Source organism: Magnolia sinica, chromosome 1 (assembly GCF_029962835.1).
Source record: "Magnolia sinica isolate HGM2019 chromosome 1, MsV1, whole genome shotgun sequence".
Lineage (NCBI taxonomy): Eukaryota > Viridiplantae > Streptophyta > Magnoliopsida > Magnoliales > Magnoliaceae > Magnolia > Magnolia sinica.
In genome coordinates this window covers 15,576,944-15,631,867 of record NC_080573.1, presented here as the reverse complement: position 1 = coordinate 15,631,867, position 54,924 = coordinate 15,576,944, and the positions used below count along the sequence as shown (strand labels likewise).

At 39.8% G+C, this 54,924-nt stretch overlaps 1 protein-coding gene and 1 pseudogene across 1 annotated transcript; one reads left to right on the top strand and one right to left on the bottom strand.

Moving 5' to 3' along the window:
- Nucleotides 1–230: 230 nt before the first annotated feature.
- On the bottom strand, nt 231–25,419 carry LOC131240903 (peptidyl-prolyl cis-trans isomerase CYP37, chloroplastic). Its single transcript, XM_058239435.1, has 12 exons — nt 25,194–25,419; nt 21,177–21,416; nt 20,978–21,067; nt 20,328–20,423; nt 11,432–11,539; nt 10,394–10,443; nt 3,646–3,748; nt 2,673–2,726; nt 2,219–2,374; nt 1,990–2,112; nt 1,090–1,139; nt 231–653 (listed from the first exon to the last, which is right to left on the bottom strand). The coding sequence occupies exons 1-12, from the start codon at nt 25,338–25,340 to the stop codon at nt 542–544; spliced, it is 1,329 nt and encodes a 442-aa protein (XP_058095418.1). The 5' UTR covers nt 25,341–25,419; the 3' UTR covers nt 231–541.
- Nucleotides 25,420–42,027: 16,608 nt separating this feature from the next.
- LOC131244229 (trafficking protein particle complex II-specific subunit 130 homolog) overlaps nt 42,028–54,924 on the top strand; it is a 23,301-nt pseudogene continuing 10,404 nt past the window's right edge.

Genomic DNA, 54,924 nt, shown 5'->3' with positions numbered 1-54,924 from the left:
CATACCCCCACCTAAAAGTTGACTTTTTTTAAGTAAAATCAGAATTCTTGAGGACTTCTGCGGTAAAGCCCCAATTAGCTATTGGTTTTAGTTTCTTGATGAATGTGCAAATTTAAGAAGCCCAAGAAAAGCTGATTGCTTGAAATTCCAATGCATTGTAAGATGCATCAGCAAGAAATCTCCCAGGAACTTCCCCACTACTCTTTCAGTTGCATTTCTTTGATGAGATCTATGATGGATGGTGTTTTAGATAATAACATCACTTTACAAAAAGGTTCCATACCCCCACCTAATGCTTTCCATAAGCACAACAGAATTAGGAGGAAGCTTTCCCGCACTCAGGCAACAATTCCAAGCATCTCTCCTGTCATTTTAGTTCTAAGAGTCTGTGTTTTACCATTACAACAGAAAATGGGGGGAAAAACTCAAAAGAAAACAAAAATTGACAGCATGAACTGTGCCAAGAAATCAGATCAGTACCTTACCAAAAGCAACAAATCTGAAAGAATGAATGAAAGATTGTGATCGATGAGATAGAAGGTCACTTCTCATCTGGTAATATAAGGCGATCTTGTCCTTGCACTAGCTTTGCGGATCGGATGAAATCTCCTGTTTTGATCTGTGGAAGTATTTCTCTTCCGACGGTTGTATATCTGCATATTGAAACAGTTTCGGTAAGAATGACAACATATAGGCAAGATAGATGTTTCAACCATTTACACTAATGCAATAAATTATGAATGGAAGAAGAATTGCTAATTTTGCACAGTTTTGCACAGAAGTTCTCCATTGGGATACATGGCGGACATTTACATGATCCGGACCACTCATCTGGAGAGATTTAGACGATCCCAAGACCAATTTGAGGAAAGAACTGACCCTACCCATTTTTGGGCCCTGATCCAATCAGGCAGTCGGGATCTCCTGATCCGTTTATTTTTGGGCCATGGACCATATATCGTGCGGGTCTAATACATGTCCCCAGAGGGGAGTCGTGCAGATATTAATGCAGAAACCCGTATGCAATTAGCATTTCTACAAAACTAGTGAACAAAGGTACAGTTTTGCCTTGAAAGTTTGAAATCGTACCCAAAAACAGAAAATTGGCCTTCATCAAAAGACAATCCTCCTAGACCCGCCTGTAGAAAGAAAGATTTAGCAAGTAACTAGCATGGAATTTGTGAAATGCATTGTTGAATAATTCATGTGAATAATAGTGCAGTTTCGCAAGTTCATCAGAGAAGATATTCATCAATTTCATCATGATATGTGAATTAAACTGATGAATCTGACTTTAACTTGTCATGCACACTTCTTGTCAAACTCTAATGTTTCTATTTCAAATGACATACCTAAAATTGGTGTTATGTGGTTTAGAGATGCTCCAGAACAATGTAAATAAGGCAAAGCAGCACTCTTGCAAGCAAGCATTCACCATCCCCAAAATGGACTCTTGGACTTAAATGAGTTAAAAAAAGAAATCTCAACATCTTGGAGGAATCTATAGTTGTGAGTTAAAAAAAGAAATCTCAACATCTTGGAGGAATCTATAGTTGTGAGTTAAAAAAACAAATCTCAACATCTTGGAGGAATCTATAGTTGCACGAAGCGGCAAGCCGGCTACAAATTCGGGTGCAGGTGTGGTTATGGGGAAGAGTTTGTTTCAAAATGTTAAGTATAAAGGGCTAGGAAGAACATTCAAAGAGGGAGCGCCACCTAATTAGAAGGATCCTGCAAGACTGCATGAATGCTTGACTGAGATGTTGGCATGAAGAAACCCATAACAAGAGACGGAATAGCTTCCATTATCAAGAAGGAGACTACAAAGTACAAACACACATATACAGCTTCTTCTTCTTTCTTTTCTTTTTTTCTTTTTTATTTTTAATTCGAGAGAAAAGTATGCCTATAAGAGATCAGGAGAAATTCCATGAGAAAGGTTGTAACATCAAATATTTGGAAGATATGATAGGGTAGCATGTTACTTACACTTCTCTTGTCGTAGAGATAAAAGAAAAATTGGCAAGGTGACGAATACTCCTCAGAGACTTCACTATGTGCCATAGCAACAGCACCATAAACAGATAATGGAAGCACTGGCAACTCCCCGTCCTTCCATATGAAAAGGGGGGAAAAGAAGAAGCAAACTTAAGAGTATTACATGATTGAGAAACCAGTCAGTAATGTTAATGAGAACAGAAATCCATGATGAACTAACCTGCACATTTAGTGTTGTCCTGTACAATGGCTCAAATTGTCCAGCCGGCATTATTTCTAGAGGGACACTAAAACCATTGTTTTGAGGTCCACTTTCTGAAAGAATGGCTTGGTTGACACAGTTCAGTTTCATCCCATCATATGCCCCATCAATCACCTGAAACAATCATTCCACTTTAGATCCTTTTAAAATCATGTTAAAAGATTTCTTTGATTTTTGGAATCAACTCTCAGACGAGTTGATGTAAATTTTGGTGAACTTTCTGAGTCAATCAATGAAGTTTTTGAAGACAAGATTTGCTCGTGTAAAAACCATAAAAATAAGTAAATAGTTTTATCAAATGATGGAATTTCTCATGATGACAATTGAGAACAAAACAATATGTGATATCTGTATTTCATCTAAAGAGAAAATATGAAATTTACAAGAGCCAGGTGAGGTTCAGCTACCTTACCAATTTAGCAAAGTTCCCTGCAGTCAATGGCGCTGAATATCCATCAATAACAACCTGAAGATGTGGTTTACAGGTTACTGATCAATAAAACATCATATGTAAGAAAAGGTCACTCAACATTCATTCAAAATACCTTTGTGACCGAGGACTGAAAACATTTCCCTGTTTCTTTTCTTTTCTTTTTTTCTTTTTCTATCTTTGGTTAATGGTAAAAACTTAGAAAAATTAAAGGGACAGGAGAAATGCCAATGGAGAGCTGAAGAGTTCCTAAAGTAAGTGACTCTCTTGTCCCTCCAAGGACTGAGAAATTAGAAGGACAAAGTCTCCCCCCACTTTCAACCATACCAAAATAATGCTTATGAATTGTGCTTTAATAAACACTGGGGGGTATGGCGTGTGCAACACATGGGGAGAGGAAGGGAGAGAGACCAGGGAGATTTAGAAGAGGAAGGGTGCGGCTGGGTACAGGCTAGAGAGAGAGAGAGAGAGAGAGAGAGACTTCAAAATGCCTCACTGATCTCACTATTCCCGTGTTTTGGACTACTTGAGACGAGACTTCAATATGCCTCCATCTTGGCTTCACAACCTGAGCTGCCGCAACTGATCGACTGAATGGATTTCACAGAGACATCATGGTGGGGCCCCATGCCATGTAGTTTTATTTTGCACTGGATTCTTAAGGAGTTGCATCCAACGGGCTCCATGCAAGTAGAGAGGAGATAGAAAGGTGTGGGTACTCTCATGAAATGATGGAAATGGGGAAAATATCCCCAACTGGAGGACCAGACATATAGAATACCTTTTTGTTTTAAATTTTCTAGGTGACTAATTGTGGGGGTAAAATTGTCCAATGATTACTCGCGTTATATATAGTAGAGATTAAGCTCCCACATCATCTATTGTAGAAAAGGCACTGAAGTTTAAAAGATATATTGCTAATATTCTTTCTTGTACAATGTGAAGTTCAACACACCTGAATGGTGGCAAGTTTTCTTGGTTCACCCCCAGCTGATGCAGAAAATGTTGAACCATCTCCTTTCTCGATGGTGAGTTCAACAGTTCCTCTCCCAGTAAGCCTACAATCACATAGAAGTGTAATGGTTCCAATAAAGTTCAAAAACAACATGCAGAAGTTTCAAGGAGTTCCATGTACATAAGGCATTGACTGTTAATTTTATTTTCCAGACTATTTTCAAGAACCTCCAAACAAGCTCCAAAAATACTGTCCCATAAAAGATGGATATCATAAGAACAAGTTGCCATCATCAACATCATAAGAATAAGTTACCATCATCAACAAAGGTACAATAACCTGTGGTGGAACGACGATCATTAGACAACCTAGCCCAATCAGTATCATAACAGGTGCGCACAATAAGATGGCCATGATCAGAGAACAGAACTCCCTTGCCAGGAGACGAGTTTAAGTAATGTAGAATGCAAGAACTTGCTTCAAAATGCTGGCTGCAAGTAGTTTGTACAAACTGACTCACAAGACTAACTACGCAAGCAATATTTGGTCTAGTCATGGAGAGATAAATCATCTTACCTACCAGGCATCGATATCTTCCTAAATCCATAAGAAAAGAAGACTCCTTAGACCGTATACTTGGAATTGGAAAGCCCAAGAGGTATAATTTTTACCAGTAAATCGAACCAAAAATACCTAAGACTTCTCCATTTCTATGATTGGCAGCCAAAATTGGATCAGATTTGTGAACGAAGTATAGAAAACAAACAGGTCAGCTGATCCTATCTACGGTTACCGACTGCACAGGGAAGTCCCAGTAGATGATCGGACGATGGATTAGACCCAATAACCAGCAAGAGGACCTTGATGCTATGTGGATTAGATGAAACGTGACGTGGAAAACTGGGAAACCATAACTGTGATTAGAAATCTTACCTCTGATGAGAAGAAAATGCTAAAATCTTCTGAATGTTCTGAATATTCTGGTTGTCATGAACTAAGAGTAATTCTAGCATTGCTTGGAAGATCGCAAACTCGTTCTGTATGAACTGAGAGAAGATGCTAAAACTTTCTTGTATTGCAGCAAACAAAAAATTGATGGGAATGATGAGACAAGGAAGTCTACAAATTGAAGACGAGAAGTTTCCAATCGCAAATAAAATCGCACGAACTTTAAAGAGAGCATCGTGGCTCTGATATGATGATGATACATGACATGAAATTCAAGTATGATATGCAAGATTTCAAGCTTTAGATCACACTAATTCAGAAACAGTTATACAAAATTCCACATCCCACACAAAAGTTCAAGCACTCAATCAAGGAGAATCTTATGCGGATCCAGGCCTACACATGCTAGGGCCGGATCAATCAAAATTATAGACCAAACAATAATCAAAGGAGGGTAAATTCATCCACACATGCACAGAAATAATTCCCCAATCCAAGGGATTCACAGATTTCAATTCAGGGAACCCTAAGGTTGAAGAAATGATATAAAATTGGAGATTTGAATAATTTAGGGTTAGGGTTAAGGATTTGGGTGAAAGAGGAGTGAAAGAGATGAGAGAGACGAACCAGAGAAGCACCACATGCGTGGATAACAGCGATGACCCAGACGCACGTGCGTGTGATCCCGCCCGCGGGTGTGTGGGGCCCACGAACCCAAAATCCCCCTCCTTGGGGCTGGTCGGCCAGGGATGGGCTACAAAACCCCTAAATTTCAGCCCGATCCGATGCACTATCTATGCGTGGTGCTTCGCCGAAGTTTCAGCCTCCCTGCAGGGCCAGATTCCAAAAATCTGTTGTAGAGAGAAAAGCGACTACAATAGAGAGTGGATTTGAAGCGTAGATGATTGTAGGAAGAGGTGAAAATGGAAGGTAGGAGATGAGACGATTTAGGATAGGTGTGGCTTCGCACCATGGTAGTCAGCCCTTCAAGAAATGGAGGGTTTTACACCCAATTGAATTTCCACAACTCAGAAATTTAGAGGAACAGAAAAAAACGCAGAAATTTTATTAATTTTCAATGGAAAAAAAAACCTACAAGGGGTTGCCTATTTATAAGAAAAACCTATACCTTAAAAGCCACACCATGTGCGCATACTATTACTTAAAGACGAAGTAATAAAAAATAACAAATAATCAATGCAATCTAAACCGTTTATGATGTTCCTAATAACGGTAATAAGCAAAACTCAAAGTCCTAGGTCATCTAAGGTAGTGGGCTACGATCATGAGATCCAATGATGGAATCCACATGATGATCGGGTCCACTACAAGGAACCAAAACACAATCCTTTAACTAGGAGGCCCTCCATGGATGTCATCATCGATCCATATCGAAGGTGGGGCCCTCCTCCTTGCGTACGTGCATAAGGGGGGCGTGCGTGTACGCGAGATGTCCCCATCAACTCTCCCCAGCTACGAAGATTTCGTCACTGGCAAAATAAAACTCCCAAACCGCTCTAAGATGTCGGGATCAAGTCTCTGAAGCTCCTCCTCAATGAGCCACGTACTGTCTGAAACTGGGCGTGACTTCCACTTGACTAGGAACTTTTGAAATCCGTTGTCTAATGTCGATATTATCTGATGATCCAGAAAATCCTCTATCTCCTCTCTGGGTGTGGAAATGGTAGGTATACGAGGTAGAGGCTGGGAAGATGGGTCAGGAGGGGGCCATGGATCAAGGGAAAGGTCTGGGGAACTAGGATGGTTAGGTGACAAGCTAGACAATGTATCAGTGGTCGCCTGAAATGCAACTACATCCTCCACATTGAATGTGGAACTAATTCCCATGGAAGGTGAAAGATCTACCACATACGCATTGAAACCGTTTCGTTTTATAATTTTGAATGGTCCAGCACTACGCGTGTGTAATTTACGAACGACTCCCTGAAGGTACCGCTCTGGCCTGATGCGGACCATCACAGAGTCCCCTACATTGAATTCTTTGAATTGTTTATGTTGATCAGCAGAAATTTTGTAATGTTCATTACTAGTATTGATTTTTCGTCTGATTTCTTGATGTAATGAATGAATGTGATGTGCAAAGGACTCTGCAGACTCTAATAGCCTATGATACAGGGACATAGGGACAAGATTAATATGCTTCCTAGGTTTCTAACCAGTAACGACTTCAAAAGGACTTAAACTTGTGGATTTATTGACAAAACTATTAAATGCAAACTCGACAATAGGTAGTGCAGTGTCCCACGTCCTGGTGTGCTCCCTCACTAAACACCTGAGTAAATTTTCCAGACTCCTATTGACCACCTCAGACAGGTTTGGTAGAGTCGCCCCAAGGACTAAATCAATAGCATGTTGTATATCTCCCATAGGAGGAAGCTCATCCGGTAGATCATCAGGAAAGACATCACGAAACTCATCCACTACCAGAATGGCCTCAGTGGGTAACTCTGCACTAGCTTCTGGTGCACTTTCCCTAGCCACAAGGGCGAACACCATCGAGTCCGACTCAGTCTCTCGCTCAAAGTCTTTGGTATTTAGAATATGGAGAGGCTTAGACTTGGACTTCGATTCCTCAACCAATCTCAAGTGATAAGAGAAAGGGAGGTATTTTTCTTTAAGAATTTCTTTCATTTCTCCCCAATGGACTATTGGGTGTTCCCTCAACCTTTATTATTTTTCGCTCCACAGTAGCCCAAACCTCTTTGCTTGGCCCACAAGCTTCATCTTGGCAAATCAGACTTGACGAGCATCCGACATGTCGTACTACTCAAAATAGTGGTCCATATCCGCCAACCAATCCAGAAAAGCTTTAGGGAGCAAGTGGCCATTAAACGTAAGGGCCTCTACTCTAACTCCCTTGAAGAGTTATGCATCTGGGTCATAATGATTATGATGCCCCTCGCGGGGTGCGTGCCCATATCTGTTTCTTTGGCCACCCCTATTCCCTTGTCTATCCTCATGACCACCTGCCTGAGATTGGGCATCTTCCCCAATGGCGGGGTTTGGCCAGGCAGAGGTCTCTAGTTGGGTAACTCGCACATTAAGTTGATCCCAGCGTTGGTCAATACGTTGTTCCAAGCACCTACCTTATGACTCAAATTGTCGGGTTATGTTGTCCATTGACTCTTGTAATTGCTCCATGTTTAGTGCAGGGTGCAACCCAAAACCGCGACCAGTACGTGTGGGCATACAACTACCACTCAACTAAAAGGTCCTCTAATGCAACTATATGCGTTTAAATGGGACTAAATGCTCCTATAGGACTCTATATGAGGGAAACTATGCAACGCTCCTAAAATTCCAGCAACATAACCGTCCAAACAGTTTGTTAACAGAAAATTCAGCAATGAAAATTAGAGAATTTCTAACAATAGAAAATTCAGCAATTTATGTTGTGAATGATGGGTCCTAAACAGCCCTATATGATGAAATTTAGTGCAAAATAAACGCGAGTAGACTAAACCCTAAACATGCAATCCAATCCCCTATGAAAAACCTAAGCTCTGATACCAAATTTGATGCAGGATATGAAATTCAAGTATGATGTGTAAGATTTCAGGCTTTAAATCACACTAATTCAGAAACAGTTACACAAAATTCCACATCCCACACAAAAGTTCAAGCACTCAATCAAGGGGAATCTTATGCGAATCCAGGCCTACGCATGCTAGGGCCGGATCAATCAAAATTATAGACCAAATAATAATCAGAGGGTAAATTCATCCACACATGCACAGAAATAATTCCCCAATCCAAGGGATTCACAAATTTCAATTCGAGGAACCCTAAAGTTGAAGAAAGTGCATAAAATTGAGGATTTGAATAACTTAGGGTTAGGGTAGATTTGGGTGAAAGGGGAGTAAAAGAGAGGAGAGAGACAAACTAGAGAAGTACCATACACGTGGACAACAACTATGGCCCAGACGCACGTGCTTGTGATCTCGCCCGCACGTGTGTGGGGCCCACGAACCCAAAATCCCCTCCTTAGGGCTGGTCGGCTAGGGGTGTGCTAAAAAATTCCGAATTTCAGCCCGATCCGGTGCACGGTTTGTGTGTGGTGCTTCGCCGAAGTTTCAGCCCCCCTGCAGCGCTAGATTCTGAAAATCTGTTGTAAAGAGAAAAACGGCTGCAATAGAGGGTGGATTTGAAGCGTAGATGACTGTAGGAAGAAGTGAATATGGAAGGTAGGAGATGGAGCGATTTGGGATAGGTGTGGCTTTGCACCACGGTAGTCAACCCTTCGAGGAAGGGAGGGTTTCACAACCAATTGAATTTTCATAACTCAGAAATTTAGAGAAGCAGAAAAAAAACGCAGAAATTTTATTAATCTTTAATGAAAAAAAAACCTACAAGGGGTTACTTATTTATAAGAAAAACCTATACCCCAAAAGCTGCGCCATGTGCGCATACTATTACTTAAAGACGAAGTAATAAAAAATAACAACTAATCAATGCAATCTAAACCGTTCATGGTGTTCCTAATAATGGTAATAAGCAAAACTCAAAGTCCTAGGTCACTTAGGGTAGTAGGCCACGATCATGAAATCCAATGATGGAATCCACATGATGATCAGGTCCACCCCAAAGAACCAAAACACAGTCCCCTAACTAGAAAGCCCTCCATGGATGTCATCATCAATCCAGATCGAAGGTGGGGCCCTCCTCCTTGCATACGTGCTTAAAGGGGGCGTGCGTGTGCACGAGATGTCCCCATCACATGATATTTCTACAAGAATCCGAAATGTTGAGATCTTGAAATCAAGTTTTGATTCAATTCAGGGTGGTCCTCATTGTGAGATTCCATCCTCTTAAATAGATTACAGGATGCTATACAAGGTATATGTTGACCCGTAATTTTGGGTGATTACAATCCATGATTTAAGGGATAATGAAGAAGAATAATTCTATTCCTAAAATAGACAACCTAAGTATAGTACATGATTGAATGGGATAATGAAGGAGAATAATCCCATTCCTACAATAGACAGCCTAAGTATAGACTGTATAGTACATGATTGAATGGGATCCACGTTTTGAGAGTGTGGTCCCTTGATCGACAAAATCAACCTGCCATAACATTCTATAATGGAAGTAGCTCGGATGTTACTATCAAACTTATTAGAAGAGTAAATGTTTAAACATAATAAATTCTTCCAAGTTCCTTGTATCAATGAAATGATGCAAGATCCTTAGTCTTAATGATTAAATTAAGAATTTTGCATTTAGATCTCACCATTAATTTTGACAAAGAACTTCCTGCTATGTTTTCCACCATGTATCTCCTTCAGCATTTTTTTCCAGATTTCTCCACCATAAGCACAAGTTATATTCAGTGAAAACCATTTGGAGGAAAAGGTTTGACAAATGCCAATTGGAAACCTTGTTCGCTCACAAAATCATCTTGACGTTCTTTTTTCAAAAGACCTGCTTGCTGATGTATACTCCAGAATACCCCCTTTTCACAATGATAGGCCATAGCATAGAGAAACAAAATAGCAACGAAGGGAAGCCAGGTACACCAGAATGACATGATGGGGAGAAGGATATTAAGGCTAACTAATGAAATATGTAAGGCAGCTTAGAGTTAATGAACAGAATCCCTTTGAAATGAACCATGTCATCATACGGGTTGCATCTTGAGGGAATTGCACTCTGCCTACCCGTTTTCTTTCTTTACCTTTGTTGTTTTCTGGCGTTATAGAATCAACATCTAATATGGCACCAAGAATTAAATTATGAATGGAACATTTGTTCACAACCCAATGAGGAGAAGCCATACCTTGGGTACTTCAAGTATTGCTCGGGCAAAAAAAATGACAACCCTGGAGCCTGTTTGAGCGTGGTATTATTAAGCGTTCAAGACATTCCAAAAGTTACATCTTATTAGAAATTAACAAGCTAAACCAGCTAAGTGAACGCAAATTATAGTAAACTGTTGATGACAGTAAATGAAAATCTGTCACTTTCAAATAATATATCATACTTATCAGTGAAAAGATAAAGCAATTAATTTACACATCAGAAGCGAAAACATCATCTTTTTTTAATGGGCTAGAGATGAGTGCACAGTGACTATTAGCTTATATATCTGACGATAACCATATGAAATTTCAAATATTAGGAATTTCAGAAAAATGTGATCATTGTGTACCAATCAAACTGATGTGGATAGCCATAAGATCAGCCATGCTTTGTGGGACAGAATGTTGGGCAGTTAAGGAATAACATGTTCATAGGATGTGTAGCTGAAATGAGGATGTTGAGATGGATGAGTGGCAAGATGAGGAAAGATGGAAATAGAGAAGTGAATGCATTAGAGGGAACTTAGGAGTGGCACCAATATGTAACAAGATGAGGCAAAGTAGACTTGGATGGTTTGGTCATGTACAATGAAGACCAAGAATTGCGCTGGTTAGAACTGAGTTGGTGCAAGTAGAAGGCTCTAAAAGGGCAAGGGAAGGCCCAAAAGGACATGGGTGGAGGTGACTTGATGGCCTATGGCCTAACTGAAGTTATGGCTCTTGATTGAGTAGAATGGTGGAATAAGATTGACGTAGCCAACCCCGATCAGTTGCGACAAGACTTGGATAATGATGAGGAATTTCACAGAAACATTATAACTTCTTTTTTTTTCTTTTTTTCTTTTTTTCTTTTTTTTTTTGTTTTGAATTGTAACTTCAGTTAGGATGTATGAATCTTTTACAAAATACATATTATCAGTTTTTGCTGTGTCCATATTATGATGTCTCCATCACAGTACATAAATCCAGTAGCATTGCAAATAATGGAAATTAAATTCTTGGATAATGTTAGTTACCTGTAACAACTCTATTTCTGCAACGGTGTCCAGTGAAGATGCAAGGCTCACAGATACCTTATCTGGGTCCTGCTCCTTTATATATTGAATGAGGGACTGCAATCTTCCCTGTGATACCAAAAGGAACTATAACTTTCCCCATATAGATTTGAAAGACCATGAAAGGAAGAAAATAAAGGAAAACAAAGCATATTTGTAATTGAATATTATATAAGAAATATACGTAATTATGTATTATATAAGTAGTCCCATACTAGGAATTTAGAAAATGGTGCAAAATGTGAGAAACCGGAGAAAGCCAATGTTTTCTCCAAGGTGATGTTTCATATCAGACAATGTAAACAACTGCAAGGTGCCATTTGGTAAACTGAAAATAAGGTCCGAAAATTAATTTAAGTGTTGAAAACTTAAGTGCTGAATTTTAGTACTGTTTTCTGAAAAATGATAAGTGATAGCTGAAAATAAGCAATTCCCCCCCCCCCCAAAAAAAAAAAAGTTTGGTAAACACAAACTACAAATGTCTGAAAATTGACAATTTGCCATATCTGCCCATATTGTCTCTATTTCTATCTTTTGTAGAGTATGAGATGAAACCTGTTGTTGTCATGCTACTAAATTTGGCGTACCTATGCTGATCTAATAAAACTTTAATACTTTCCTCTTGCACATTCCAACAAGAGAATGTTACTCAATTTATAAGTTTTATACCTTACTATTTTAGGAAGTTCAATGGTGAATTGTGGTAAGGAGAGATTAAAGGTCAAGTAGACACATGTGCGAGATTTGCATCAGATTTATCATGAATGGCTCAGATATCTAGTAGGTGTGCCATGCCAATCAAGACTGCCCAGATATTGGGCTTGAATAAGGGCTGATTGTGATAGGTCATCCTTTGATCTCGCCATGCAACAATCCCAGATGTTCACGGCCTACATCTCCTTGATTGGACTACCATCTGATTATTTTGAACTGTCAAATGTGTTCAGTGTGTATTCATTAGCCTAGAGAACAATTTTCAGCCTAATTTGATCTGAATTGAATCAGATCTATCGAAAACAAGATCGAATGGCCACGATCTCATCTGGTCTCATCTGGCCGGATCTGGTCAAGTATGTTCTAATCCGACCAGACCATCTCGAAGAACACATCAAGAAACCCACCTAGACCAAATTTTGTCCAAATCCAATCAACGAATGGGGAGATATGGTCCATTGAAGGAACATGCCATCTTGAAGATCCATTTTTGTCACGATCCACGACCTGATCTAGATTAGCGATCCCCTGATTTCATAGAGCTCAAAGCACCAAACATCATGGAAGGTTCAAATCTTCCAAAAAGAAAAAAAGGCCAAAAGAATGGGACACAAACAACTGACATTAGATTTCACTTTTTTTTGTCAACATGTGTAACGACTCGAAATTTTGTACGTCCAAGATCTCAATGTTCATATCTCCGTGCAGGACGTGTAACTACTTATTTTGAAGTTATAAACAAGTATTGCAAGATGTGCGGTCCACATCCCAAAAAGAGACTAGAAACACCAAAGAAACTGGGCCATAAAGTAAAATCATTATTACTGCACGTGGCCCGATGTGCAGCGACGCACCAACTTTGACGTACAAGATCTCGTCATTCCGATCTTCGTTCGGGATATGCAACTACTTGTTTTGAAGCTATCAATGAGTGCTACAAGATGTGCAGTCCACTTTGCGAAAAGGAGTCTAGAAGCACCTTGAAAATTAAGCCACAAAGTCAATCGTTATTATTGCACATGTAGCCCGGATGCGTAGCGACACACCAACTTCGACGTATAAGATCATGGCGCTCTGATCTCCATTTGGGATGTGCGACCACTTGTTTCGAAACTATCAATGAGTACTACAAGATGTGCAGTCCACTTCATGGAAGGAGTCTAAAAACACCTCGAAGAATGGGCCATAATGTCAGATCGTTATTATCGGATGTGCAACGACACACTAACTTCGACATCCAAGATCTCGACACTTTGATCTCCATTTTGGGTGAGTGACTACTCTCTTTGAATGGCTGGTACATTGAGATTAACGTCTTACATCTATGATCAGACCTCCTACGGTGGCCGCCCAAAATTGTGGTCATTTTTTTAGAAGAGGAAGGGCATTGTTGTCATTTTAAATTATTGGTACAGAGCAAAATCACTTTCCGCATTCCGTGTTAAGTGACTAGTCAAGAGAGGGGAGCTGGAAAAAAATCCTTTTTCCATGGAAATCGAAATTAAGCAGTTAATTATGTGGATTTACTAAATGCCCTAAATAAGGGAAAATCACTGAAAATACCAAAATTCAGTGATAAGTACTGAAAATAATTTTATCAAACAGGCCCTAAGTATTATGATCAAGCCACACTCATGAGATAATCAAATCATGTTTTGTAAAACTTACATAGCAAGCATGAGTCATATCCACGCTACATGATTTTTTGCTAAGATTTTAACACGGAGTTTTTTTTTTTTTTTTAAAGGTAACGACATTTTATTAAAAGAGCACGACGGCTCGAATTTACATAAGAAATTACATCCCAGATAAGAATGACTAATCATTTTAGTCAAGCTCCTTTAACACAAGAAACCCACCCTATTATAGTCATTTTTGGCCCTTTTATATGCATCCACCTCCAACATGCGCTTGTTTTGAAAGCATTGACCATTCCTCTCGCCCAAACAGCCCATAACACAGCCATCATAAGTCATATCATAATATAATCCAAATTCCTAAGAGCTTAAACTCCTTTTGTCAGCGGGTGGCTGGCATTGAATGCACAAAGATGCATCTAGGACCATACGCGATCCATCAAGGACACATTCAGGCATATAAAATAAATAAATAAATAAAACATGGCTAAGTGAAGATCAAGGCAAAGAAATCATCCGATTAGATGTGGGGCCCTCAAACCTAATTGATTAGTCCAAAGGAAGGAACCAATTACCATGGGTCAACAAGTCCAAATATGCAATGATTTCAGCCCTTATATATCAACTAGTTATCCAATGTTAGGACTATAAGCAACCATACAATGCATGTTGCGAGGCTTGTATATACACCAAACAGCTTGTAGAGTTTATAAGTTGTCTACATAGAAAAAAAAAAAGCTCATATGATTGTATATTGCTAAATAGATGTTATACAAAGAAATCTAGCTGAAATTGGAGTTCTCACAGCAATGAATGTGTCTGTAGATCATGTGGTTGCAAGATTTGAGGTATGCATACCAATCATACTGTGAAAACAGCCATATGGTTGTATATAGAAGTCCATAAGCATGGTGTACAAAGCGATTTAAATATTTAACAGGCTTTGGATTCGTTATATAAATTCAATAACATTAAATGACTGGACACATCAACTAGATTGTATTATATCCGGTACTGTTCACGTATACGTTGGGCGATATTCAGAATACATCCAGCAGAGACGTGCCACTAACCAATGTTTGGATAGGACGTATTACTTTAGCATGTATACAATTTCATGTCAGATCAATGTTTGGAAACGATCGGATAAGGGCCACACGATGTATATACGTGCGTGTAGTGGGGCTCACTCACTGTTCCATTGAATGATCTGAGCCGTTCATTCACTTCAGAGGGTGGGCATTACCCTTGCCTAGGTGTCCTTTTGTTTCTATGCAAACTATTGCAGAATCTCAACCGTTAAACATGAAATGGACGGCGGAGTAAACACCCTCATGGGCCACGCTGATTTCACTCCAAAAGCACTCCCTTCCGGATGGTTTTTCGTCCTAAATCCAATGGACGGAGTGGATTTTCCAAGAAGCTTCAATAAGTGGGCCACCAAACTTCACAGAGTCGACGTACGTCGACTCTGTTGCGAAACAGAGGTTCCGTCTTTTCGTTGTGGGCCACCATCATGCAGTGAAAGGTGGATCTGAACCGTTCATCAGGTAGAGGGAGAAAAACCCATCAAAAACATGTTGACCTTTCATGGCCATGTACTTCCTCATGATCGCTACAATGATCAAAAGAAGACCGTTCGGTTGTTGTTTCAACTTGATTGTCTCAGTGGGCCACATCATCGGATGATCAAAGCTCACCCTTTATGGTTTAAATCTCGAGAGGAAGATGATGGACGATGTGGATTTGTCAAAAGACGGCCATACTGGGCATTACCAGCAACACAATGAAAGAAGAAAATGTTTTCTTCCTGTTTACGTCTAACTGAACGTCCGGCCGGTTGCGCGGTACAATCCCATCGATGATGCAAAGTGGTTCTCGGGCATATTCGCACGTGTTGAATGCATTGCCTGCCGTTCGTTTCCAAACGAGGGACATGTCCCATCAACCCCACCAATACGATACTATACAATCGAAATCGTGAATCCAAACACGCCCTAATGACTGGACACATCAACTAGATGCCTAGTTTTTGGCATTTTTCACAACCATGGAGTGTGCATGTGTGTGTAGCCTATACAAGGCCATGTGGCTGGTATATTGAGAGTTAAAAGTTAGTTTTGGACTCTTTCATTTGCTTTCTTGATGTAGAATGTAATGAGAAAGAAGAAAATAAAAGAAAATGAACAATGGATATTTTGTGCATAATTCAAAGAAGTTGATTTTTAGCGTTTTCTCCCTCGGCAAGAGTATTTTCTCTCAAAACTCAACACTTTTTTATTCTGCTATATACTCATCAACTCTCCTCGTACATATGGCCTTGGAGGTCCTTTTTTTTTATGTGAAATGAGAATTTTATTAAAAAAGCATAAAATAGATGCCAAGAGCAAACAGGAATTCAAAAAATATATATATCTGGGAAACAACCCAGAAAATTAACCCAAAAGAACAAGGATGGCTAAGGCCTGACAATAGCAAAACATAATTACAGAAAACAGGTGCAAAAATAGTAATAAAAAGGGAGGACTGAGGTTGCCTGCAATCCCTAACTGAAAGCAAAATCATAATGGCGCCAAGTTCAGCCCACTCATCCTATGGCCTTAGAGGTCTTTATATAGGCCTAAATACAAAAAGATCGAAAGAGTTCTTTCAAATCTAGGCTTTACTAAATTATATCCCAAATATTGGCATCCAAATTTCATATCCAAAGAGGGAGATAACTACTACTAAAGAGATTCTGAATCTTAAAAGATCTTCACGAAATAACTAGAATATCCGAAATATGGACTGTTTTATATCCAACCCTACAATCAAGGAGGACATCTGATGGTGATCGATGCTACAGATGCATCAGTTGCCCCCAGCTTCAAAGAACACGTCCTTGAGTTGATAGTCAATAGCAATCCATCAGACCATATGACATCACAATGTTCTTCCTTGGCTCTACCAGCAATCCATCAAACCAATATGACTTTATAACATGTCTTCCTTGGCTTTGGTGACAGTTGTTGGGGAAGGCCTACATTTCAGATCGCCAACATTGGCATTGGCTGGCATTGTAGATCATGCCACCTCTTCTTTTCTTCCTGCTCTGCACATTCTAGGCATCAACTCCCACTTTTGCAGTAACGGAGTTGTGTTTCTATCAACTCCTTGTCAAGGTGATGTTTTCCTCATCACAGTTCACCTCCGATTTATGCACTTTGATCATTGCTGGGACAGGAACAACATGTCCATTTCAACTTTGATATACACAGTAGAATGTGCTAGTTCAACCATTGAGTTGCTCATCTCTTCCTCCACCAATTAAACCATCAATCCATTGTCTGTTCGATAAACAAATCCATCCAATGATCCATTAATAGGTTCATGTAGCAGTACACAGATTGACTCTTTGCATGTATCTTCTTGAATTGTCGTCCTTTTACTAGTCATGTCACCTGTTGGATCTTCAAACACTTCTAGTGAATCTTGGATTTGTTCTTTGAAATTCTTTGATTCTTCATGAAGATCAAGCATACCAAATTTCACATCAAAAGCATAGTCACTATTCTCCAATTGATCACCTCGAGAGGATGATCGAATGAACACCCTTGGAACTGCTAACATCCAATTCCAGGATGTTGCGACCTTCTCAAACACAAGAAGGAACTTCTCGATATTGTGTCGGCATTGTAAAATTATCCAATCAGCTGAAAATATTATGGCACATTCCGTCCATACAATCATGTCTTTTTACCATTTCCTCCATGACATCCTCCCCAAAAAACCTCCCATTGGTCTCATACAAGCCGAAGAAGGAACTAGTTCTAATAACAATTGATGAAGTAGGTTGTGAAAGAATAAAAGAAGAGAAGAATGGATTTTTGCTCAAACCACACAATTCAAAGAGGTTTAGTTCTCTCACTTTGCCAGAGATTTTTTTCCCCAGAAAAACTCGCACTTCATTTTATTTTTTTTTAGATTTCATTCTATATTCATCAACACTTCTCATACATGTGGCCTTAAATATTTTTTTATAGCTATAAAATAAAAGATAAAGATATAAAGCGATCTTTCAAATCTATACTTTATTAATTTAGCTCTAAATCATATCCTAAAGACTGAAATCTAAATTTTAAATCCAAAAACGGAACTAACTGCTAGTAAAGAAGATTCTAAATAACCAAAATATCCCTAGTATGTGCCGTTTTACGGCCAGCCCTACAATCAAAGAGGGTCCATGTAATGGTGATGGATGGCCTAGATGCATCATTTCTCTACTTAAAAGATTGACTTACTAACACTTTGAATAGAAGTAGGTCAATTTATATGTCCCATAGGGTCTCTTTCAAGGGGTTTTGGCATACAATAGAGATTTAATGATGAAGACATCTGAGCACCATACCAGAGGAGGAGGGCTGAGTCAGTCTCCATATGGTTATACAGCCATTACATGGGGCCCACTTGGCCCAATTCACATTCCTAGCTACGTTGAAGACCCCACGTGCATATTCATGCATCTTTGAAGACCCTACACTGGGAAGATGCACGTGGGTTGCATATAGGAGCTTGATAGACACATCGGACCGTTGAATTAGATGGAAACGATGATCGGACTGTTGGATCATCATCATCGGACATCTTGATCGTGGACCCCCATGGGCCATGAAATTGTTTAGTTGTTTAGATTGTTTACATGCTTCATTATTTTTTGTATACCTTATATTTGCGTTGAGATTAGAGAGTTAGGAATAACTTTTAATTTATTAAATGTCTTTATGTTGAGAATCTTATTTGAGAGCGTCTAAAAAAGGTCTTTTCTAAGACTATAAAAGAGAAAGATGGGTGTTGAGGCCCCAATGCCATTATTTTGAAAAAAAAAAAGAAAAAAGGAAGAAGAAGCTTTGTGTTTTCTTTTCTTCATGTGACTTGAAGAATACTCCATGTGATTTGGCACTTAGGTGTGGTGTGATTCCATTCCCCATTCAACGGAGGTGCGAGGTCTCCACCTATCATCTTCCTTCTCTCTTCCTTTCTATCCAAAAGAGGTATTTTTCCAAAAACTTCATCTCTTTTCTTCCCTTCCTATCCAAGACCATCCAAATCATATTTTTCTTCATCTTCTCATCATCCAACTTCAACCCCGACCGAAATCAACCATTGAGGACCCAAAAAGCCTAGCCAACGACCCACACGTATGAGCCCCTTGGCTAACCGCATGAACAACCACTCAATCCTTTGATTTCCCCTTGCTTCCCCCATAAAACCCATTGATTTCCCATCCATAACCCTACCCTAAACCCTAGATCCCCGATTTCCTAATTTTTCTAATTTTTAAAAAACCTAATTCTAAAATTCTCAATTCCCATAAACCATAATTTTCCAAATTTCAGATTTTCTCATTCTTAACCCTAATCATAAAACCTACAAATCTATCCCTTGAGTGTAGAACGTGCCTATGCTAAATTGGAAGTTCTATCCTTCCATCGGGCCTAGTTTTAATTGATTTATGTTATTCCTTAGCATGCGGGCATGTGATTTAGGTTAAATCAGATTTTATTGCTTAGAGTTTACTCTTAATTACTTGGTGGACTAGCATCTTTTGTTAATTGAATTACTTTATGGACTCTTTCATAATCTCCATGTTGCATGCTAGCATTAAATCATGTGTCTTGCATTATTTAAGTAAAAGGCTATACATATAGCCATATGTATGAACCTATGAGACACGATGCTTTATTATTGAATTAAATTAAAGTTACATTGAGCATGAATTGCTTCAATCCCCTAGCATGTGTTGCTTCCATTCCTATAACATTACTTCTTTTTATTATTTATCTTCTTTGTTGAGAAAAACTAGAAGATTGCTGGAAATTACTTCCACAGTCCATTACCTTTTGAGTTCTATTCAATCAAGTTTCACATGCATATTCACCCACTACACTGAAAGTTCATATTCTTTTCCAAGCTACTGCATCATGCAATCTCAAGGTTGTCTAGTTGAGCTATAGGCTCAACCCCACAATCTCTTCCACATAAAGGAGCATGCTCACTTTTCAAGAAACTCTCACTAGAGAAAGCAGTGCTCAGAAACTCATGGATCGGGGCAGCTTGGTTTGGATTCTATTTTCTCTTACTCTCTACCTTCATCCTCAGAGCACCAGTTACAACTGGTTCCCACTGTATCCTTTAGTTAATCTCTCTTAACTAATGCTACTTAAGTGTATTATTTAGTTCAGATGCCATCAATATGGTTTTACCATGTTATGATCCTGCATCTGTTGGAGATCTTCCTGCATGTGTCGGAGCTACTTTACCTCATTTTCCAACAGATCAAAACCATGGTATGCAATCACCTACATTTAATTATTGTAAATGAAGTGTTTCCAGCAAAAGAGAGTGATACACGGGTAAAACCAAAACCACATGTATCATAAAAGAACTCCAAAGTGTATTTCCTTCACCAACTTTTCCTACACGATTATGACTAGTTGAAGTACCAGCATCATTTCTTTCTATCGTACCTTCCCATCTACAAGAGAAGCATAGAGTACAGAACCTTTTTCCTTCAGATTTGTTGGTATATTACTCAAGATGGATTCCTTATCATCAACTGCAATCTGAAAAGGAAATGTCCTTAAATTAGTAGTGGGTCATCACATGATGGCTGGTAGTAGAAAAGCAGGCAAGAACCAAATAAAAATAGAAACAACAACTCAATTGGAAGAAAGTTTAAATACAGAAAGAAAAAAAAAAGGGAATGAAAATCATCTTTGCTTGGTTTATTTTACATAGCCAGAGTGCAGACAAAGATGAATAAACACATGTTACAGATCTAATCTAACCTAAACAAGAGATGTGGTGGCTACTGGAGTAGTATTAAGAATCCTACTCTCCCCACATGAGCCAATGTCCTCATGTGTGTTCAAGATCTGTGTTGGTCCTGTGGTGGGCCCTACCATGTATGGGGTGTGGCACAAAATGAGGTCGGAACAGTCATCAGGTGGGCAAACCTTGTATGATGACTGGACCAACCTTGAGTTTCAGGCTAAGAATATACACATGGTTCCCAAGTTGTAAGAGCATATCAGAATAGGATCCAACATACACAATATTTCATGTATAAAACTACGGAAGGAAAAAACAATATGTTTCTTAAACAACAAGAGCTCACCTTCAGGGCTTTCTTTACATTTCCTTCCATTGTGCCATAAGGCTTTCTCTGTGGAATTCTAAGCAAGTATGAGATGTCCTCCAGAGAATCCTACAAGCAAGATTCTTACAAAGAAGATATTACAAACTCAAAGAGAGACAACAGACTTGAGACTACTAAGCTACTGACCTTGAATAGCTCTACAAATGGATCCATTCACCTGTATAGCTTTCATGTTTGTATTTGCTGGAATCGCCTTTCTCAAAGCAAGTTCCCCAGTTCTTGGAACTTTAGTGTCGGGTGAATAAAGCACAGCTCTTGCAGGAGAAATAGACCATGGACTCCAACTGGCAAAAGGCAATGGAGACGAGATTTGAACAAAAATAAGGATCACAGCAATGGCCCTCTCAAGTCTCCTCATTCCATTATTCAACAATGAATCATTTGGGTCTAAAAATTCCTGCAAGATAAAAACATCCTCATTTCAAAAGTGTAGTTTTTTATAGATTAAGAGTAAATAAAGAGAAGAAAGAGGAGAGAGAGAGAGAGAGAGAGAGAGAGAGAGAGAGAGAGAGAGGAGAGTTGGGAGAAGAGAGAAAAAGAGAGGTAGGGTTGAGTTGGGGTTGGACATCCCCTCTTCCCTTTTATATTATTCAATAAAATGAATATGACAAAAAAACCTCAAGTAAGAAAAGCAAAAATCCCCACTCAGTCCTAAACAAGCATAGCAACTAATTAGCAAAAGAAAAAGACTAGGTGGGTTGTACAGTGATGTGGCTGACATTCACATCCGTTAACACTCCCCCTCAAGCTAGAGCATGGATGTTGTCAATGCCAAGCTTCGAGTATATGCATGTAAACTAACAGTGACTGAGGGCCTTGGTGAACAGATCAAAAAGTTGATCTTGAGACCGAACTTATGGCACAAAGATTTCACTACTAGAGACCTCACATATGTAGTGATAGTCGACTTCAATATGTTTAGTTCTCTCATGATAGACCGGATTGTTTGCAATGTGGGTTGCTCCTTGATTATCACAAAACAAGTGCATAGATAGATTCACTTCGAACCCTATCTCCTACAACAACTTCTTGATCCACATCAACTCATAAATAGTATCAACCATTGCTCTATATTCTACTTCAGCACTTGAGTGGGTCGCAACACTATGCTTCTTACTCTTCCACGTGACTAGATTTCCTCCCATAAACGCGCAATACCAAGGAGTAAACAACCTAGCTATTAAAGAAGTTGCGCAGATGTAGAGTACCATAGTTCACTACACTGACAATATAAGATATATCTGGCTGAGTAATAGTTAAATAGATGAGTTTCCCAACTAATCTTCTATACCTCCCTAGGTCTTCAAATATATCTCCTTAATCAGCAATAAGTTGGTGGTTCAGATCCATTGATGTCTCAACTAGCTTATACATAGAGGACTTGTCTCCATGAGCAAATCCACAACAGATTTCCATTGAGTCGGATTAATTTCTTCATTTGACCTGGAAACTTCTATACTAAGAAAGATTTGAAGATGTCCTAGATTTTTTGTGAGAAAAAATCTCGATAGATACTTCTTCAACTCCTCAATCCCCTTCTAACCACTTCTTGTAACAACAATATCATTAACATATATCACCGACACAATAAGACCTGAGGTATCTTTCCGTACAATGATGGAATGAGGGGGTTGATTTGAAACAAAGCCATAATTCAACACAACTTTATTGAATTTATCAAACAATACATGTGATGGCTGCTTTAGCCCATAAATTGCTTTTTTTTCAGTTTACACAACTTATATGACTCCCCTTCAGTAACGAATTCAGGTAGTCGCTCCATATAGACCTCTTCTATAAGATCACCATGAAGAAAGGCATTCTTAATGCCCAGTTGGAATAAGGACCAGCTATGATTGACAGAATTGACAGTCGTAGAAAGGATAATACGAATAGAATTCAACTTGGCAACAAGAAAGAAGGTTTCAATATAATCAACACCAAGGGTCTGAGAATATTCATTAGCAATCAAGTGAGCCTTTGGACATTCAACTATGCCATCACGGTGGGTAGATTGGTGAGCTCCCAGGTGTTATTCTGATAAAGGGCAGCCAATTCCTCTTTCATTGTATGTTTCCACTCCTTACGTAACAACGCTTCCCAGTATGACTTGTGAATAGAACGAGAGGACAACAATAAAGCAAACACTAAAAGTAGGAGATAAGTATTGAAAGAAGACATATTTGGAGATAAGGTAATTGGTATACATAAGCTCACCTTTCCTCGAGGCAATAGAAACATTAGACCTATCAAGAGAAGTCACGGGATCACTAGGCTCGGAAGAAAATATGGTGGATGGCACATTATAAGTGGCCGCACTATCTTTCCATTTCTATTTAGTAATAGACTTGTAGTTGAAGCACAACGGGAATGGAGGAGTCAATAGAGGGAGGAGATTGGATTATGTCTTCTTCAATGGCAACAGGTACATGCATAGCTTCCACATCAAGAGATCTACTATCTCTTAAGAAGAATGAAGTGGACTCGAAGAATGTAACATTTGTACACACATATTGTCTTCGAAGTAAAGGACTATAACAACGATAACCTCTTTGCATCCGGAAGTACCCAAGAAAAATATACTTAATAGCTCTTAAGATCTAATCTATAATAGTCTAACTCCAATTGATGAACAGAGCATAAATATCCAAAGACTTTGGGAGGAAAAGAAAACAATTAAGTTTTTGAGGTGATTTACCCATTAACATAGTCAAGGGCATTCAATTTATCAGAAAATAGGCCGTAAATACTACATTACTCCAGAAACTTTTTGGAACATTCATCTGAATTCATAAAGCACGAGTCACCTCAAGCGGGTGACAATTTTTTCATTCTATAATACTATTTTGTCATGGCGTGTAGGCATACAATGTTTGATGCAATATACCTATTGCAGAAAAATATAGACTAAAGGATTGGGATGTATATTCCTTAGCATTATCTAAACAAAAAATAAAACTTTTGAGTTAAATTGTTTTGCACTTTCATGTGAAAAGTCTTAAGAGAGTCAATGGCCTATGAAACAGGAACCATGGATCGTAAACATGCCATACCTAAAGTCACGAAAGTAGCCATAGGTGCAGAAGTGGCAACAAAAGTAGCAGGAATAAGCTGATTCTATGGATTTTTCATCAATTTGGAATGCTCCTCTTGAGTAAGTGTAATCATGTTTCCAGGCATGCATGATTGTTGCGTTGCAGAAGTAGAACTAGCTGAATGAGACCTAAAGTTCTATCTATTGTGAAATGTATGATTAGCCCATACTAGTTATCCATGAAGGTCTAAAACTCAACCACCTAAAACTCCCCATGTTGCTGACGTTGCTTTTCTAAATCATTAAATGTATGCAATCAACATCCCCAAAACTTCAAAAGAAAATGAAAAGCAAAAATTCCCTTCTTACCAGCACTGAATTTTAAAGCATATATTGAAATCTGCACAATCCAAATTTATTTGAACTTAAAGGATGTGTTTGGATGAACTTCTGAATTACAATAATTAGTAGGAAAAAAATAGAAATTGCCAAATTGTATTTTATGTCATTATTACTTGTGGTCTCAACCGGATAGGATCCATATAAAACAATTATACAATCATTCCTTCTATTTTCTGGGCTATCTTTCAAGTGTACAACTAAACACTTCGGTGGTAAGGATTCAAATGCTATAGAATTCATTCTAATAGATACTTCTATTAATAAATTCGACACCCTAGTCCCAATTATTCCTCTGATTATTTATATATATATGTGATGGAAAAAAAAAAAGGATGATGCAAGAGATGATCAGGGTCTTCCAATATATGGTAGAAAGTAAAAAATGGTTAATGCATTCGCTGCAGGAAATTGCATAAATATGAAGGCTATGGTCCACCAGATGGATGATCCTGATTGATACATAATCCTGCCATGTGCACGTGAAGGACGATTCAACCGTATTCCTGTTCATCCAGCTCTGTGGTGTCGTCTCCCCACCCGAATTGCATTTGTGTTGCTTTCAAGTTGGAACTGCAACATCCGAACCGTGAAATTTTCGCCAATTGCTGTAGATTGAACTGAATTTTCGCAATTCCAATTTAGCAGAGCAACCAAACGCATTCCAAGCCCGAATCTAAAACGAAAAAGAGAAATGCTAATACCAACGTCGAGACGGCATTTGAACTGAATTCAACTGACCGTTGAAGGATTCCTGGCAGAAATGCAGCGAATGTCGAGACGGATGCTCCGTGTTTGGGGCGTGCGCGTGGATCTCGAGCGGAGAGATGGATGGAATGGAAGCAGAGATCTTGGGAAAATAGCCGAGGATAAGAGAGATGACGCCATTGAAGCTTGTTTTTTTGAGGAGTTTCCGAGATTTTTGGCGCTCTTTATCCAAAATGCCTATCGCTGGCTTTTCTTTTCATCTCGCATTGGTGGGGTTGGAAGTCGAAAATGACTGATTTACCCTCACTTGCAAGTTGAAATTACGAGTGGCATTGTCGTTGCCCGTCCCGCCTTGAAAATTTTAATGATCTGGTGCGGTGTGTTGACCCCGGAATACGCACGAGTGAGGACTTCCACGACACAGGGCTGTCAAATTTAGGGGTGTACATCGAGTCGAACCGAGTTGAGCTGGCCTCAAGCTGACCTAAGCTCGGACTCGGCTAGGCTCGGTCCTGGAGCCTGGCTGCCCCAGCTCGGCTCGGTTCGGTTAGCAGCTTGGGCCAGTTCAAGCCAAGATGGATCAAGTTCGCCATTGCAGCATTTTCACAAACATCTAAATTGCGCCTTCAAAATCCCACTATTTTTGAGATAGCAACAATAGTTTTACAGTATTTTATCAAACACCTTCTAAGTAACATAAAAATCAATAATAAAAAAAATAGTGTTGGTTTCATAAACATACCTTCATTGCCACCGGCCACACTTCTTTAAGTCATTTCATCAAACACTTGATGAGCAACATCAATATCAAAGTAATCGAGTCACCGAACTGATTCGATTCGAGTTTGATTTGAAGTGGGTACGATTTGAGTCGAGTCAAGTTGGGGCCAGCTCAAACTCATTTTCAAGCTCAAAAAATCAGCTCGAACTCAGCTTCGACTCGAGTTGAATCGAGCTTTTTCAAGTCAGGTCAAGCAAGCTAACCGAGCTAGCTCGATTCATGTACACCTCTACTGTTAATGCGTAATCCAGTCCATGGATACCTGATCTGGTTGTCAACGAGTACGGTTTGAGCCGGGTCCTATAGTATTGGTGTTTAGTACCCGGCCTAACCCGCTTGAAGACCTAGACGGAATCCATTTGAATTTAGGTAACATCAAGCATTTATTTGTTGGTCTTGAATTCGATGGATATGTTATGCGTGTGTGTGTGTGTGATGTGCTAAGCGTGCTAGAGCCAATAGTGGCTCAACTCAAATTGAATGTCTTGTGACCCTAGGCACCCAAATAGTCAAATTAACACTCAATTTGTAAAGATTAGCATAGCTAATTAACCACTAATTGTGCAAAATCAAACGATTTGCAAAGAAGATGGTTCATCATTCCAATGAGTTTTTTTTTTTGTTGTCAAGGAAAAACTTTCAATAAGACACGTGATAACTTGCATTGTTCAATATGAAGAGAACATGAATAAAGAAAATAAAATTAGGTGAAACCAATCAATTAAATAAATAAGTCTTAACAACATTGTGCTAAAAAGGAAATGATAAAAAGGAAAAAAGAAAAATGATAACCAACAACAATCTATTCATAGTGACGGTGGTTGAGAATGATCGAATGTTCATAGCAAAAAGGTCATTGGGTACAAAAGCAGGATCACATGCTCAATTGGCTTCATGGCTTGATGGTCAACATGGACAACAATCTGTTTTGTTGTGGGCTGAGCTTCATTATGCAAGACAGTCACGATTTGTATGAAGGGGTGGACATATGTTCATCATGTGGCTAGCTTTGTGGCTAGACAGTCATTGTGGCAACTATTTGTTTGTCGCACAAGACAAGGTTCTGTGACTAGATGGCCAATGGTTGGCAAATCTTCAATAGTCCATTCGTTCATAGTTGGACTTTGTGGTGAGACAATCATTGGAAAATGAAAGTTTGTTCGTTGCCCTGCACAATTGAGCTTTGTGAGCGAGTTGATCATTAGGAAAACGATTGATCGTTCGTCACTCGGTCACGTACTTCGTGGCAGGAAGGTCAATGGGGTAGCAACCTGTTCACCACTTTGGGTTCTCACTTCATGATGAAATAAGCATGGGACCAACTATTCGTTAGTCACTTGCATCCTAACTCCATGGGCAATATTGTTGTGGGACACCACTTGTTCATCACTTGACTAGGTTCTGTGGTGAGGCAACCATAGTTAAATGACAACCCGTTCATAACTTGGTAGAACTTTGTGGTGAAGTGGTTAAGCGAAATCTTTAGGCACGTGGCAAGATGGTCCCACAGGCCATCCATTCATGACTTAGAGATCTTCCTAGGCACAACAACATGATCGTAGACATAGCATGTCTAACTACCTTATTCCAATCTATTCAATCAAGCTGGTTTTCCAACACTGTATCGACTTGGCAATGAAAAAATTAAATTGAAGAATAATAATAACAATAAATGTCCATTGCCGGCAGGAGACAAGCAGCATTGCATTGGAAAAAGTATTGTTGTGTTGTATCAAAGTGGCGTGGATCTCAAGCTCTTTATTCTCTATTGAATTTATAAATGTGTAAGATGATTTTTTGAAGATGCATATTGGAATTGGCTTCCGAAATCTTTTCTTAATTGATTGGCTAATTAGCAGACGTGACTAATTATATTTCTAACTCAAGATGAGTTCCCAAGATCTTATTTCAATCAGACAACCATTCGCAGGTTCTTCTTTCAATTAGCCAAGCATCCAACAAACATAATTGATTGTATTTTTATCTTGAGAGATGCCTTTCGTGATCTTCGAGTAATCAAATTGCTTTTGGATGTGCATGGTCAATCACATTGTGCCACTTGTCTCTGTTGATCATCGCCTTAGCTAATTGTGTGTTTTATAGCATTTTCGCTTATGGCTTCATAAATGTGCAACTACTCGACTTTTGCCATGTGACATAAGAAGCATCGCTGGTAGCTAAACCAACGGTCATGACTTCTTTTCTAGATGGAGCATATGGCCTCTCTGTATTGTCGCACGTCATGCCAACAACTTTTGCTTAGGTGCGATGACATGTATCTCATGGAAACAATGTTCCTTGCGTTTCATGGTCTTCTTCTATCGATCACATTGACATGAGGATCTTGTTTTGATCTTCCGTACAGTAGTGTTGCCATGTGTTGGCTTACTAGACATTAGATATGGTGTGATCAAATCAGGTGTAAACACTATTAAGTCTTCATATTTAAGGTTCTAGTTGAGTTCGGGCCCAATGAATGGATTGTATAGTAAGTTTGTAATAGTACGTGCCCCTTTGACACATTCTCAATGTCCTATCGTGCTCTCATACATGGTGTGACTTGGCTCTATTCCATTGCTAGAATAATCAACATACATTAATAGAAATGACTTTGGCACTACTTGACCTCTCTAATGTGTCCCAGTTGATAGACTTTACCACACGTAAATTTTAGTCGGCTCACAGAAGTAAGGAACTGAACCCAACCTAAATTCTTAAACGGGTCCAAAAGTAGAACCCATACCCATTAAAATCAGTCCGGTGGTACGTTGCAAGTGTTATTATTTGGATCCAAATTCAAAGCCTAGCTAATAAGTAGTCTAGGTATGGGTACACGGATCATACTGGAAATAGGGCTCACAGTAGACCGGGATCACGCCTACTAAGCTAAAGGTTTTGAATTGGCCTATTGTTATCAATTAAAAAACCAGTACAAGGACAACTGCGGGCCGAATGGGCAGTCGTATAAAAGATGATGTCATCATTCATGAAGAGTACATGAATAAAAATGCCAACGGGTGATTTTTTATAGTTTTATTTTTATGGATTTTTAATAAATACCCCTTATAGTTGTTGGGCTTCAATTTGGACATTATGCCACACATGTAGTGACTGGGTGGGATACGATCGAGTGTGCATGTATGTGTTGGGTGTGTTAGAGTCGTATATGACTAAAATTGAACCGAACACCTTGTGACCCCAGGCGCCGAAATAGCCAAATTAACATTAGATATATGAAGATTGGCTTGACTACTCAGTCACTAATTGACATGGAATCAGGTGATTTGTGGGGGGGGAGGGGCGGTGATTTTGCCCTCCAAAAAAATGAGGATTTTGCCCTCCAAATAATTTATTTTTACCTTGGATGCAATGACTTTTTATTACCACGGTGATGGCTTGAATTGTTCATCAATAAAGCAAGCACTCAAAAAGCAAAAAATGTGAGGCCAAGTGCCGATTTTATTAAAGTCTCTCTTAGGAGCTTGTAAATGGATGTAAATGAGAAATGGGATTGAAGGTAAATGAATTAGGAGCGAATGGATTACTAAGTTGTGTTTAGATGGGAGTAAACGGAATGCATGTGGAATCCAACTATTCCGTTTGGATGGGAGTAAATGGAAGGAATTAGAATGCATTGAAAATTTTCAAAATATTCATAATAAAATTATTGCAATCAGCCCATTGAAATACATACTTTAGCAAAAAGATGAGAAAATTTCAAACCACAACTGCAAGGATCACGGGCAAGTAACTTGTCAACGTTTTAAAACCATCCATTTAGATGGCCAAACCTTGGATAGCTTGAATCATTATATTGATGTAGCCAATAATTGAATTATATTGTTCCGTAATATCATCAATGTGCCATGTGAATGGGGGACACGTGCATAGAAACACCTTTGTTTACACATGTACTCGCCATTGGAGTTCAAAAGGGCATTTCACCCATTTACTTCCAAATCCTCTCTCACAAAGAAGATTTCATTTACAAGCTAAGCCTGCTTACTCCTATTTTATTTCATTTCATTTCCATGCATTGGCTCCCATCCAGACACGTCTAAAATGTCATTTACCTAAATTTACTCCTAATTCCCCCCATTTACCTCCATTCACTCCCATCCAAATGGCCTATAAGTTGAATAAGAATGTGTTACATTCAAAAAATAAGTAAATAAAGTAAAAAATATATCAAGGACAGTCCAAGAAAGCGAAGTGGATAGTTGATACTCATTTAAACCTGGATGATCAAGAGACAGTCGTGCTTGTGCTTCGGCCTGAACATTGTAGCTTGGAAAATCACTAAGTGAGGACGTAGGGATTTGGGAGAGAACATGAATGAAAAGTAAACTAATTCTAACATGTTGTAGTGATGTGTTTGACAGAAGTGGATGGACTAAACTATAATCAATTCGGGTTTATTGCAACATTGCCTTGGACAAAAGTGGATAGACTAAATTAGGCTAGGATAGGCTAAGATAGGTGTCCATGTGGGAAAAAAAAAGTTCAGACAAGCAATGTTGGACTAAATAAGAGATTTGTGTCTTTGGATTGGCAAGGGCCTAAAGCTCTTCACTATTCACTGCTTCTATATACTTGGATCAGCAATAGTCTTGCATGGTCTTTGGTAGTGTGAGAGATTAGGATGGTTAGCTGAGGCATATGTAAAAAAAAGTATCGTTTCTAACGAATAGTTTGATTGTGCATACTACTTCAAGCCACAGGGAATGTTTTATCAAGCAAGTTACGTGACTCTGCACACTTTTATATGCCATTACTTTGAGTATGATTATCCCGGTCTTGCCACATGTTAGATGAAGATATTGCCTATATTGCTTTGCTAGATAGTTTTCTTTTGTCGGATTATTGCATTTAGGGGTTATTTATTCTTAAACAGCGTATGATTAATTCTTCACAGCGTTTGAAGGGAGGGAAATAGCGTATGTAATTACTCCTCAAAAACGTGATTCTATGTGTTGGGGGAAAAATAAAACGACTTATGGAATGGACCAACTTTATAAACCAGCACGGGCCCAATAGGTCTTGTGCCTTAAGAGGTATCTACTAGCAAGGAAGGGTCGACCTTTAAGTCGGTCGATGCAACTATAAGGCCACTCAAATAAGATGCAACTGTAAGTCCACTCAAATAGCCGGTTGCTAACCTAAACCATAGGTCGACTATAGGTCGACCTAAACTATAGGTCAGATATAGATCGGCCATATGTCGGCCACAAGTTAACCCGACCATAGGTCAGCATAACCTCTAAGCAAGATAAATATTGATCTGACAGAAGACTTAGTATTATTTACGTCTACTGTATTTGACACCTCTACCACCCGACCTTTTCCCAAACTAACAGTCGGGGAATCCCTCTAACGCCCCGAAGATCTCTGCCAAGATCTTCGGGAGATAAAATCAGATCTCGAGAAACTCGGACAACCATAATCTCAGGAAGATCTCTAACATATCAAGAATTTTAAATGAGAAAGACTCCTTATGATTTGATCTTCCCTCTCATATGAATAGAGGTGCTTCTAGCCAATGAAATGTACACATGCAAACCCTAATACTCGATTGAAGACTCTTTTCCTTAAGATCCTATTCTACAAAAGACCCAAGGTCCTGACTTAGGCATCGGAGGATCCCATGTACAAGCCAGGGTCTCCTTTGTCTATTACTCTCTCCTGTGCAAGTCCCAGAGGGTTAACCAAGGAGGGTCTACTGGAAAACTGCATCAACATTATGCATGTAATCGGAAAGGGATTTCACCTTATTAAAGGTGTGGCCTCACACTTATGTATGTGTCTGATTCATGCTGTTCATCCATTTTACCAAATCATTTTAGGGCACGAGCCCAAAAATGAGGTAATTATAAGTTCAAGTGAACCACATTATAAAAAAAACAGGGGAGATAATGAAGTCCATCGTTGAAATTTAAAATGAGCCTGGCCCTGTGGGGATGTGTATTTGTCATCCAACATGTTCATAAGGTCATATACACACGGATGAAGGGTAAACACAAATATTAGCTTAATCCAAAACTTTTGTTGCCCCTAAAAAGTTTTCAACAATAGATATTAAATTCTCTGTGTTTCCTGTGGTGTAGTCCACTTGAACTTTAGATCTATCTCTTTTTTGGATCGTGCACTAAAATAAGCAGGTAAAACAAATGGACAACATGGATCAAACACATACATAAGGGTGGGCCTCACATATTTTGCACCAATCATCCTTTCCCTTTTCTCTGTTTTTACATCAGTGCTTTCCAAACAGCTACACCTATCAATGTCAGATGGAGGCTACATCGTGTAATTACCAGTGTTAGTAATGATTACCTATTTATAGGTATTTATAGTCAATTATTGAAAAACAAACAACCCCTTAATGCCTTGCTAAAAGGTTGTTTTCATTGTACTTTTGCATTTAATGATTTTCAATATAGACAAGCCTATAGCTTTTTGGCTTTGAAATTCACCTTCACTGCATGCTGAACATTGTCATCACGTGATGTTTGACTGTATTAGATTAAGTGTAAACAATAGTTTCTAATATTTATAATACATCATGCATCATGTTGTTTATAATACTTATAAATATCCTCATTGTATCATTTAGTTGAGAAATGATCAACCATTAGTTATAAGTCCAACTAGTTAGCACACCCTCCATGGTATTTGCATGATATTGTTGGGATTTTGGCCTGCGGAATCACACAGATCTAGATCTGGGATAGCAATACAATGGCAACAAGCACATACATAAGATAACACACAGATTTATCGTGGAAAACCCTTGCAAGAAAAAAACCACAACACAAAGTGACAGAATTCCACTATGAAAGCATTAATTACAAAGAGAGAGGACTTACCCAATTCGAACAACCTCGAATCTCACCTTTGTTATACCCCTTGATAACCCTAAAACCCTTTAGAATACCTTTAGAAAGCCTTAGAATACTTTAGAATAGCCTTAGGGACCACTATTTATCGTTTAGGAAACTTCACTTTCGCACCCTTGCGACAACCGCCTCAGATTTCCGTAGTCCGCACAAGATCCAAACTCGAATCTGCATAACCTCGAATAGTCGAGTCGAGGCCTTAACTGGTCGAGGGACCCCCTCCACCGGTCGAGTAGCCCAGACACCAAAAAACACAAGTCACTGGACTTTGAGTCAAACAGTTCTCGACTAGTCGAGTGGCCCACTTGACCGGTTGAGCCAGGCTCTCGACCAGTCGAGCAGTGCAGATTTAAGGCATCTGTCAACAATCTCCACCATGCCTTCAATCTTCAACCATGTATCTTGCTGCCATCTTCTCTTATCTCTGCATTATATCATAGCTTCAATTAACGCTTCTCGTGCACACTTCGTCCTTCTTTTACGCCATCGCTAAGCCCTAAGAAGTTACACAGAACTTGAACTTCTCTGCAGGAACGATTTATGTGAGCATGTCTGCCGGATCAAAATCCACGTACTCAACTACCTTTGGTCATGTCTTCTCAAAAGGAAATACGTAGTCTTCTTACCATCTCACCGCTACCCAATAGTGTTTGTTGGGGTACTTGCTCACAATATCAAGCCCGTGAAATAACTGATCTAATCCAAACTATGGCATACACTATCAACCGCATTTGAATAAGGCTCATTAGATATTCTGTTTTTCCTCATCTGTTTTGAGACATGTCCTGAGGAAAACTTAAGGAGAGATGTATAGGAAACGCTCTTCGGCTTTACCTGGCCATCAGATACTTGATTAATACCTACACATAAGGTATTCCTCCCGTGATTACCAAAGCCTACTCCTCTTTCAGTCTCAATGTTGAGAACCATCTTTGTAGCCCCCCGATCCTTCATCCTAAATGTCTCACTTAACCGAGTCTTCAGTGTATTGATTTTAGACATGTCATAATTGATGATTTACATGTCATCAATTCCTGACTCACCATGAAGGAATCAAACCACTGCTTAGGCAACAGGTCGAACCACTACCTCCTGCAAAGTCTTTTCTCAGCCCTTTTAACTTCGAACCGCTTTGGTTGCTTCATGTAGATCTGCCCTTCACTTTCCCTTGCAGAAGTGCAGACTCTACATCCATCCTTTCAGCTCAAGATCACATTGGCCAACCAGCGCCAATCACGGATCTAATAAACACCTACTATACCGTCGGCGTGAATATCTTTGAGAAACCGATTCCTTCTCTCTGAGCATAACCCTTCGCTACCAACCTCGCCATGTATCTATGTTGTATCCTCCTGAAGATCCACCTCCTGCATCCAACCGCTCTCCAGCCCACTAGAATCTCCACCCGATCTCATATGTCGGTCTGGTACAACGAATCCATCACATTGCCCATAGTCACCTTACACTTCTCAGCACCAGGCTCACCTAGAGTCATCTGAATAGAAGATGAATCCCCTGCGATATTGAAGCCGTCCATGTACCTCACCGATATCCTACGATCATGTCGTGTGATTCTTCTCACAAGTGGCTGCTCCACCTGTTCTGTATCCCTGTCCGCACGTCTCAGCCTTCCTGCCCTGTCCGCTCATGTGGTCATGCCCAACATGCTACACACATGCAGAGATGGAATCTGCTACATCCTCTGCAGCTCCATCTTTTGAAGTGCTCCCAATCAACCTGTATAAGTTACCGAATCACTACGCTTTCATGATTACTCGTGCCCCCTTAGATACTTTAAGAGCACCATCAATACCTGTGTACTTACATCTTTTTACCTCAAGCACACCAAGAGAAATCAGATTCTGCTTCAAATCAGGAATGTGCCTGACATCAATCAAGGTACACTCCACCCCATCAAACATCCTGATGCGCATCGAACCAACAACCATAACATTATAGGTAATGTCATTGCCCATAAATACATGTCCATCTTCGCACTCCCTGTAGCTGGTGAACCAATTCCGATGAGGAGTCATGTGAAAAGACGCTCTTGTGTCTAGCATCCACTCGTACTTATGATCATCGTATGGCCGCCTGATAGTAGACACAGACAAAACATTACCATCACATCTACTTGATCCATCTGACGTGACAACATTGGCCTCCCTGTACGAACCCTCAAAATCTTCTCTATTCGATTTAGGATTTTCACAATCCTTCTTCACATGTTCTTCCTTCCCACAATTCCAATACTTTACTTTTCCTTTGCCCTTTTCCTTGGATTTGGATCCATAACCTGAAAAACCCATACCTTGTTTAGAATTTCTACCCCTTATAAATAATGCATTAGAAGATGTCCCCATGTCGCCGTTTAGCTTTCTCATAGCCTTCCTTTGAAGGGCTGAGATAACGGTGTCGACAATCAGGGTTTTATTCGTGCTGCACATAGTGTCCTTGAATGACTCATACGACGCTGGAAGAGAATTTTACAACATACATGCTTGTTCTCCATCTTTCATACTTCCTCTATATCCAGCAATTTGCAAACTGATTTATTAAAATTGCTGATGTGAGCCTCCAGATCTGCACCCTCTGCCATCTTGAAGTTATACCATTACCGCTTTAAGTGTAGGCGATTTTCCAAGAATTTTTTCACATAGACATTCTCTAACTTTGCCCATAACTTAGCCGTAGTTTTCTCCCACATGACGTTGTAGACAACCTTATCCGTGAGACATAAACAAATCGATGATAATACCTTCTTATCAAGAGTATTCCATTCATCATCAGTCATAGTAGACTTTCGCTACTCAAGAGTACCATTTCGCCTTGCTTGATTAAAGAACACATCATCTTGATCTTCCATAACTCAAAATTATTTTTCCCTGAATACTTTTCAATCTCGTACCTAGTACTTCCCATTATTACTAATCCCTCAGATTCAGATCTGTGCCCCAATGATTGCTCTGATACCACTTGTTGGGATTTTGGCCTGTGGAATCACACAGATCTAGATCTAGGATAGCAATACAATGGCACCAAGCACATACACAAGAGAACACACAGATTTAACGTGGAAAACCCTTGCGGGAAAAAAACCACGGCACAAAGCGACAAAATTCCACTATGAAAGCATCAATTACAAAGAGAGAGGACTTACCTGATTCGAACAACCTCGAATCTCACCCTTGCTATACCCTTTGATAACCCTAGAACCCTTTAGAATACTTTTAGGAAGCCTTAAAATACTTTAGAATAATCCTAGGGACTCCTATTTATAGTTTAGGAAACTTCACTTTCGCACCCATGCGAAAACTGCCTCAGATTTCTGTAGTCCGCACAAGATCCGGACTCGAATCTGCATAACCTCAACTAGTCGAGCCAAGGCCTCGACTAGTCGAGGGACCCTCTCGACCGGTCGAGCAGCCCGGATACCAAAAAACACAAGTCGCTGGACTTTGAGTCGAACAACCCTCGACTAGTCGAGTAGCCCACTCGACCGGTCGAGACGAGCAACACAGATTTAATGCATCTGTCAATAGATATATCATTTTATCTATCAAGGTTGTCCCAACATGAAAATAGGATGCCCAAAAAATAAGGTGGATTCAACTGCCAGGCAGGGCATGTAGAACAATTTACAACCATATAAAAAAAAACTTCATAATCATGTGAGGTACATATAATGGTTGGATCAACTTGATTTTTGAGGCATCTCAATTTCACGGTGGAATGATTTCATTAGACAAGTTAGATGTCATACAAACACCTCGGTGACCCTCACACACCAATTAGTTGAACGTGCAACGAGTTGTATGAGAACATTTTTCCATTTGGCAATAATTTTAAGTACCTCTGTAGACTAACTAGCTTCTAACGGCCGCTGGACACTGGTGTATTCGGCACTGAAAGTGGCCAATACATGGCCTCATTATAGAAGAAAAGCCTCCAAGTCAGTTATAAAATAACCAAAATGCACCATACACACAAAAAAAAGCATGACACACTCATCAAACGAGGCATGCATGTATCCAACTGACCAATTTTCACCTATAAGAACTTGCTTAAATAATAATCTAACATCACTTGATTGATGATGTGGTGAATGATGTGCGTGATTTGATGAGTGGTCTGGATCGTTAACACGTGTTGCATGCACACGTTTCTAACATGTTTCTTGTCCTTTCACGTGAGGAATAAAAAAGCGCGACGCCAGTGGGAATTAAGAGACACGTGTGGATGGCACTTCAATCTTTTCCCTCATAGTTATGGCATTTTCATCATTTTTCCAACAGCATCGTAAGAAAACTATCTGCAAGTTAATGTGGAAAGGTGTTTTAAAATAGCGCTGAATGTTAAGAGCATATTACAAATACCATAAACTCGGGAGGTATTTATGAATATAAAAAACTCTATGGGGTATTTATGAAAAAAAACCCTTCCTTGATAATTAACTTTAAAGGGATGCTATTGTTGCAAGCACCAACCTCGAATGGGAGCCCAGACCTCAGCTATAGACCCAATTACAAATCCAATACCACTTTTGAATTGGTGATTCAAACTTACTCATTGATTCTCAAGTCAGGTGGTGACTCATGCAAATCAAATTGAATTGGGAGTTTGAAGGGTGGGGCCCATCGGACCAAGACATGCTTAATCACAAAACCCTGGAGATGAATTTTATAGAACGCGTATTGCATCCTACCCTACCCGTCCCTAGCCACGAATGGGCAGTTTTTTTGGCGGACCCACTGTGATGTATCTGCTTATCCACGCAGACCATCCCTTCTATCATATCATTCTAAGGCATGTGCAAAAAAATGAGGCAGATCCAACGCTCAAGTGGACCACACCAAATAATAAGATTGGTTGCATTAAATGCACAAGGCATTAAATGCAATAGTCATCCGTGGTGTGGTCCAATTGAGCGTTTAATCTGCCTTATTTTTGTACTCATGACTTAACATGATATGAGAAAAGGGATGGAGGCATGGATAAACAGATACATCACAGTGGGCCCACCTACAGGACTGCCCATTGGTGGCTAGAGACGGGGTGGGTGGGACGCGATCCACATCCAATTTCCTTTGGATGCGTTACAGGATGCCCCTGCAACCCTAAGATCCATGAGGCCCACCCCAGGTTCTAAGTCCGGATCCATAGCTCAACTGGCAGATTGAGTGGAGATACCTCGTTTCAACACTTGAGGTCTTGGTCTCGATCCCCAGCAGGGGTGGCTAACATGGAGTGTATGTACTGACATGGGTGTGTGCTAACGAGCTAACCAAAAAAAAGAACAAAAAAAGTCCGTGTTATATCCACTCCATTCATTGGTTTTTACAAGAGGAGCCTATGCTATACCCATTCAATCCTTCAGTTTTGTCGGTCATGATAGGATGTGAGCTTAAAATTAACTCAAGTGAGCCACACCACGAGAACCAGTGAGTACTTAAATTAGGAATCATGTTACCAAGGGGGTGGATGGCATACAAACATTTGGCTGGCCGATAAAGGTTTTAATTATGGGCATTCAATGCCCACAATTTCTCATGGCGTGGTCCACTGAAATTTTGGATCAATGTATTTTTTAGCACACAAAGAGGTCTGATAGGTGGATCTATAGAATTTGACAGTTTATATATATATATATATATATATCCCAGATACCATCTCTGACTTTGCTGGGATTTTTGTCTAGAGATTCTATCTCAAGAACAATGCTACTGGGAGCGAGAGCAGTAGAGTTCAATGGCGTGAGAGTGAAAGCTTACTTTCTCATATATCTCAATGCCACAGTAGAAATGAAATCTTCCCAGTTTATATCTCATGTGGGGTATCATGAACAAGTTTATACTGGATTGTTGAGAACATAGCCGGTTGTAAGTACCGCGTAATCCCATAATGTGACAGGGAGATTAACATATGCTATAATTGATGCAATCATGTCCAACATTATTATATTCATTCTCTATGCAACTCCATTCTTTTATGGAGTATAAGCCATCATATATCATCGGATGATGCTGACACTTTCATGGTATGACTTGGACATTTTGGGACTACGATATTTTTCTCTAACCATTTTATATTTCAACTTTGTATTTGTGAAAACAGTCAAATGCTTTGGATTTACGTAAGATGCAATACACACATCCATATTGTGAGTAATCATTGACAAAAGTAACAAAATATTGGCATCAATTTATGATACATATATTTGGGAGTCCATATATGTTAAACAGGACTATATCTAATAGGCCTTTAGACATTACCACTTTGGAAAAAAAGTTTTCTAGGAATTTTTTCGAATGCACTATATTCACAAAATAACATATTAACTATGGATAAGGAACTTAGCAAATCAAAATGAGTTGAGTCTTGTCATACGATTATTTTTAATGTAACCTAGCTTTGCATATGATTTTATAAATTTAAATTCAACTGAGTCATTCAACGTAGCAGATGAAGTAATATATGCATTATCACTAAATACTCCTAACAGTCTAGCAACATAGATTAAACTGCAGCATATGCTCGATACGTTAAGAATATCATGAAGGGTTATTATTTGCCCAACGAGCATAATGATATAATAAACGTCAACCCATGTGATGCCTTCAATGATATTATTTCCTATGCATATCTTGTAGCTCACCATGGTTACATACTCGAATTCCTTGAGGTATCTGTAATCTCGTGGCATATGCTTTACTACAGTTTTTAAAATCCAAAATGATTACTTAGATTGTGAATCAATGAAAAGGATTTCAAATTAAATGTTTGCAAACAAAGCATCATGTGATAATAGAATTACCATATTTTTATTTGCACACTAATAGATACAATGGTTGGTGTTTCTGCAAATGAAGTAGATGACATTGAACATTTTATCATTTTCTTTTATTTTCCATTTTTGATATTAAGAAGAGACGTGGGCTTCTACTGCTAATTATTTTTCTTCGCTTTCTTATGGTCTTTTGACCATCTCATTAAAACTCTTTGTATGCAGGACTTTATTGTGAGGCCTTAGCTTCATCTGATTGAACGATACTCATTTCAACCTCATGTACCAGGTGGCAACAAAAGTCTTTGAACAGTGTGATTAAATTATTATGGTTCATAATCATTCTGATTGGGGCTCACGATTTGAACAGTGCATAGCGATAGTCTTTTAATTTTCCAACAATGTACATCACTCAACATTCCTAAGTTCTCTTATCGCTTGTTTGATCTTACAAATATGATTCTTGATGGTGCAACCAAAATAACATTCTGTGTTCCTGTAACTTCAATTTTATTGCTCTAGATGTACATTTAACTTCCTTACATATGTATTAGCTAGTGTGTCACACACCTCTGCAGCGATTTCATGCATCTTATATGTGAATATGAGCTTCTTGTACCCGATGCTTAATAGGATATCATGGGTTGAGTAATTATCCTCACGCACGCTTACTATGATGGTTCAAAGCTACCCTCTAGTTAGCCAAGTTGCCATCTAAAGTAAGTTATCCCTTAGCCGCGTCCAGAGTGTGTGATATGTTGTCATTATCCATGAAGATTCACACAACACAAGACCAATATTAATAATTGTTGTCGTCAAACTTTTAATCCATAAGTCGATTAGTGACTTAAGCTTTGATTGCCATTTAGGCTTCACAAACTTATCACATTGCTATGATCATAATATACTAGCATTAATCACTCATGTGTTTCTATGTTATGTAAATCTTCTTGTTATAGAAGTAATTAATCAATTTTAAATGAAATGAAAATCCACTACCATAGTGGGAGGTACATAATAACCAAATTCTAAAAAATGAGACAAATTAATTACTTCTATAAAAACATCTGTATAACATATGAAGCCCTCTGTCATGAATCCTCATGTTATTTGGTGGAAGAAATGAGCTCCCACTTAGGTTATGTAAAACTTCAATTAAATGATCTTATCTTAGCATTAGATTGCCAATGTTCTAAATATTAAAGGAGGGTTTGTCTTACTGTCCATATTAAAGGAGGGCCCATTTGGTAGACTGTCCACATTGAAGGTGGGGCTCACGTGGTGGATGGTCTACATAAAATGTGGGCCTCACATGATGGACGATCCCATATTAATGTGGGCCCACACATGGATGGTCCATATCAAAGGTTGACCCATAATGATAAAAAAACCCATACTCAAAGTGGGTTAGTATGATGGACAACCCACTTTAAAGGTGGGGCTGACATGATGGGCAGTCCACATCAAAGGTGGGCTCCACGTGATGGGCAATGGGTATTAAAAGTTGAGCCCCACATGATGGACGGTCCACATCAAATGTTAACTCTAATGATGAGTGACCCATATCCAAGGCATGCCCTGCATGATGGACAACCCGCATTGTAGGTAGGGCCTGTACGATGAATGCTCCACATTAAAGGTGAGCTCCACGTGATGGGCGGTGGATATTGAAGGTAGGCCCCATATTATGGATAATAACATTGATGGTAGGCCCTACTCGATGGATGACCAACATTAAGAGTGGGCCTTACATAATGAATGATGCATATTAAAGGTTGGGCCATAATAATAAATGACCTACATCCAAGAAATGTTTCATACAATGGATGATGGATGTGTCAGGGACAAAACAAACTTGACAGATAATAGTTCATTATCTTGGAAGCCACATGTGTTTTTCAACTTTTTGAGTGATAAACATGTTATTTATAGAACATATTTATTGAATAAATGAAACAAAAAATTACTTACGACATAAGTTGCTTATCAAGCACATGTAGCTGTATTACAATTTCCAACGAGACATGTTGGGACTTTAGCTCATTGGATATGTGACTATTTCAATGATCGAATCCGTTTATGTGACAGGAATCCTCCCAAAAACTCCCACATTCAATACTTTTAACTTTTTGATCCTACAAAGTTACGATGACCATCCATGTTAAAAGCAAAAGAGCCAAACCATCAATTGGTTGAACCAATTGAGAGCTTTCGTTAGCTTTCCATCCACCACACAAACTGAGAATCATCATATGAACGGCCTAGATAATTGTAAGACGACCCACATTTAAAAGCTAAACTTCGACGTATTGCAAATTTGCAACCCGTTGGAATGCCTTCTAGCAAAACTCCATTTGAAATGGTGATGAACCATCGGAGTAAAGTCCAATCCAAGTCATCTTCATCGGTGCGTTGGAGATTGGGCATTTTAGTCAATTCACAGGAGCAACCTTCCTCGTCCTTCTCTCTACCTTTCTCTCACGCTCGCGCATTTCTCGGGCTTTCACTGCTGGTCCTACCTGCTTCGAGGGCCTCTCTCTCCCTCTCTCCTTCCACATACATCAAAATCCCTTTCGATCTGTTTCTCTCTCTCTCTCTCTCTCCACAGATCCTATCTCGCCTATGATTTTCCTCGATCATCCGCCATGACGAATTTCCTAGCTCAGTTCCAGACGATCAAGAATGCCTGCGATCATCTCATCATAGCAGGTAAAACCCTACTTATCTCTCTCCTTTCCTGTTACTCTCTACGAATCGAGAAATTTCATAGAATCACATTTCGTTTTTCTTCTTTTTTGGCTGGATCTCGATTGGTCGAGATTCGCATTCTTTCAGAGTAATGCGGATTTCATTTTTCAAAATTAAAAAAAATTCGGATTTGGTGAATTGCACATTCTTTTACTGGATCTGGCTTGCGTCTGATTTACATGAGTATCTGAAGAAAGGGCAAGGTTACAGTGTGAGTTCCCTACTCTGTAGGGGACAGCAGCACATTCAGATACAACTAAGAGTATGTGCACCGTGGTCCGGTTTCGTCAAGTTGTAGGCCCCAATGTGGATTGAATATAGCCTGAACTCGCCCCAGTAAATGATCCTCACTGTGCATTCCACGACCGTCGAATAGACTGTTAGAAAAAAGAAAGGTTCAGTCGTCCAAATCCAATTTAAAAAATCAGATTATTATAATTGTATGTCAGTGTTATTATTGGCAGTGGTCTATCTATAGTGGGCCCAGCAATTTGGATGATCTAATTGATGTTCCTATTTGTCACGTACTATGTATTAGAGGTGGAAATGGGCCAGGGTTGGCCCTAGCCTAACCCTGTTCCCCTAAAGCATTGGCCCCTAGCCCGGCCTGGTCCTAATTGGGCTAAAAGGGCTCTGGTCCTGGCTCTATAGGATCAACCCTGTAAGGAAAAGAGTTAACCAATCAAAGGTTTGAATAGTCGAATCTAAGAATTTTTTGGGCATCCTCCGTCAACAACAATTCCCATCGTATAAGTGGTTTGGATCATTGAAACATGACCTAATGACCCTAGATCCAACTAGTGTCTTTAGAACACACATGTACATTGAATGGGAATTGCTAACAAGTGTCTTTAAACTTCCCATTCTTTTAATGGTGGACCACTTGATAACTGGACGGGGCCATTCATCATTGGCTGGGCACGTTGCCCATTTCGGCCAAGTTGGCTCTACAGGGCTGGGCCGCCTGCCACCTATACTACATATGCTGTATACTGTGGATGCAGTTGCCAGTTGCCATTGTGCCCTGGCTATGTTTTGGATCTCAGACTGTAATCTGGCTCCTTAGATGTTAGAAAATTGTCATCGATTTGAGTGCTTGAGATTTCTCTGAGATCGATTCCATAAAAACCTAGAAGTCAAGTCATATCACCTGAGAAAGATGTTTTGCTTTTGTGTACATGTCTTAAATTGTTTGTTCTATTAAAGCTTGCTTTTTTCTGGATTTTAGGAGAACATACGTTCATCTATTTTTAGATTTTTTGAGGGTTTCATTTTTTGAATATTGATGGCAATTTTGGTGAAATAAACTGAAAACTTAACTGCGAGTCAAATCATAAATATCTATTGTATGATGCGTTCAAGTTTGAGACGTTCATATTCCTGGGATATGCTTGAATTCTCTATAAGATCCTTTATGAACATCTAAGTTTTATCATACGTGCCTTGAACCGTTTGTATAAGTAATTCCTGCTGTCTTGATTTTGGGAGAAACTGCTCCTGTTTGGTTTTGGTTTGAAGGATTTATGGGAGAAAACAAATGCCAGCTTTGTAAGCACTTGCTCTTCCATATGTCTGGCTCATATTTTTTTTTCTTGCATTACTCTCCAGTGGAAGATGTAAGCGACTTGTGGCCGACTGTCAAAGAGGCGTTTGAGGAACGTCTGCCATTCAAAAAGGCTTGTTTGAATAACAAGACTCGCAATCCGGTGTATGTAGAGAAACTGCCTGCTGAGTTCATCCTAACAACAGATGCAAGACTGCGTAGCCGTTTCCCTCAGGAGCAGTCCGTATTTTGGTTCCGGGAGCCATATGCAACTGTTGTTCTTGTTACTTGTGAGGTATCATCTTGATCTATTTGACCTAGTCAAAGTTGCTTTGTGTTTGTTGAAGTTATACCAACATAAATGTGGAGTGCATAAATTTGCTGTGTCTGTCAATTAATGAACTTTGAGTTACTAGTGCTGCTGCAAACCCCGCATCTTAGTCATTGGAAACTTGCACAAAGGTTGACGGGAAACTTGTTAAGACTTGTACTATGCATAATTTCTTTGGAAACATTCCCTCATGCCATCTCCTCCTCCTCATCATTGTCATCATCATAAGGTCTTTCTCCCAACAATTTGTGCTCGGCTTTTAATGGTTGATTTGGTTGGGTGCTACATGGTTTGAAACAGGGCATAACTTCACACAATCGGCTCTTGAGCAAGTGTGAAATTTCAGCATCTAGGTAATGAACACCAAAGCTGACATGGTGGATTGGAATTCCTTGAGAGGATCAGGGATTCGGACCTGTTTGCATGTTAAAGCACTGACTGCAGGATCCATGGATACACGTGTATCATAAGTGGGTGCAGGTGGCTCCTGGCTCCAAAATGCAGGATATACCAAGCTGTTCTGATGCAGTACGAAGTGGGATCTGAAAGCAACTTGAAAGAAACAGATTTCAGATTGTCTGTACCAGATTTTGGGTTTCAATGTGGATTTTGATTGCAAAAGTCACATGTAGGAATAAAGGAAATGGGAAATAAGAGAAGCAATAATCAGATAAGAAATCTAGGGTGTCATTTCAATACGGAGAGATGTAGGGCAAATGGAACCACTAATTTGGCCATTTGATTGGAACCATAGTGACAAATCTTGTTCTTCGCAATTTCTCGGCCTGGGAATTTTTTGAGATATTTTCAAAATGTCGAACCATAGTCCATTGCAATAACGCGCCACTTGTTGCTTTCCCATCGCCGTTAGGCGATGACAGATCACCAATTCATAATAATGCTATGCATATTTCTCCACAATTAGATTGTCTTGCCACATTGCGAGGAGTTCCTAGTAGAAAGTTGTCTCAAAATCCAATGTTAGAAATCCGTGCTTCAATCTTGCCTTCATTTTCTTCCAATTGCCTATAGGAGGAAAGTCACATTGTTGCAAGTTTTCTTTGACAACGTACCATTAGTCTTAGGCTGCAAGTTTCAGGTAGCAAAACATAGCTTGATTGCTTTTTCTATATTGTACTAGTAGAAATACTGCTCTATTGACTTTAGCTAGTTATTGAAAACCTTAGGATTCATGTTACTATCATAATTCAGAATCTCAATCTTGATATGTTTGGTGTGGCCCATAGTGCGAACATGCCTCCCTCTTTCAATAATTTGGGTAATTTTGTCGGAGGTTGTTTGTTTCTCTTGTTCCTGGCTGTGTGGAGCAATGTTGTTGGATCTTATAGCCCGACGCATAGTCCTCCACGTGGAAATCACCATTTCAGCCAGGATGCCTTGGGTCAACATCCCGGATTCCAAGTCTTCCTCACGAACATCCATAAATGTTTGACAGTGTGGATTGATTCCCTTTCATGTTTTTTCAAGAACAATCATCCGTCCTTCCGGAGTATTTACTTTGATCGTGAAACAAGCCTCCATATCGTCTAACCGTTTCATGATCAAGTCGATCACTTGCTGCAAGGTTGTTATAGTCCCATTCTGAGGTTCAATAGTCATCTAACCAGTGTAAGTCATCCCTCTTTTAGTGCTCATATGGTTGCAGATCTACGCAAAGTATACGAGAATGGCTTTAGGTGGGCCTTTTTTTTTTTTTTTTTGGAAAGGAAGAAAAGGATTGGTTTGGGTTTTATTTTTTTATTTTTCGTTATTTTGTTTTTTGGTAATGGGGAAGGTTTTGGTAGGGTGGGTTTGATGGTTTTTTTTTTTTTTTTTTTTTTTGACATGTGAAGGGGAAGGTTTTGGGAAAGGTTGGGTGTATGATAGATTATGGGTTGTTTACTGGTTTAACAACATGTAAGTTTTGATACTATGTGGATCGATATAGGGTGGTGGCTTAGGTGAGATGGAAGCTATATATGGTTTGTGGTGAAGGGCTAAAATAACAGGCTGGTTTAGGGAATTGAGCAATGTATTCCATAACAGTAATGACACCGCCTTATTGTTACAATACGGGCTGTTACGGCCTTTTTTTTTTTTCCTTTATGAAAAACCTATTTTGGCCCTGTAATGGACCATTATGTGCCCATTACAGCCATTATAGGACTGTTGCGAGCTCTTACACTTACAGGTCATAATTTCCATAATGTTTGTTATGACCCCATAATGCGTAATGGTTACCACTGCTATCGCTACGATATTGCCATTACATAACTGTTTTGGAATACCTTGAATTGAGGGTGCATTTGGGTTGAATATTGGGCCAAAATTTGTGGAAAGAAGATAGGGAAGAGAAAAGAAAAGTAAAAGAGAAAAAGCATCTCCCAAGAGCAGAACTTTCTTTGATACCAAAATATTGCGACTAGATCAAGGAAGAAACTCGTTGCAATGAAGTTCGGCGTACTGGATTGAAAGTTCGAATCACACAAGAGTTGAGCAAGCTCAATAGTCTTCGGGATGAAATTTCAGGGTTTGGTTTGTAGAATATTAGTGAAGGTTGACGGCGTTAATGCTTTTGGTGTAAATAAGGGTTGGGGTTAGGATTGTTATACTGTCCAGTTGTGCGAATTGGGTTTTGGGTACGGAGCTCATGGTACAATTTCTGTGGTGGACAGAATTTGTCTGTGATCCTTGCTGTCAAATCTTGGGATTGTTGTCATGTTTACGATATCCATTTTGGTAATTTGTAGCATACTTATTTTTAAGATCAAGCAGTATAATTTGCACTTCAAAGGTACCTATGACGTATTGTCTAGAATATGTAATTTGTTCATCTGAGGGAGTTTGGGAGGGGTTTGTTATATTCTCTGGATGATAAGCATTAATACATCTTTAATATGTCAGTGAGATAAGTTCAGGAAAAAAAATTAAATAAAGAAAAAGCAATCAACATGCGCGGGTGCTTTTTAACATGTCGATAGTTTGATTCTGTTTGCATATCAGTCTAGATGGAAGATGGATTCTAGTCTTGATCATCAAAGTATATTTTAGTTTTGCAGGTGCTGTTTTCCTTTATGTGCTCAAAGCTATGCTTATTCTGATATCCTTTTGCCTCTGTGTACTTGGCATGGCTGTGTATAGTTTCTTCCTTTCCAGGACCTTGATGAGTTCAAGACCATCCTAAAACCACGGTTAAAGTTAATTGTTCAAAACGATGATTGAGAGTGGTTTATTGTGTTCGTGTCAAAAGCTTCACCTAGCAATGACCAGGCAGTTAAATTAGCCAAAAAAGTTTATGCCAAACTCGAAGTTGATTTTAGCTCAAAAAAGAGAGATAGGTAAGCAAGCAAAAGTACTATGATTTTGCTGCTCTAGATGCTGAAGGTTCGTTAGGAGGTATTATGGTGGCTTGGAACTCGAGTAAGTGGAGAAAAGAGGACAACTGGTGCGGTGAATTTTCTGTGTCTGTGGTCCTTTTTGAGATTTCTTTTGGTCTCAGGTGGCTCTTTGCTTCTGTCTATGGGCCTTGGAAGGTTGTCTTCCGATCCGGATTTTGGGTGGAGCTTCGGGCTATTCCTTTTAGATGGGCTATCCCTTTGTGCATTTGGGGGGATTTCAACATAACCCACTTTAGTTACTAGAAATTGAATGGCTCACGGTAGACCAGAAGCGTGAAGGAATTTCATCCCGGGATCTAGCAGTTTGAATTGTTAGATATGCCTATGTCAGGAGCTAAATTCACATGGACCAACAGGAGGAGTGTCCCAATTCTGTCATTATTGACAGATTCCTGGTATCCTCGAATTGGATGGATAGGTACCAATAGCCCAATGTAAGGCTCTTCCGAGGCCTATATATGATCACAGGTCCATTACTCTTTAGGTCGACTCTATGAGCTGGGGTCCCAAACCATTCGAGTAGTGGTGGCTAGAGATTGAGGGGTTCTTCGGGCTAGTTGAAGGCTGGTGGTTGTCCTTTCAGGTTTTGGCTTTGGCAGGAACCACATTACACAAGAAGCTAAAGGCGCTAAAAGAAAATCTGAAGATCTGGAAGAGGGATATACTTGGGGGTTAGGTGGAAAGAGCAGGTATTTTGGAGGATCTCCATGCTATTGACATCGAAGAGGAGAGAGCTACCTGAAGAGGATAAAGTTAAACGTTTGAAATTTTTGTTGGACTACTTGAAGATGTTAAAGGAGGGAGAGATCAAGCGGACACAACGGTCGAGGACTCGCTGGCTGAAGGATGGGGATAAGAACAAGCGCTACTTCCATAGCATTGCTTCGGCAAGAGCTAGAACCAACATAATTTCTTCTCTTGTTGTGGACGGATCGCAGCTGGAAACAAAGAAGCAGATTTGTGGGGCAATTGTGGGGTACTATGAACAACTCTTGTTGAAAGGACATTGGATTCGGCCGAGGTTAGATAATCTTTACTATGATAGCCTATTGGAAGATCAAGCTTCTATCTTGGAAAATCTGGTTTCGGAATCCAAGCTTAAGGAGGCGGTGGACAGCTTGGATAGGGACAAAGCTCCTGGGCCGGCTGGATTCCCTATTGCCTTCTTCCAAGTGTTTAGGAGCATAGTTCGGGCAGATTTGTTAAAGAATTCTTTGAAGAAGATCACTTGCCTCGTGAATTGGGGGTGTCCATTGCGATTATCCTTAACAAATGCTACAAATGTTTTGTAGCATTTGTTAAAGAATTCTTTGAAGAAGATCACTTGCCTTGTGAATTGGGGGTGTCCTTCATTGCGATTATCCTTAAAAGTCGAAGGGGCTGAAAGTTTAGAAGACTTCAGGCCCATTAGCCTTATTGGGAGTGTGTACAAAATATTGGCCAAGATTCTTGTAATGCGATTTCGAGGTGTGTTGGGTTGTGTTATTTTAGAAAGACGAGGAGCTTTTGTGGCAGGAAAAATTCTGGATTGTGCACTCGTAGCTCACGAATGCATCGATTGTAGATTTAGAGAGAAAAATCAAGGGCTTATTTGCAAGTTGGACGTTGAGAAGGCCCATGACCATGTAGAGTGGGAGTTTCTAGATTACATGTTAGATAGGTTGGGGCGAGGATAAAAATGGAGGTGGATCCAGGTGTGCGTTAGGTCTCCATCCGTTTTGGTGCTTGTGAATGGTTCCCTAAAGGCTTCTTCAATCCGTCTAGGGGCCTTCGTCAAGGGGACCCGCCCTCCCTACCTTTCTTAGTCATAGTGAAAGCCTTTCGCTGGTTGAGAGACTAATCTCATTAGCGGCTTTAGGGTGGCCAACTTGGCAGATTAGATCTTGCACCTTCAGTTTGCAGATAGAAATTATTTTATATGATGCTAATCACTTAATGATAGCCGATCTTCAAAAAATAGTTGTGTGTTTTGAGGCGATGTCAGGTTTGAAGATCAATATTGGGAAGAATGAAATGTTGGGCATTCATCTTTCTTCAGAGGAGATCAGAAGGTTGGCTATGGTGTTCGGATGCAAGGTTGGGTTCTTTCCCTTCCTCCTACTTGGGGCTTCCATTGTGCATTGGGAAGCCTGCTAAGCATTTATGGGACAAGGTGATAGAGAGAATCGAAAGGAAGTTGTCTAAATGGAAGAGTCACTTTCTCTCCTTGGGCAACCACTTGATCTTAATCAAAACAACTTTTTCCAATATGCTGCTTTACTTTATGTCCTTGTACAAGTGTCCGCAAGCAGTTCGGGAATCATTGGACGAGTTGAGAAGGGACTTCTTATGGAGGGGATCGGAAGGCGGGAACAAGTTTCACCTAGAGGTAGTGTGTAAGCATGTTTCCCTAGGTGGTTTGGGATTATGGAACTCGTCTACTATAAACCTAGCCCTTCTCGGCAAATGGCTATGGTAGTTTTGGATGAGGGAAGGACACTTATGGTGTCAGATAATAGCTTGCAAGTACGAACTTAAAGAGGGAGGGTTAGGAGGTGAAGGAATCCTCCTCTTTATCGGGCTTCTCACATATAGAAATCAATATCGGCTTTAAGAGGGAACGTTAGGGAAGGTATTTCTTTCTCCCTAGGCGACGGCACTAGAACTATATTCTGAAAGGATTCTTAGTGTGGCGATCACCCTTTGCACCTGGACTTTCCTAGTCTAGCGATCTTTGAAGAAATAAAAGTGGTGGATTGTTTCTCTTATAGTGGCTCCTCGACATGTTGGATGCTCCCATGCAGGAGGAATCTTTTATATAGTGAGATGGAAGAGCTTTTCTCCCTCCTCGCCCATCTTCGGTACGTGTCTCGTGGAGCCAATTCTATGGTGTGGGATATTCATAGCTTGGGTTGGTTCTTAGTTAGCTTTTTTTATAAAATGCTTTGCTCGGAGACGACGATCTTAGATGGAGGTCACACATCATTTCAGGTCTTAGGGAGTACCTCGTAAGGTTGTCGCTTTCATTTGGTTCGTGGGCAGAAAGAAGTTGTTGACCATTCACAACCTTCAGAAGCGTGGCATGGCTATCTCGAACATGTGTTGCTTGCGTAGACAACATGCCGAATCCATCGACCATCTCTTCATCTTTTGTCATTCACCTTCAAAGTGTGACGTACTTCATAGCATTATTCATATGTCGTGGATTATGCCGTGTTCAGTTAGAGACTTCCTTTGGGCATGACATGGTGGTGGTGTGACAAAGAAGGTTACGGTTATCTGCAGCTGATTTTGCTTGCCGTGTGGTGGGCTATTTAGGGTGAGCAGAATGGATGATGCTTTCGGGACTCCTTAGGATTGAGTGAGGCCTTGGTGGACTCCATTAAATTGTCTTTTTTTTTATATAAATAAAATAAAATTAAAGCAACGGGATAATATAAATAAAAAAGGAGAGAATACAGAAAGCAGAAAGGAAAAGCACATCTGCTGAGGTAGTAGACAACCACTAACAGCCTAGAAAACAAAGATCGCAATCTTTCAATCCCTTGACATTAACCGCCCATTCGAACAGCAGCCTTTTGGCCCTGGAACCAACTGCGTAAGCAGAAGAAGAGTTGTCATTGAAGCATCTTTCATTTCTCTCTTCCCAAACAGACCACCAAATTGCTAAAATGGACATTCTCCAAATAGTCGTTTTGATTTTTCCTAGTTTGAAACCTTGCCACGTCGATAGAAGGTTGAGGGCCAAGTCTGGAATGCACCAACTAATCTTGAACCGCTGACAAAAGTCGACCCAGATTTGAGAAATAAAGGGGCAGTGCACCAGAAGATGGTTCACCGTCTCTGCTTCTTGCATGCAACATAAGCAGGCATTGACAATCTGCATTCCCCTCCTTTTGAGGTTATCTATAGTTAAAATTCTGTTTCGATCCACCAGCCAGCCAAAACAGGTGAATTTGGGGGGGCACTAAGTACCTCCAGATGAAGGGGGAAGCAGGGACGGACGGATGCGATTTAGGGGCGATGTGGGAATAGAAGGATCTGACCGTGAAGGAGTTGGTTTTGTCAAGCCTCCAGATAAGTCTGTCAGGCGAGGATTGCTGCGGCATGGTCTTGGAGATGCAGTCTAGGAGATCCACGTATTCAGAGAGTTCCCAGTCGTAGATGTTTCTTGAGCATCTCACATCCCAGACTGTTTGGGCAGCAGTAATTGGGAAGCAGTTAGAAATGAAAGTGTTTTTGATTGGGGCGAGGCGGAAGATGGTTGGAAAGCGGGTTTTCAGCAGTTCTTCACACACCCATAAGTCTTCCCAAAATCGGATGGCAGTTCCGTTGCCCAGCTCGAAACTTATGTTCTGGAGGACTACCTGCTTCGACCAAAGAATCCCTTTCCATAAGTAGGAGGCCGTGTAGGAAGAGGAGTCTTTGGTCCACCAACCGCTTGGGGAAGAGCCATACTTTCCTTTGATTATCGAGGTCCAAAAGGCATCACCTTCAGCACCTAGCCTCCAGGTCCTTTTACTGAGCAGGGCTTGATTCATAATTTTCAGATTTTTTACATTAGCACCGCCTTCTCGGAATATATTGCAAACTTCCTTCCACTCGAGGAGATGGATCTTCCTCTGATTTTCCTTCCCATACCATAGGAAATCTCTTCTAAGGTTGTCGATGGACTGCAACACAGAAGAGGGGCATCTGAACAAGGACATGAAGTACAAAGGAAGGTTGGAGAGGGCTACATTGATAAGGGTTAGCCGGCCTCCCAAGGATAAATAGTGACATTTCCATCTTGCCAGGTATTTCTGGAACTTATAGATTATCTTATCCCATAGCGATTTAGGGGGAGGGCCAACGGAAAGGGGGAGGCTCACAAAAGAGGTGAGAAACAAATCTATTGGGCAACCAAGGGTAGTAGCAAAATTGTGGAGATCCTCTAATTGCACGTTAATCCCGAACAACTTTAACTTCGCCATGTTGATTCTCAGCCCAGAAACAGCCTTGAAGCAGTGAAGGGCTATGTGAAGATCATCGATATATATTGCAGCTGCTTCGGAAAAGATGAGTGTATCATCGGCGAAGTGAATGTGGGTAGTGGGATAAGATAATCTGCAAGTCATTAAATTGTCTGTTTTTGAATGGGTTGCCCTCTTTAATGTTGAGGCTAATTGTATTAAGTCAATCTTAGGGTTGTAATCCTTTTGGGATCCTTTCCTTGTATTCTTTTCCTATTGTGCTTGCAAGCGGGCCTTTAATAACATTTTCATTATCCCTAAAAAAAATAAAATAAAAATCTTGGTGCATTTTAGAAAGTTTGCAACCCAAAGTAGCACAAACGAGGTGAATGATGCTAAATGATGTACCCCACCACTTGTGCTGTGAAGAGATGTTTCTACTGGAGTATGATTCTTCTGACACTACTGACTATTTTTTTTTTTTTGATGAATCATGGTGGGTAGTAATGACGCCTCCCATGCCCATTTTGTTTTTATTGTTGTTTTTATACTTTGGCATTGTGATTGGTGACACACAGGCACTCATTGATGGCAGTGCGATTGTAAGCATAACTGAAACTTAATTGTCCAAATTTTGGGACTTACTGTAATCAGATGATAAAAAAATTCATGTTTTTTAAGCGATCCTAACCTATAGCTGTCCATATCTTGCCCAACAATCAGCCACTTTAGAAATCAAATGTGTAATATTCTAATTTGTGGCCATCAAAATTGGGGCCCACGATCTTTGATGGTTTCATTTAAGCTACTTCTATACCATGTTTGCAGTTTCTTAATCATGAATATCCCATGAGACCTTGGGAGAGTGTAATTTTTGGGTTTGCTCCATCCAGAATTGGATCGGTGATTTGGCAGGTCTAGGTTGCCACCAACTCCTCCGTGTATGGTTGAAGAGTCGCCACCATTTTTAAAATGCTCATGAACTATCATGTAAGTCTAGCTTGAGTTGAAATATCATCACAAAGTGTGATGGTTGAAACTCTCGTAGGGTTTGATGGTGGGCACGTGCGACTAAGAAATTGTATATGCGTGAATTGATGGGTACCCAAACCTGGCTGAATCCGGGTCAAGGAAATCAAATATGGTACCTAGACTCGACATGTCTTGGACATTTGTATGGTTGAAGAGTCACCACTATTTTTAAAATGGTCATGAACTATCATGTGAGCCTAGCTCAAGTTGAAATAATGCTACAAAATGTGATGGTTCATACTCTTGCAAGGTTTGATGGTTGATACGTGCCATTGAGAAATCTACGTGTGAATTGACGGTTACCCAAAGCTGGCCGAATCTGGGTCAAGGACATCAAATTTGGTACCCATACCTGACATGACCTGAACTAACAAGATCAAGGCCTCGATTAGTTCAAGTATGGGTCTAGTAGGATTCGATCCGTTGACAACCCTAGAGAAGATATCCTAAATAAAGATTTATTTCATAATTTTTTGATTATCATATATGCATATCTTTCGTATCAACTTAGGACTCAGGGAGTATGATTGCTTCTTGTAATGATCTTATCTTATCCATTTTTTAAAAAATATTATTATTTAAATAAGACATTTATTTAACAAAGGGCAAAAGTAAGGATATAAAATCCATTAAAGTGAGGATTGGGAGCACACCTTTAGATCGTTAAGGATAGAGGCTAAATTCTTCTTTGATGGATATCTCCTTGAATCGCAGATGATAGTGGAGGACTAATTCCTTTGCCAATGAGGGAAATTCACCTAATTAGCAAAGTTCTCCAACCTAGTTTTAATCACCAAAAGTTCTGCTTTCTTAAGAGTTTCCAATCCTACTTGCCCAAAAAAAAAAAAGAATTTGATGATGCCATTTTCAACCTTTGCTTCCTCAATACCTAGATTCCCCTGGATTACCCAAGGAGCCTCTGTCCACATTGAGCTTCCAGAAACCTGGATGAGAAGGACTGCAGGGTGGCTTTAGAAGGCTTCCAAGGTAATTATCAATGACCCCCGTCCATGCATGGATGAGGTCCAAGTTGTGAATTCATCGAACATATTCGAGACAACCCCAATTAGCCAATTCTGACTTCATCTTGGTTACAAGAATGACCCGACTTAAGAGAGGAATCGTAAAAAAATGTTCTATTTCTTTCCTTGCAAACTCCCCACATAATTTTGCGAGGCATGATCCCATCGGGACATGAATTCACCACCATTCTAACCGTCCACTAACTGTCACGCCTCGAAAATCGAAACTTGACTATGGTGACCCTGATCCCGAGTTATAGGGTGTGAACTATAGTTTCATATATTTATTCACCCCATT

Coding starts and splice junctions, on each gene's coding strand:
- LOC131240903 (XM_058239435.1), bottom strand. CDS start 25,340: ATGGCGTCATCTCTCTTATCCTCGGCTATTTTCCCAAGATCTCTGCTT. Junction 3,749..10,393: donor CAATACTTGAAGTACCCAAG/GTATGGCTTCTC, acceptor ATGTGATTGTAG/GCTTACTGGGAGAGGAACTG. Junction 654..1,089: donor GGCCAATTTTCTGTTTTTGG/GTACGATTTCAA, acceptor TTCAATATGCAG/ATATACAACCGTCGGAAGAG.